This window comes from Ambystoma mexicanum, chromosome 3q (genome assembly GCF_040938575.1).
Source record: "Ambystoma mexicanum isolate Mex_15411 chromosome 3q, UKY_AmexF1_1, whole genome shotgun sequence".
In the NCBI taxonomy this organism is placed as follows: Eukaryota; Metazoa; Chordata; class Amphibia; order Caudata; family Ambystomatidae; genus Ambystoma; species Ambystoma mexicanum.
The window spans coordinates 1176288646-1176360734 of record NC_090926.1 but is presented as its reverse complement, the minus strand read 5'-3'; the positions used below and the strand labels follow the sequence as shown (position 1 = coordinate 1176360734).

Below are 72089 nucleotides of genomic sequence, written 5' to 3'. Positions count from 1 at the left end.
CCTTATTTGCTTTAAATGGAAATGTTACGTGATTTAACTCTCACATACGAGGCCCAGTTTCCCTTACTTTTCACTGTACACAGCACTTCAATGTGAGGCAGTTTTAGTGAAAATGCTGTCTTTATATCTCAGTCAGAAATGTGATATGCCTTTCCAATCTGCACTCTGATTATACTTTTCAGGATTCTCCTGGTCTCAACTGCAGAAACACACACACTTTCCTTAATCCACTGTTCCGTGTGTCATCTTCAGCACAACATATGTTCATTCACCAGCCCCTTTCACTGTATTGCGGTTTTTAGGCCTGTCATTTTCTTTAGGGGGCCTTGCCAGTAGATACAATGCCACTCACAGCAGAGGCCTACTTGGCCTTCCAGTTCGTGTCAATTGAGGCTGTCATTTAACCCCACACATAGACAGGGAATTGTGCATTTCTAAAGGTTACCATTATCTGCATATGACATAACAGTGCTACAGGCTGCTGGTTTTGTCAAAGGCAGGGAATGGGGCATTATCTGCCTATGACATCACTGTGCTTCAGGCTGCTTGTGTTATCAAAGGCAGGGAATGGGGCATTATCTGCCTATGACATCACTGTGCTTCAGGCTGCTTGTGTTACCAAAGGCAGGGAATGGGGCATTATCTGCCTATGACATCACTGTTCTTCAGGCTGCTTGTGTTATCAAAGGCAGGGAATGGGGCATTATCTGCCTATGACATCACTGTGCTTCAGGCTGCTTGTGTTATCAAAGGCAGGTAATGGGACATTATCTGCCTATGACATCACTGTGCTTCAGGCTGCTTGTGTTACCAAAGGCAGGGAATGGGGCATTATCTGCCTATGACATCACTGTTCTTCAGGCTGCTTGTGTTATCAAAGGCAGGGAATGGGGCATTATCTGCCTATGACATCACTGTGCTTCAGGCTGCTTGTGTTATCAAAGGCAGGTAATGGGACATTATCTGCCTATGACATCACTGTGCTTCAGGCTGCTTGTGTTATCAAAGGCAGGGAATGGGGCATTATCTGCCTATGACATCACTGTGCTTCAGGCTGCTTGTGTTATCAAAGGCAGGGAATGGGGCATTATCTGCCTATGACATCAATGTGCTTCAGGCTGCTTGTGTTATCAAAGGCAGGGAATGGGGCATTATCTGCCTATGACATCACTGTGCTTCAGGCTGCTTGTGTTATCATAGGCAGGGAATGGTGCATTTATAAAGGTTAGCAATATCTGCCTATGATGTTACGGTGCTACAGGTTGTTTGTGTTATCTTAGGCAAGGAATGGTGTGTTGCTACAAGGCAGCATTATCTGCCTATAATGCCACAATGCTACAGGCTGCTGTGTTATCATAGGCAGTGAATGGTGTATTTCTAAAGGTTAATGTTATATGCGTACAAAGTCACAGTGCGACAGGCTTCTTGTGCTATCCTGCACAGGGAATGGTGCATTTCTACAAGGCAGCATTCTGTGCCTATTACACCACATTTCTGCAGGCTGCTTATGATGTCATAGACATGGAATGGCGCATTTCCAAAGGTACGTATTATCTGCCTATAATATCAGTGTGCTAATGGCTGCTTGTGTTATTATATGCAGGGAATGCTGTATTTCTAAAGGGCAGCATTCTCTGCCTGTAACACCACGGGTTCTACAGACTGTTTGTGTTACCATAGGCAGGGAATGGTGCATTTCTAAAGGTTAGCAATATCTGCCTACGATGTTACAGTGCTACAGGCTGCATGTGTAATCATAGGCAGGGAATGGCCCCTTTCTAAAGTTCAGCATTATTTGCCTACTGCGTCACAGTTCTACAGCTTGCTTGTGTTATCATAGGCAGGAAATGGTGCATTGCTACAAGGCAGCATTCTCTGCCATTAACACCAGAGTGCTACGGGCTGGTTGTGTTATCATAGGCAGGGAATGGTGCATTTCTGCCTTACCTGCCTATGACATCACTGTGCTACAGGCTGCTTGTGTTATTATAGGCAGTGAATGGTGCATTTCTAAAGGTAAGCGTTACCTGCCTATGACAACACAGTGCTACAGGCTGCCTGTTATATCATAGGCACGGAATGGTGCATTTCTAAAGGTTAGCATTATCTGCCTTTGAAATAACAGATTCAGGCTACTTGTATTATCATAGGCAGGGAATGGCGCATTGATACAAGGCAGCATTCTCTGTCTATAACACCAGAGTGCTACAGTCCGCCTATGTTATCATAGGCAGGGAATGTCACATTTATTAAGGGGAGCATTATTTGCCTATCGCATCACAGTGCTACAGGCTGCTTGTATTAATTGCATTGATACAAAGCAGCATTCTCTGCCTATAACACCACAGTTCTATAGGATGCTTGTGATGTCATAGAGAATGGTGCATTTCTACAAGGTGGCATTCTCTACCTGTAACACTACAGTGCCCCGGGCTGCTTGTTAGGTCATAGAAATGGAATGGTGCATTTCTAAAGGTAAGCATTATATGCCTAAAAAAACACTGTGCTAGAGGCTGCTTGTTTTATCATAGGCAGGGAATGGTGCATTAATACAAGGTAGCATTCTTGGTATATAGCACTAAAGTGCTACAGTCTGCTTATGTTATTATATGCAGGGAATGGCACATGTCTAAAGGCAGCATTATCTGCCTATAACATCTAGAGTACTACAGGCTGCTTGTGTTGTCATAGACAGGTAATGGTGTAGAACTTAGAACTGCTAGCTTCTTGCTCCTTCGTGCCTTACTTACCAGCGTTCTTTCTCTGTCTTTCCGTGATAGCATTTCCCCGTGCACGCCAAACAACGCGCCGTCCGCGTTCATTTCCACGAGAAGACTCAGTGCGGGCCTTGTCAGGTCGGAGGGTTTCCAGGATCTTAGAGCCCTATTCTCCAAACCCGTGTTCATGTACTTTAGCAATTTCTGTTTTCTAGGCAACGGAAAACTACGCTTGAGTTGCTCAGGACTACAATTCCCAGCAGCCCTTAGTTAGAGGACTCAGTTCCATCCAACATCACGTTCTCTCTGGTACTTGCAGAAGGGGATCAGGAGGTTCATTTCTCAACCCATATGTCTTTCTTGTATGGGTACAAATAAATCCTTCCTCTCTTGTTCTTTACTACTCACGCAGAATCCACTCTTTGTACTGCATTACGAACCAGTCTCTCTCTATTGGTCTTTCTACGGCAGAACCACTCCACGCTGGCTATTAGGGTAAGTCAATTACCCCGAAGGGCTTACAATTCTACCCTTATATTAAGTCTTGTCTACCTTTTATTAGACTACTGCTGATGCCATAATATAGAAGCTGCACTTACCACAGACCAAGTCTTTTCCTGTGAAAACCAGAAACAGCGTACCCCAACAGCTCAACCCAACTACTTGTGCTGTCATAGGGAATGGTGCATTGCTAAAAGGCAGCATTGTCTGCCTATAACACCACCGTGCTACCTGCTGCTTGTGTTATCATAGGCAGGCAATGGTGCATTTCTGAAAATTCACATGATCTGCCTATGACATCAGAGTGTAACAGGCTTCTTGTGTTGTCATAGAAAAGGTGTTTCTACAATGCAGCAGTCTCTGCCTATAACATCACACTGCTACAGGCTGCTTGTGATGTCATAGATAGGTAATGGTAGGTTTGTTCAAGGCAGGATTCTCTGCCTATAACACCATAGTGCTACAGGCTGCTTTTAAATGTCATAGACATGGAATGTTGCATTACATTACAGACACAGAATGGTGCATTACAATTACAGAAGCAATGACTCACAAAGGTGCTTTGTGATACATTGCTCCAAGGCACCATTCTCTACCTGTAACAGCACAGTGCTACAGGCTGCTTGTGATATCATAGAAAGGGATTGGTATGTCTGTACAATGCTACAATGCAGCATTCACCGCCTATAACACCACAGTGTTACAGGCTGCTAGAGATGTCATAGACACAGAATGTTGCAATACAATACAGACACGGAATGGTGCATTACAATTACAGCTGCAGTGCATCACATTGATGCTTTGTGATGCATTGCTACAAGCCACCATTCTCTACCTGTAACACCACAGTGCTACAGTCTGCTTGTGATGTTATAGAGAGGTAATGGTACGTCTCTACAATACAGCAGTCTCTGCCTATAACACCACAGTACTACAGGCTGCTTTTGATGTCAGACAGGGAATGGCACATTTCTACAAGGCACCATTCAATGCATATCTCAGGCTTATGAAAGCAATCACACCACTACTTAATGAAGTAAACAGGGCAACGATAGCCAGAGCCATCATTCTTTCGCGGCTCGACTATGGTAACGCCCTGTTGCTGGGGGCCGCAACTAGGGATCTATCCAGTTGTCAAGTGATCCAGAACAACGCGGTTAGATTAATAAAAAATTTGAAAAGAAAAGACCATGTTACCGAAGAGAGGCGTGCTCTGCACTGGCTTAGAGTAGAGGAACGTATCAAGTTCAAAACTCTCTGCCTGGTACACAAGTGCCTTTATGGCACAGCGCCTGCTTACTTGAAAACACACATAGTGCCCTACAACCCCAGCAGAAACCTACGCTCGGGCGGCAAATGCCTCCTGTATGTGCCCAGGTTCAAGCTCAAAACAGGGCTGGGCAGATCCTTTCTTGTGCTAGCTCCTAAACTGTGGAACAGCGTCCCCGAAATCCTTAGGTCCGAAGTTAATCACTTTGCTTTTAGGAAGATGTTGAAGACACACCTTTTTACATGAGATCTTGGTTAGTACTTGTTCCTATCGACTGTCTCATATGTTCTGTTCGTCTTGTAGTACCGGTGTTTTATGTACAAGCGCCCTGATGCCCTCGGGCTACCGGCGCTATACAAAAACAAAAATACAATACAATACAAATGCAATATGATGCCACAGTGCTACAGGCTGATTCTATTATCCTAGGGAATGGTGCATTGGTACAGGCAGCATTCTCTGCCTATAACGGAGTGCTACACGCTGCTTGTGTTATCAAAGGCAGGGAATGGTGCATTGATACAAGGCAACATTCTCTGCCTATAGCACCAGAGAGCTGGACACTGCGTGCGTTATCATAGGCAGGGAACGGTGCATTTCTACAAGGCAGCATTCTCTATTTGTAACGCTGCAGTGATACAGGCTGCGTGTGATGTTGTAGCCACGGAATGGTGCAATACAATACAGACTGGGAATGGTGCATTACAATTAAAGGAGCATTGCTTCACAATGGTGCCTTGTGATGCATTGCTACAAGACACCATTCTCTACCTGTAACATCACAGTGCTACAGGCTGCTTGTGATGTTATAGACATGGATTGGTACATTTGTACAAGGCGGCATTCTCTACCTGTCACACCAACGTGCTATATGCTGCTTGTGATGTCATAGACAGTGAATGGTACATTGCTAACATGCAGCATTCTCTGCCTGTAACATCACAGTGCTACCATGCAGCCTTCTCTATGACATCACAGTGCTACCAGGCAGCGTCTTCTGTGACGTCACAGTGCTACCATGCAGCGCTCTCTATGACATCACAGTGCTACCATGCTCTCTATGCAGCGCTCACTGTGACATCACAGTGCTACCATACAGCACTCTCTGTGACATCACAGTGCTACCATGCAGCGCTCTCTGTGACCTCATAATGCTACCATGCAGCACTCTCTATGACATCACAGTGCTACTATGCAGTGCTCTCTATGACATCACAGTGCTACCATGCAGCGCTCTCTATGACATCACAGTGCTATACGCAGCGTTGGGGGGAATGGTGCAAAGCAGGATTCTGTTTCAGTGGCAGCTGAGGCAGTCAGAAGCATGTTAATTGTTATATGTAAATGCAGCACCTTGTAGTTTCAAAAGAAGACCCTGAGGTCACCCTTCATGTGTACATAGTTTGGTGGGAAGGTTTCCTTGATGGGAGTACAGACGTCAAACCCATTTAAAGGTCATTTTAGGATTTTAATATCTGGAAAACTTTCATCTCTGATCAGAAAGTATGGTACTCCGAAATACATCTTTTTTTCTATATTTGTTATCAAATTATATCTGATTGCCCCAGGAAGAGTTCCTCAAATGTAGACTTTCGCTTTCCCGGCCAGAGAGGAGAGAGGCGCGTGACGCCTGTCGCTTGATGGTCAGGATGTGGCCGTGGGAGGGTTTCACATTGAAGTTCTCTGAACCATTTTGTGCGAGGACGACAGTGTCAAAAATAAAATAGAGAGCGCAGAGAACAGGAAGGAAATGTGCCGGTGTGAGAGCGTTAGCGCTTCAGAGAGATAGAAGACCCCAACCCACCCAGCAGAGACGCCTAGACGGGCTGCAACCCCTGGGACCAGAAGATGGGACTGCAGAAGAACTTGGAGACATGAGGGGAGAGACTGCCCTCGCGTGAGACTGCCAGAACGGATCCACTGATGGTGGTCTCATGGGAGGGAGCGTAGGGGAAGGAAATGCACATTTTGTGCAACCCAGGAGAATGAGGTCTGTCACCGTGTGGGTGTTGGTGCTTCTTCCGGGAGTGTGTGGGGCTGCAGGACGCAACGCACAGGCGGTGTCTGGCACTGTGGGGGGCTCCCTCACTGCGCATTGCAAATATTCTCAGTATTCTAAAGGGTACAATCATTACTGGTGTAAACAGGTGCTGGGCGTTACCTGCCGCAAAGCTATTGAGAGCAAAGGATCGAGGAGGGAGGTGAAGCAGGGGCGATATTCCATCAAAGACAATCCTGCAACTCTCACGTTCACAGTAACCATGAGGGGTCTTAGAGAGAGTGACTCAGGGCTGTACTGGTGTGGCTCAAAGAGACCAGGCTATGATCAAAAGGAAGAAGTCAAAGTGACCGTGTTATCCTCTGCAACTAAGAAGCTGTCAACAAATAAGTCATTAACAAACACGATTCTACCAGATGAACCTTCTGCCCCCTCCATCACATCAATGTCTCACCCTAAAGAGAGGAATCCCACTCCTTACACCATCACAGCCATGGGTCTCCTGGGGGAGGCAACCACAGAGGTACACTCCACTGCTATGGATGCCAGTGAGGACCCTGCCAGCTCTCCTGCTCCTGGGACGCTTCTCCAGTCCCTGGCACCAGCTGCCCTGCTTGCTCTCATTCCTCTTGCAGCTATAGGTGCCTGCATAAGAAGGAAGCGAAATAAATCCCTGGATGGAGCCGGAGTGCAGAGTGATGGAGACACCAGTTTGCCTGACCTGCCTTCAAAGCACATCATGGAAAACCCACAGTATGTAACAGTGGGGAATCCTGCAGCCGGGGGTCGGGATCCAGTATATTCAATGGTTGAACGTGGTCCAGCTTCTGCAACAGCGGATCCCGTCTATGCGGATATAGTGAGCACTTGATCAACTGGTTTCCCCAAATGTTGGCACATGAACATGTCTTCTGTTAATTTAAGTGTAGGAAGCCATGATGCAGTGAGATGTGCAGTAAATGTGTATTCATCAAGGTTTTTAAAAATATCACAGGTGTCTTAAATATAATTTTGCTTGGTACATCTCCTATGCCAATCAATGCAAAGGTTAATCCTGTTCTGATGTTGCAAGCTGGTTGGTTGAAAGGTGCAATGCAAATGATTAAAGAACATGAGTGCAATGTAAACTCAAAAGATGTTCAAACAATGAAAAATGAAAAGGATTATCATAATCATGTCATCTACTTTTCATATGAAAGTTCCATCCAACAGAATGATGCATTAAGATTTTGGTCGAAAGATTGGCGGGATGGACAGATGATGTGAAGTTTGGAGTAGGGGGGATTCTATCAGAGCAGATCACTGTCTATAGTAGTTTGGCCATCAGAGGAGAAACATTACCCCAGGACATACTGCTTCCAAAGGGTGCATTTTTATGGGCGCAGCTAATTCTAATTTGGTTGTAAAGGAGACAGAGAGCCTCTTTTCCCGGCCGCCGCTGTGTAGTGTGGCTAAAGGCATGACTTGCATAAAAGCAGGAAGGAGGCATGTGCACGTGTGTGTTGCTCAATCATTGACAGGTGAATCCATCAGAATATATGGCGAGCTTGAATATGGCATGTACTGGGCTAACAAACCCGGCCATTGTTTTAATGCAGCTTTCCTTAGCTGTTATTCTGCTGCCTGAGAAGAAATTTGTTGTTAGTAGCATGCATACTGAGAATGACAAAGACATTAAGAATGTCCTGGTCTTTCTCAGGCACGTGTAATGTGCAAGGCGATCCTCGCTGCATTGCAGACGGCATGTAAACCAACTAGATGTCGTAGCGGCGGCCATTTTAAAGGAGATCACGTGGTGCCTGATCAAGAAAATCAATGCGGTCACTTACACCAGAGAGAAAATTAGTGTAATATGCAGTATTTTATGAATGGGCAAACACTAGCCTGCACGTACTTGTGAATGGATGTAAAAGAAGGTGTTTCATTGTTTTGCAAAGCTAGCCATTTTCAAGAAACCTTATAAAAATATTCCCAAATATTGAGGCCCTCTTCTGCTGTCTCTACTGTGTGGATTTAATGTGCTTCACGCTGTGTACGTTGCCGCCTCTTTGAAGTTTCTCCATGTGTTGCCATCCCAGACACCTCATTTGCTTGTGATCCATGTCAGTTTCTCAATGTGTTCCCATCCCAGACACCTCATTTGCTTGTGGTCCATGTCAGTTTCTCAATATGTTGCCGTCCCAGACATCTCATTTGCTTGTGATCCATGTCAGTTTCTCAATGTGTTGCCATCCCAGACACCTCATTTGCTTTTGGTCCATGTCTGAATGGTTTCCGTCCAATGCATTGCCAAGGGACACCCGGCATCTTTAGTCCTTGTTGCTCGGAGGCGTTCGAGGGGTCTCTCTTTAAGTGCTCTGATGGTTCTGGCAACATATTCTATGTCACAATCACCAGAGATGGAGCTGGGCCAGTCACCTGTGAAAATAATTTCTAATTCATTGGTACCCTAGAGTAAATGTAGAAAGCTGGCTATAGAATTGTTGTCACTGCCCCTCAGGGAAGTTAACCTCGTGTCACATTAAAGCCTGCCCTCACCTCATTATGGATCAATTATTGCAGTTGTATTTATTGAGGAAGAACCATGACGGCATTTATGTTTGAAATGACTTCCTGGTTCTTGCTCAGTTACAAAGTAAACAGTAACCGAGGCTGCAGTCAGTCCCTCGGTAGTGTGGCCTTTACAATAAGCATGGCTGCAGTGGACGAGGAAGATCAGATGAGGAAGGGGTTATATGAGGGGTTATATGAGAACATAGACCACGAACAGAAGGACACAACATTATTACAATTTACAGTGATGAAGAACATGAGTGTTGGGTTAGGCTGCTAGTTATGACCGTTTGGGGTGGGGGAGGGGGTATATTCAGAGGTTTCCATTGATTGTCAGTATATGGAGTGTGAGTCCATTAGTCCATTCCACTGATAAAATCGCTTTCATGGTTAGGGAGGAGAGAGGTCCAACATAGAGAAAATCAGGAGGCGGTGCCAGGGAGGTCAGTGGACAGAGAGGCTGCAGAGGGCCAAAGCATGGAGAGTGTGAGCGGTAGAGTAGGCTAGGCTGGGGGGGGGGGGGGGGTCAATATCATGAATGGATTTGCATTTAAAGAGTAAGAACTTAAATGGAGAGTGGGTGCTGTTGGTAAAGGTGATGGAGGATCCGGGTAAGTTGGAAAGGGTGCGTTTCACAAAGCTTAGAAGGGAGAGAAGGAGAAGGTAGAGAAGGAGAAAGGATAGAAGGAGTACAATTTAGTTTGAGAGATTGAGAGGAGATGGGCTTTAAGGCAGGTGAGGAATAGATGCAGCCGGAAGAAGAGCAAATAGTGAGAGGGAAAGTATGCAAAAGTTTAGATGCGAAACGAGAAGAGGCACAAAGAGGAGCAGGAACAGCAAGGAGGAATTTAGACATCGCACGCAGGTGCCGAGGAGTACAGAAAGAAATAAGAGAACAGAGGTAGGGAAGAGCGAGACCATGAAAGTACTTAAACACGATGACGAGAAAGTGACACAAAAGACGAGAGTCAAAAGGAAGAAAAGAAATGGACAAAAGAGAGGAAGTGATGGAGGTGCGAGTGTGAAGAAGGAAGAGAAGGTGAATAACTGCATCATAAATAAAGCAAAGTGGTGTAAGATGCAAAGTAGGAAGACAGTCTAACAGGGCAGAACAATAGTCAATACAGGAAAAAATAATGGAGACAATAAGGACAATAAGGTGTTTAGTACCACAAAAAGGATAGAAAAGAGCGAGCGCAACAAAGACCTAGAAACGGCAGACCCAAACCATGTTAGGAATGTGAGCAGAAAGGATAAAGAAAGGGTAAGGAAGGGGCAAGGAAGAGTCTGTGGGGGGTAGAGTGGTGGGGGACGCATTGACAGGTGTAGGGTTCGAGTCGAAGCTGCAGGAATGAGTGGAGTAAGGTTGAAGTGTGGGTCAGAGGAGTAGAGTGAGAGCATGGTGTTTGAGTGAACAGGTTTAGACGGGCTGTGTGGCGTGGGTGTGATGGTGTGGAGTGGCACTGGTGTGGAGTGGTGCATAGGTGTGGAGTGGGGTTGTGGATTGGTGTTGTGGAATGATGTGAAATGGAGAAGTGGAGTAGTGGTTTTGTGTGAGGTGATGCAAGTGTGTTGTGGTGGGTGGTGGTTTGGGGGTGTGCAGTGAAGCTGTGTGTGTGTGTCAAGTGGCAATGCAAAGATGTGGAGTGGCAGTGTGTATTGGTGAAGGGTGTATTGGAAGTATGGGGTGGAAAGGGGTTTATTGGTAAATTGGGGTTTGGTAGTACAGCAGTGTTGTAGAGTGAACTAGTGGTTTTGAATGATTGGGTGGAGTGGTGTAAACATTTTAAAAGTAAAAATAATTAAAGTTGTCAGGGGTCATAACAAATACATTAGGCAATTATGAACAATATATTTCCTAATGATACAGATAAAGCATTTCGACCTACTAGTCCACAAATTCCTGGATCACCTCCTTCCTGGACGGGGGAGTCATGAGAGTGTTTGCCAAGAATGCCAGTGCCGCACCAACTCCAATCCCCTGTGGGCTTCCTCAGGGCTCGTGCATATCCCAAACAATTTACAAAATATTTACCTCACCCCTCTCCGATTTATTGGACTCCATCAGCATATACTACACCAACTATGCCAATGACACACAAACTCTTCTCCCACTCACTGGCATCTATGCGAAAGACTCTAACACTCTTAACAATGCTTATTCCACCATTCAGGCATGAATGGCAGTAAACCATCTCTGCCTGAACGGGGACAAGACAGAGCTCCGGCTAGTAGAGTCCCCTGCGTTACTAAAATCCTCAACGCCCAAAACTCAGCCTTTTATAAAATGACATCCGGGTCCCAGTCTCCTCCTCAGCGAAGACATTGGGCATCTACCTAGAAGCTAACCTCTCACTGGCCCGCCAAGTGAGCACAAGCGCCTCATCGGCAGCTTATGCAACCAAACTACTAAATGGATCAAGACCCTTTCTCTCCACGGAGAGCTGCCTAAACGTCGTTCGGGCAATTTTCGGCTCCAGGCTTGATTATCACATGTCCTCTTCGCTTGCACCTTGTTAAAAAACCTTCACAAGCTGGAAGTCATAGAATACAATGCACTTAGAGCCGCCCTCAACATTCCCAAGAGGGAACACATAACCCCAGCCAGGAGAGCAGCACACTAGCTGCCCATTTGTGAACGTATCATTATCAAAATGCTGTCTGTAACACACAAGTGCCTCTCTAATTCTGTGTCCCCTTACCTCTCCAGGAATATCACCAGAACCCACTCGGCCACAACAACTACGACTTCATATGCTCACCGTCACCTCCAACCTAAAGTCAGATGAGCTAAAGTCGGTGGCACCAGCTTTCTCTATATCGCAGTCAAACAGTGGTTTCTCTGCCTCCTGCATTGGGAGCGGAACACTCATACTGGGTGTTCTGAAAATCCCTCAAAACCTGGTAGTTTGTCTAAAATGCTTATTTTCTGCTCCATACCCTGGACACCTTATTAACACTGTCTTATTGCTTCTGTTTGTTCGCAAGCAACAGGCCTGTAACAGCGCCTCAATGCCCCCTGTTTGTATGTGCACTTTAGGAATTAAATAAATAAATAAATACATTGGAAAAGCCAATTGGAGCCCTCCTAGCCACACACAGCATCCACATCCACCAATACAACAACTACACACAGCTATACCTCAAGATTGACTACATCAAGGACATCAATAGGCTCAAAACCTGCATCTCACTAATCCAGTCTTGAATGTCCAGTTTATACATGAAGCTCAACCATCCAAGACAGAATTCCTACTCCTCACCAACAACCCCGAACACCCAGACATACAGACCTAGCTATCAACTCTGAGGGCTTCACACACAAGCTCACCTCCTCCCCTTTCTCCTACATCACCTCATTCTTTACCTGTGGCATTCCCCAGGGCTCCATCCTATCACTGTGTCTATTAAATATCTACCTCACCCCTCTTGCCCACCTGATCACCTCCTTCTTTCCACATTTCTAGTGTTATGCTGATGACACACAGCTTTCCTTTGAGCTTCCCTCCACTACCTCCCCTTCCTCCTCTCTCATTCCTGGTTGTCTGACCACTATTCAGGCATGGTGCATGGCTAAAGATCTCTGTCTTAATGCCAGTAAGATCATTCATATTGGGACACCTGTACCCTGTTACCCTCCTGCACTTTGGCCGCCCTCCTTGGGCCCTCCACCCTCACCTTCTAGTGAGGCCAAGAATCTAGGGGTCATCTTTGACTCCTCTCTCTCCTTCACCCCTCACATCTTGTCAGATTCTTGTCAGATTCACCTCCTTAGAGGTATTCTCCCTTTCATCACCTTTCCCAAGAAGCTCAATGTCTCCAGAGCTCTGGTCCTCTCTAGGCTGAATTACTCATGGATTACTGCAACAGCCTCTTCCACAATCTTTCAATGTCCGCCCTTCACCCCCTTTGACTGATTCAGAATAGAGCTGTGAGACTTATCCATGGCCTCAAGCCCAGGGAGTGTATCTCTCCAGCTCTAAAATCCCTCCACTGTCTCCCAGTGGCCGTGAGGATCGAATTCAAGACCCTCTACATCATCCACGAGGCTTTCTGAGGACAGGGACCCCACTATCTCCAACTTTCTCTCCCCAAATACCTCCCTGCTAGAGCCCACTGCTCTTTTAGCTCCAACTCTCTGCTGATGAAACGCTTCTCTAAACAGAGAGTGGGGGCTAGGTGTCTCTCTTCGATTGGTGCCGCCCTTTGGAACAGCCTCCCTGCCCCACTCAGACTTGAGCCAGACCTCCTTAAGTTTTGGAACCTTCTCAAAACCCATCTTTTCTCTACCTCGTTCCCTCTCTCCTTTCCCTGACAATCTCACCATTGCCACTGAGACTGGCAACCTGGTCCTCATGAGTCCTTCACGTTACCAGGCCTTTAACCCAGCCGACACCAGCACCCACTCACCTCAGCACTGCCCTCTGGGCCCTAAGCCGGGTGGCTGTGCATCGCCCTCCTTGGGACACCTGCACCATAGAACTTAGCCAGTGGCCTCCTCCCCTGGCACCCCCTAGCACTTCCCCTCCTGGGCTCCCATTAGCACTTCCCCACATCTTGTTCCACCTCCCCTTCCCTCTCTCCTGCACTTTCTTGTCACTGCACTTGCAAAATCCGAATGTCACAAGGCCTAGTAGGACCACAATTGAATTTATTTTATTGCTATTATTATCGTTTATTTAGTCCCTTGTTCCCTCCTTTTTTTGTCTTGTGGCACCTGGAAACATTACTTGTTGTATCGGCGCCTTACAAATACTCAATAAATCCAATCAAATCAAATCAATTCCCTCAGGTTCCACATCGACAAACACCTCTCCTTCAAGACAAACATAGCTAAGAAAACTCAGACAGCTTGGTATCAGCTCTCACCCCCCTGCGAAAAGGTAATCCCTTCCTCTCTCCGGACAGCTTCAGATCCACTGTTCAAGCACTATCCAATCCCACCTGGATTGGGCAATGCACTCCTTGAAGGCCTCCCATCATCCTCTCTTGTGTCCCTGAGAAGTGTCTTTCACACGGCTGCACGGTTTATAGTCATTTGGTCGAAAACAAAAATGTCGAAAGTCATAATAATATATTCAACTTTTTTTTTTTCGACATTTTGTTTCGACATTTTTGTCATTCGACTTTTTATTTTCGACATTATGACTGCACACCCGGCTGCAAGCCTCATCAATGGTCTACAAAGATAGAACCACATCTCCTCGGCCCTCATCGACCTTCATTGGCTCACACTGCACACACAATTCACCCTCACGTCTTGCTGCATCATCTATCAAGTCACCCAGCTACCTTGCCGAGAAATTCACTATCTCCGAGGGACAGCACACCACCAGAAGCGAGGTCACGTGCAGACTTGAAATCCGCCACTGCAAAAACGAAAGGACCAGAAAACAATCCTTCTCTGCCTACTCCCAAGACTATGGAACCTCCTCCTTTTTGGCATCAGACTTGCTTCCATGCTCCTACAATTCAGAAAAGAACTCAAGACCAACCTCTTCAAGGAGTCTTTACATCTAGGCCATCACGTAGCCCCCGTGCCACCTGACTCGCTAGACTTCGCCCGCCTCTCTCCTCCCTGCCATCCGTTACAGCTGTACCCCTCCTCTGAGCCCCTCTATATCCTACCCCCCTCTGTTTATCTGTTCTGTTTCTACCACTGAAAAGCGCTCCGTTAAACGTTAACCATCTGTAATGTTGTACACCTCTGTAAAGCATTCAGTTCTGTATCTGTATTCGTATATACTTCAGTAAAGCCCTCCGTTGCTACTCGAAGCTATGCCTGTGCTCAATGAATACCGTAATAATAATAATAATAATAATAAATAATAAATAGTTTTGTAAGAATGATTGAAGAGCAAGCTGGTTTTAAGATATAAATATTTATTGCCAACATATTTAAAGAACAATGTCATTACCATATAAACAAGAATGTGTTTAAACTTGAAAGTCTGAAGAAGTGTAATATGGTGGATAAAGTTGTCTTACAATTAAGGTAGTATCATAATTCTAAATTCAGGAGTATAGCTCCAGGGCAAAGGGTTTGTGATGAACGCAAGAAAACACAAAGCAGAACAGGTTTGAATACCGGGCCCAAAACGATTAATTAATATAACTTAAGTTAAAGTGCAAAGTTTTTTGGCAACAGAATGTTGCAATGTGTGGATTTTTGTATATGTATGTATAGTATTGAAATATTCCATCCCGCAAGTCCCGTGTGTGTAAACACACCAGGAGCAGCTTCCACAGCTGATTGGCCCACCATCCGTATTTCTTGCCCAATAGGGAGCTGGCAGGGTCTAAGCCGGCCCACTCCCAAAGGCACGCTACTCAAGGCAGTGCACCCTGTCGTGAGCCTGTCTGGAGCCGCTCGAGCCCAGAGCCACGAACCCTGCCTCCTGAGCGATTGCCCTCACCTCACCACCTCGCCTGGATCGCTCTTTCCATCCCATCGCCTATACCGAGTCGAAGAGCTCCTGCAGCTGCACAGATGCCCTGAACACGGCCGCAGACAAACGTAAGAGCACAAGCACATGACGCATCGAACCTCCTGTTTTATTTTCTTTATTAGTCACCGGCCCATATTATACCCTGCCCCAGTCAACATTACGTTACGCTAATATCAAATTTCTAATCATCCTGAGCCTTGCGTCCCTTCTGATCTTATACAAACACTATCTTTCGCTGGCACACTTGAACTTCAATGGCCTCCTGCATGCCCATCGACATAACCCATATAATGCAGGTTTTACATTCCATGCCAGTACCTAAAATATAACTGCCTGTTTTAGTTGTACTTGTTGTGACCTTTTGGTAGTGCCCATTCGACAACCTAGGTCATTATGCGCTTCATGCCTAATTACTACAATGTACTGTCTGCCTACTTATGTCGCTGTGTTTTATCCTTACTGTTAAACCAGAATTGAGACCTATTCACTACCTGAGCCCCTCCTTAGTTACACCTGACTACTTGAGTAGTCATGCCTACCCCTTGCCTCACGCAGGACCACCCCATCTAGCCCATTGCAGCATTATATGTGACAACTGCATCTGGATTAAATTACACCACACTTAGGACAATTGTATTCTAGCATGCTGTTACTCTACTACTGACGTGCACAGAAGGACTATGAGGTCGCACTTAGGTGCCGCCCCCATTCTTTGCACTTTTAGTCATTGCCGGATTGTTACACTTAGGTGCCGCCCTTTGTGATCTGCATTTTTAGCCACTGCTGGATTGTTGCACTCAGGTGCTACCCTTGATGTCATCATGCAACACAGGCGCTTGCACCGATCCAGAGCGTCTACTTCGACAGAAACAGACCATGCCCGACTTACACCACGGCATAACAGCTATGCTGAAGCTGCTATGGAATGTCAATTCACTCCCAAGAGGAGGTAAGGAACTAGTCAGTAGTTTGAAATCCTTTACATAGAACCCTTTTTTATATATTTTTGTTGACTAGCTTTTCACTCACACAGAAATGTTTGTTTTAATTTCTAGATTTGACAAAATATAGTGAGTGAGGCCCACTGAGACCTCTAGTTAAAATCTCATCTCAGTCATCCAAGGGGTACGATCTTATCTCACAAAATGAATAGGTATATATGCCATCCTTATTCAAGTCTGGGTTACAACTGTATATTTAATTTGGCATACTTTTCTTTACGAATCAGGTTAAATGAATGTCATTTAAAACAGGCAGGTATTATACTTTAAACAATATAATAAGAGCAAATATGTCATTATCACATTTTTCCCATTATGCACAATTGATCTGTTTTCCTTCATATTTGGTCCACTTTCAGTTTGTCCTCTACCTTTACCACCAGCGTGCTACAGTCTGCTTGTGTTATCACAGGCAGGGAATGGCACATGTATAAAAGGCAGCATTATCTGCCTATAACATCCCAGTGCTACAGTCTGCTTATGTTATCACAGGCAGGGAATGGTGCATTTCTAAAGGGCAGCATTATCTGCCTATAGCATCCCAGTGCTACAGTCTGCTTATGTTATCACAGACAGGGAAGGTGCATTTCTAAAGGGCAGCATTATCTGCCTATAACATCCCAGTGCTACAGTCTGCTTATGTTATCACAGGCAGGGAATGGTGCATTTCTAAAGGGCAGCATTATCTGCCTATAACATCCCAGTGCTACAGTCTGCTTATGTTATCACAGGCAGGGAATGGTGCATTTCTAAAGGGCAGCATTATCTGCCTATAACATCCCAGTGCTACAGTCTGCTTATGTTATCACAGGCAGGGAATGGTGCATTTCTAAAGGGCAGCATTATCTGCCTATAACATCCCAGTGCTACAGTCTGCTTATGTTATCACAGGCAGGGAATGGTGCATTTCTAAAGGGCAGCATTATCTGCCTATAACATCCCAGTGCTACAGTCTGCTTATGTTATCACAGACAGGGAAGGTGCATTTCTAAAGGGCAGCATTATCTGCCTATAACATCCCAGTGCTACAGTCTGCTTGTGTTATCACAGGCAGGGAATGGTGCATTTCTAAAGGGCAGCATTCTCTGCCTATAACATCACAGTGCTACAGGCTGCTTGTGTTATCATATGCAGGGAATGCTGCATTTCTAAAGGGCAGCATTCTCTTCCTATAACACCACCGTGCTACCTGCTGCTTGTGTTATCATAGGCAGGGAATGGTGCATTTCTGAAAATGCACATGACCTGCCTATGACATCAGAGTGTAACAGGCTTCTTGCGTTGTCATAGACATAAAATGGTATGTTTCTACAATGCACCATTCTCTGACTATAACTCTGCAGTGCTTCAGGCTACTTGTGATTTTTGAGACAGGGAATGGTGTGTTTTTGCAAGCCAGCATTTTCTGCCTATAACACACGAATGCTACAGGCTGCCTGAGTTATCATAGGCAGGGAATGCAGCATTGCTACAAGAATCAATCTGTCAATAACATCACAATGCTACAGGCTGCTTTTAAATGTCATAGACACGGAATGTTGCATTACAATAATCATATTTATTGTGTTATAGTTTAAATTATAAACTTTACACAAACCTTTAAAATAACAGAAAAATTGACATATAATCCAAGTACAAATCTAAATACAAATTAGAGAATTCATAACCTAAAAAATAACATATAAAATCTGTCCACATATATTTCATAAATTCAACTCACAATTGTCTATACAAAATTGAAATACAATTTCTTGGTCAGTCACCTAAAGAGTTATGCCCAGTCTAATGTCAACTCTCAGCCAGATGGTATATAGAGCTGTCAACAGGCGCATACTTTTAAAGTTCATACAATGGTGCCAAAAAAGGTCGTACTTGATATACATACTTTTGTGGGAGTAAATGTACTGGCCATTTCAGTGCATTCAGTCAAATGGTGCTTTGCCGTCTCCAGCTGGTCTTGAGTTTTACATAGGCGACATATTCGCAGCTCAACCGCAATATTATCTTTTCTCCCCGTGATCATAATCGTGGGTAGTTTCTCCAATCTGAGCAATAAGATAAACCGTCTGAGTCTGGCAGATGGGCAGATATTCAGGTATCTCTGTGGTTTCTTAAACTCGTACAATCTGTATTGCACAAATTGATAGCTTCTTAAGCTCCTTAGATGTTCGAAATTCTCTAACCAATCCCAGAGATCTATATGTTTGCTCAGAGCCCTTTGTACTTCTTCTGAATAGCAACCATCCCTAGATTGCCAACCGATATCATGAAACAGATTAGTCATCTGCTCAATGGTTGTACATACCGAGTTCTCCTTTGCCATTTCCTGATGGACAGCTGTTAACAATCCATTACTTGAGTCTCGGGTCATTTTTAGATATAACGAGGCCCGCTTCTTGAATACTAATGCCTTTAAAGAAATCAAGCCAAAGTTCTAATCTAATAATGGGCATAGGGAGGTAGGCCAAGAATACAAAGCCAAAATCTACCTTCAATCACCTGTAACCACTTTAAATCAGACTCGAGGAGGGCTTCCAGCCCATAAATTAAGGCCAGGGAAAAATCTTGTACATACATTTGGCGAGTGCCCCATAATGTAAAACCACCCTGTTTAACAGTAAACCTATAAAACAGGGCAGTCAGTTGTGCCGCTCTAATGCTACGCGAATGTTTACAAGCCACATAATCACCAGAGACTTCAAAATCAATGCCCATATATCGATAATGGGGAACGTAGGAGATGTTCACCAAACCTACCGTAAATTGCACACGAGATACCTTCTTTTTTGTGTATCTCTTGACCTTCGCTTTTCCTAGGTTAATACTAAGGCTATTCACCTCTGCATACTCCCACAGTGCAGCCGCCGATCTGTGTATCCCACTAATGGTATAATCAAATATCACCAGATTGTCCGCGTACGCTAATACGGGACAAGTGGTTTTACCAATTTTAGGGGGGCAGTTGCTTGCTGCAGTTATTGCATCGGGGATGTCATAAACATACAGGTTGTAGATTAGAGGTGCTGTGACGCAACCTTGTTTTACTCCCCTATTTTGGGCAACGTTAACAGTTTTATGACCTTCCTGGTCTAACTTCAGTTTAACTGAAATATTTTGATGTAAAAGGCTTAGGTAATATATTAAACCTTCCGGGCAGCACATTAGTTGCAATTTTCTCCACAGACGGCTTCTAGGTATGGAATCAAAAGCCGCTGTGAAGTCTATATATAGGGCATATAGTGGGGCAGCCCCCCTCTTAATGCTCTAGTTCGTAAGATGTCCATTACCATGATATTGTGAGAGGTGGAATATCCCTGTCTAAAACCACTTTGAAATTTGGACAGTACACCAGAACCCTCTGCCCATGATTGTAGCTCTTTTAGCAGAAGTGAGGCAAATATCTTCCCCGTGGCATCTAGCATTGAAAGCAACCTATAGTTAGTTGCTTGGGTCAAGTCTATTTCCCTTCTTAAACACGGGGATTAATATTGCCGTTTGCCAAGAGCAGGGTATTTTACCAGATTTGAAAACTTTCTCAAATAATATACCCAGCAGGCACGCCCAGAACTCAGGGTACAATTTCATAACAATATTGGACAATCCATTCGGGCCCGGTTCTCGTGAGGATTCTGTCTCTTTAATTTTATTCAGAATGAGTTTGTATGATATTACAATCGGAGCCACTAATGGGGGACTGCCCAGTACTGTTAATTTATCATCCTCTGCATTCCAATTTTCCAGGAATTTTACCCACACTCTAGCTTCAATGGGGTTAGCTAGTGCCCCCCTCTGAACCCCTCGTGCCTCGCCCAAGAAGGACCAGATATTACGAATCTTTCCTTCACATATGGCCGTCACCAGTCTTTGCCAGGAGAGCACCTTGTCCACCCTTCTTTTCGCCTTAATGGCCGCCCTATACTTATGTTTAATCACCCTGACTTTGACATAATATCCTTCTCCAGGGGCCATAGTTTTTTTGGCCTTTCGGAGCTCAGTTCTGAGATTCCGTGTCATGTCTCTGATCATTTTATCATATGGCAGTTTTTTTCCCTCAGGTCCCATCATCGCCCCCATAGGTGCTGCTGCATGCTTTCCTACGAAAGCATAGATCCAGTCTTCTATAGAGTCGATAGACGTTACATTAAAATTAGGGAACTTGTTGGGTTCTACTGCCCCCAGAGCTTTATTGGTTTCCTGGAAATCCTGGTACCCGCTTTATTGGTTTTTCACCATACCTATATTACTGGGTAAAGACTGTTCTCTGGGAATACTAATCACACATTTCAAAACAGCATGGTCACTCCATTCGTTGGGAATAACTATCATGTCTTCCACCTGTTGTTGAAGCCTAGGACATACAAATTCATAATCCAACGTACTATAAGAGCTACCGTTTGACCATGTATGATGCCCAGGATGATCACTGATAGTTCTGCCGTTAAGCATTTCCATATCCCAGGACTCAAACAAGTATTTCCATGCTCCACCCTCAAGGACTTTTTTTATTATAAACTATAGCTCCCATTTCTTTCAATTTAGGATTCTGCATTTTACACTCCCGCCCTGTCATATGGCAGTTAAAGTCTCCAACAACAATTATCCCTGTGTCAGTAGTTATAGACAGCCAGTTCGCCAGTAAATCCTGGAGAGAGTCTTGCAATTGTTCACTTAATATCGCCCCAGGTGGATTTTTTAGGCTCACCAACAGAAATGAACCCATTACTGTCAAGGATCACTTCGACTGCTATCATATTACTTTCAAGGTTGCAGTCAATCTGTCTCGAGCCCAAAGTATTAACCACGCCCTGTAATCAATCCACCAAACGGCCTGCCTTTTTCACCTCTTTTGGCAGCCGAATGATACAACACATAACTATCTAATATTAAGGGATCTATGGCCCATGTCTCTTGTAAACAGAAGCAGCTGTATTTGTCAAGTCATTTTGTGGAACCCTCCGATGGTAGGAGATGTGCGAAGGCCCGGCAGTTCCAGGATAACATGGATAGATCTCATTGTTTAAATAGAATTTCAGGAAGTGCATCTACCAACCATTTTAGCACTTGTTGGACATCAGATGCTTCCACCTTCTTACCGTTTGGTAAGTTTGGACAATCTGCTGTTACCAGACGAATAGCTGCCTCTTCCTCCGGAAGATCTATTTCATTTAGATCGGCATCCACTTCGACGTCCACTGTTTTTTATTCCTCTTTATAACTTCTTAACAATTCAGCAGTGGCTAGGAACTTACAGTGTAACGCCGATACTTTAGGATTTGGGCCTTTCAGGGGTTCCACAAATTGAAAGTCATCTGATTTAAGGACCCGCAGTTGTGGAACAGAGTAAAGTCTTGTCGAAAGTTTGGAGCGTGATAGCCATTTATTGTCCTTACTCTGATATAAATTCTTGATCAGATATACACAAGTTCCTTTCATCTTCCTTTTGTTGTCCGTGGTGGCAGTTACTATGGTTCCTGGATCTTCCAGCACTGTAGGTTGACTTAATGCCGTGTCCATGTTGGTGGCGTCACTATTGCACACCACCTCCGCCTCCACGGTCTCTATCTCCTCTTCTAACTCGTGTTCAATGGCTTGTTCGTGCAGCAGCCAACTGGTGAGGTAACCTTCGCTAGCTGCCTCCCTTTTCTTGCCTCTTGCTAGTCTTTACCTGCTCAGTTCAGTTCGGTGAACAAATGAAGATGAACAGAGCTCCACGACTCAAGCGCAGTCCACACTGTGGGCAGAAGCAGAGCATGAGTACGGAAAGGCGTGCTGTTTGACACAGCGGGGAACAGCTATGGGCTACTGCAGGAGGGCGACCAGTTCCTAGCGATGCTACTCACCGGTCCCCGATGCAGGCAGACCCAGGCTTCTCCGCGTCGGCTTTAGTGCTGGCAGGTTCAAATACGAGCAGGAGACGTCTCGGCATGGAGTAGATTCCGCAGCAGCAGAAGTTAGAGTTGAGGATGTCCCAAACGCAGTGAACCCGCACAGTTTGTTACCACAGCAGGGCAACGGAGCGGCCATGTGTATTTCAGCCCAATGTACACTTCTCACTTCAGACCTGGGAATGGCAAGTGTACAAATCGTGTGAGAGTGGCAAGGACTCGTAATACAGCAGCAACCTGACGGCGGTTACAGAGCAAGACTCCTGGGTAGGCTGGTCAGTCCACTGGATGGCCCAGAGACACTTCCGAAGGCTTACGTGCAGGAGATGGTGAAAATGCCGAGAATAGTTGTTCCCACTATTCCAAAGGGTCAAAGTACCAGTACAGGCCTTCTCGTTCGATCAGAGGTAGAAAGGGTTTCACAAAGCAACAGCAGTGCAGAGGAGCAGTCCTTCAGCGGGTCACCAGCGATTCCTCGGTTCAGCCTCGTAGTTGCAGGATACTTGGCTCCTGTATTCCTTTGTTCGTGAGAACTCAGGAGATCGACATGGTAGTGGTGTTTCCAGCCTCCTCTTATCCACGGTTCCCTTTGCGCCAAAACGGAGGGGACCCAATGGGAGATCTGATCACAAAACACTCACACCATACGTGGACCTATCACGGGCCATGGTGGTCCCAGGCATTCACGACACACTAGACTCTCTGGCACCCAGGATGTGTATTGGGACCAGACATCCCAGCCCACATCCTGGAGGCGCACACAAGGCCTGTAGAAGCCCACGAAAGCATCTGTGTTTCGTGGGAAAGTACATGCCCAAACAATAAAGGCCCCGGGTCGGCTTGACCTGGGGAAGGTGAAGCGGGCAAGACGGTCAGCGGGCAGGACAAAGAGCCTCATGGTCTGGCCATTTTGGAAGCCAGGCCCCCATTTTGGGCTAAGCGCGAGAAACGCGCTTAAACAGCCAAAAGGAGCTCAAAACACAAAGAAACAATCGCTGCCACCATTCCTGTCCGTGATTCACTTTGACCGTTCGTTAACAATCCAAAGAGAGTGTCTAGGGCCTGTAGAAGACTAGAGACCCAAGAAAGCAGTAACTTATCTTACAGTGCCCTCTTGTGCCATGTTGCGCAAAAGCTGCAACATGATAAAAGAACTACGGAAAACAACGTTTCCCAGTACTGACTGTCTTAAGGGCATGTCAGTTTCCCCGTAAGAATGGAGCGAAAGCCCAGAGGAGTGCGGCAGAAGGCTGCACTTCTCTGGCAAAGTCTAGATCACGGTGAAAACAACAGCAAAACATTTAGTAGTTGCCACATGGAAGGAAAATTACCCACAATTAAGAAATCTTTCCTAACACTAACCTCTGCTGTTTTCTTGAAAATAATGGATCAGGACTGCCCACGTCCTGGTCAATCTCCACATTTTGCTGCTCTTCAGTTTCATTTGCAATATGGACGGCTTCAGAAAGATTTGCTTCTGCATCTTCTGCAGGTATCAATCTCCCATTTTGTTCCGTGGTTAATGCGTCAGTATTGACTAGTATTCACCCCGACATATTAGGCAAAATCTTGAGCGCAAATTATAGCGATGCTACTGATGACTGGATCTCAGCTATCTCAGCTGCCCCTGGGTAGGCCTTATCCAAGCACTCTATTTCGACGTCAGGATCATCCTCCATTGAGACCATTGCTAGGTTTGGTGAGAACGATAATCTATCCAAACCTTATCCCGAAGTATATGTCCCTGGAGGTGTGGTCATCAGTCTGTCTGCCTATATTCCGCTGTTGTCACTCGGCTTTGATTCAGGTTGTGGTGTCATACTTCTTTGAATATTTAGGCATAGATCTAGGAATTAATTATTATCAAGGTCATCAAAATTTGACACGCTCAATAAGTCATTAGGCGGAGTTGGCTGCAGAGTTGCAGTCTGTGGCAGTCACTCCATTCCTCCCAGAGACCGGAGTCTCTCTACAGTTTCCAGTCTTTCATTTTATGGGTGGACCCATAAAAACCTCACTCAGCCGGGGAGCGACAGCGGAGTTGGCTGCAGAGTTGCAGTCTGTGGCACTCACTCCATTCCTCCCAGAGACCGGAGTCTCTCTACAGTTTCCAGTCTTTCATTTTGTGGGTTGACCCATAAAAACCTCACTCAGCCGCGAAGCAGCCGCGTAGTTGGCTGCAGAGTTGCAGTCTCTGGCAGTCACTCCATTCCTCCCAGAGACCGGAGTCTCTCTACAGTTTCCAGTCTTTCATTTTGTGGGTGGACCCATAAAAACCTCACTCAGCCGCGGAGCGGCCGCGGAGTTGGCTGAAGAGTTGCAGTCTGTGGCAGTCTGTGCATGGCTGAATTGGCTGAATTGGCCTCAACGCCAGCGTGCCCACCCTCCATGGCCATGGACCACGAACCCGTGGAAATAGAGGAGGGCCGCCTGCTGAGAAGCGCGTGCCCACGCCCCGCTGCAAAAGCCCTACAACAACGTAGTGCACAACTACACCATCTGCCGAGTCTGTCACAAAAACATCTAAAAACCCCAGCAGCAACAACAGTAAACGCCCGATTAAAACGGGACTTTTTTAACAATCCGTGGCAAAAACTTCCAAAACATCAAAAACTTGCCGAAAACAAGTCTTACAGAAGCATAGGACCCACATCAACATGTACCTGGTCCCTCGCCTCCAGCGTCGGATCCAGACCTCGTCAGAGCCTTGCCAGCGCTCCCTCGCCAACACGGATCCTGCTCCCCTGCACTCTGCTTCGGATACGGACCTCGCCGGCACCCGGCCAGCGCTCCCTCGCTCGTGACCCCCACCCTCACAGCTCCGGGACCCGATGGCCTCCGGAGGGAGGATCGAGGACCGTGAGGGGGGGGGAGCTCGCACCTGTGGGGAGAGCAAAGTTCTGCACCCCCGCCCTCGGCGATGGCTGCCCCGCAAATGGTCCCGAGCGAGGCCACGCAGCCGCGGGCCTTTCAGGGGGAGGAGCCTGGCCCCATCTCTCCTCCCCCTGCAGGACGTGATCAGCACTCGGATGGGCACAGTGGTCAGAAGGCCACGCCCCCCGCCGAGGAGGACTTGCATTTAGTATCCTCGCAACCAAACGGAGGGAAATAGCTCTCTCAGGAGGAAAGAGGCCTCAAAAAGCACTCTGTTTCCACTACGGCAAACCCAGCCACCAATGTGTCGCTACAAATAGTTGCCCAAGTGCACTCTAGCATGCCACTCAAAGTTTTTCCTTGCCATTCGGCAGACGAGTGCAGGAACTCTGCGACCCCAGGAAACGAAGACCAGGACTCTGGCCTGGGAAAGCCTACGACCCCCTTGCCGAACCCTTTGGCAGGCCTGATAAATAAAAAAAAACGCAGTAGGAAAGAGGTGGAGTCCCCCGATACAGGAAACACCAGAGCCTCCAGGAAGAAAGTACCCCCAAAAACTGTCAACAAAACACAAAAACGTACAAACAGGCTACAGATGCCAAAAAATAAAACAAATGGCCAACCACCAAAAAAAACAGGGCTCTCAGAATCCATAAAGCCATCGGTAGCCAGCCTCGTAACTGACTTCTTCCATGGATTTGCACCAGATTCCCACTCCAGGCAAACTGACCTTACCGATGAGGAAATACAACAATTCAACAATCAACGCCATGCCGGAGCACAAATGGATCACACACTTCACCACGGTCTTCCAAGCCCCCATTCCAACCGCCCTCCTGAACAACACATCTCAGACGACAGCCTGGCTCAAACTGGATGACCAACAAGAAATCAGCAATCACATCAAAAAACTGAAGATCTCCAGAGCAGCGGGCCCGGATGGGATCTCAAACATCGATCTGAAAGCAAACTGACCGGAATGGGCCGCGCTGATAGTGTCTATCGTCCAGAAATGGTATGAGCAGAAATCTTTGCTGCCGTCATGGACAAAAGCCATCATTGTCCCCATCTACAAAAAGGAGGACATCACTGACCCTCTAAATTATCGTCCCATAGCACTGTTAGAATGCATTGGAAAAGTCTTCGGGAGTTTGCTTCTAAACCGTTTTCAATCTTGGGCCGAATCAGCCCCATGCAACGATAAGTTCCAATCGGGCTTCAAGAAAAACATGGGCACGGCAGCAAACATTCTAGCGATCAGTACCTTGAAAAGCAAGGCTTGGGAAAGAAAATCTCGGATCTTTAGTGCCTTCATCGATCTCTCCCAGGCTTTTGACCTTGTCGATAGGTCTCGCTTGTGGAAAAAATTGGAGGGGTGGAGCTGCCCACAGGAAATACTGCAACCAATTAAAGCCCTCCATACGGACACCACCCTCAGGGTTCGCCTTTCCCAAAGAGGTACCCTATCAGATGAAATCCAGATAGGACGGGGGGTAAAACAGGGTTGCCCTCTAGCTCTGGCACTGTTTCTTGCATACATTGGCGACTATGGGGCCTCAGAAGATTCGGAGCATACTTTTCCACCGTCACTTGCATCCTCGAAAAAAAGCCATCTGTTATACGCTGACGATTTAATACTACTGGATCAGACCCAGATCAGCCTCCAGAGACAGTTATCCAATATCTTGAGCTACACTGCTGAAAACAACTTAAAAATAAACCAAGAGAAAACAAAAATCATGATACTGGAAGCGGGCCAGAAGAAGAACAAAACCTCAGAAAAATTCAAATGGTTCCTTGAGAAAAATGTGATCGAGAGGGTCACCGATTACAAATACCTAGGCGTCCAGATCGACTCCTCAAAAAATGAGGCATCCATGCAGAACGCCCTCCAAATCAAGCTAAAGGAATTAACCTCTCAAGGAAAAGCTATCGATTCAAAATTCGGAATATTTTCTTGCATTCCTGTAATAGAATTTTACAAGAAAAAAGTTGTCCCTTAGATCACCTACGGAGCCGAGGCTATGCCAACGATCCCAGAAAGAACCTGGCAAAAATTGGAAAGCAGTTTCTGGAAAACGGTCCTGGGTCTGCCGAATTCTACATCAATTGCTGCAATCCGCCGGGAGCTAAGCCTATTGTCACTAACAGCAACAGTCAACTTAAACTCACTCAGGCTATTTAGGAAATGCATCATGGATGACAGTGAGCAAATCTTTGGCCTGTTGAACAAAGAACTACAATCTGGCAAAGTCAAAATGCTTACAAACTGGAAGGATAAAAACATGTCCCTTCTTGACACAGCTACGTGCTCGGAAGCTGATCTCATTACAAACCCGTCGCGAGTTTACAAGAAGATGAAAGAAACAGACTGGATCCAAACTCAAGACTTAGTAACCAGAAACAAACTCCTTCTTCACCTACCTCCTTCGTTCTCCAAACTAAACGAGCCGTTGCAGTACCTCCAAAAATTCCCAAACAGGGGGGCACGCAACTTCATGCTAAGGACTAGGTTGAACCTGCTTGAAACCAACGAAATTTTAAACATCAGAGGCCTATCAGACTCCAGTACGTGTCGACTGTGCAAAGCCAAGACAGAAACCATCAGGCACTTACTGCTGGCATTCCCGAAAACTCTAGACTTGAGATTGGCCTACATAAAGCACTTCAGCCTAGAGGAATGTGGGTGGGACCAAGATACCTGCTGGCAAAGACTGATCGGAGGAGACCGAACCTCCTGGCTCCTAGCAACCATCAAAATACTCCAAACTACTCTGACGAGGATAGAGAGATGAGGGTCCTACCCTTGTGTAGTCACTGCACTTTCTTGTTTTCTCTGCTCAACTATCTTTTTTGTAAAGTTCTTATGAACATACACAAATAAAAAAAATAAAAAAAAGTAAAAATAAGTAATTTTCACATTGATCAGGTATATCTTCCTCAATCGTGGTGGAATTTATTTCACGAGTTGGGTTTGGTGGACAAAATGTGGTAATCACACCTTGATTAGCAGGAGGGGTTTTCTTTACTTTTGTATTTAAACTTCAATTTTTCCATTTCGCCCTCCTTGTTGACAAGGCTCCGGGTTGTTGCTGTCACCTTGGTTTTTCTTAGGTTGTATATGGTATGATTCCACTCCTGTCCTGGTTGCGTTGGACAGACCACTTGATATTCCCCTTACGTTAAGCCGATATAATTTCCCAGGCGATTCAACTCCTGCAGGCTGTCGATCTCAATTGACTGGGTTCTATCCACAGTGCTCACTTTATCAAAACCCGCTTCCATTCCACATCAGGATCAAAGGCACAAGGCCTGCAGTCTCCTGATGTTATTATGGTACCTGCTAGTTCCGCTAATATGCAATCTCAATCCTTCTGTATATCGGGTACCACCAGTTTAGAATCACAATTTTCTATGCAGACTTACCCAAGGGAATATCAAAATCTCCCCGTCTTATACGTCAGGTCACCAGCAGTTCGCTAGATATGAGCCCAATGACCGCCAATAAGGCAGAAAAGGGCAAAATTAAAGTTCACCGTCCAGGCCGTCACTTTAAGATGTTCACTTACACCCCCCCACCGATCGCAATGACCACTCCCGTGTCCACCTCTTGTCACTAAATATCGAGGTGAAAAATCAACGGGGGGAACTGGGAAGGGTGATAAAGAGGAAGGCAAAGAAAAGAGTAAGGGGAGGAGGGGATGAGCGAGAGGAGGAGGGAGAGAGACCTCCGTCAATAGCACCATGCTCAGGGTACTACTTAGGGTCAGATTCCTCTCCCCGATTCCCCGGCTGCTTCCCAGCTGCTACCACTCTGTCCACCAGCCTAAACAGCGGAGCCCAGGAGCCCCGTAGCAAGCCCTTACTTCTCTCTTCAAAGTATACGCCAAAGCGTGCTACTCGCAGTCGCGCCTTTCCTCCTCCTCTGGCCCACAACCTCAGCACTCCTACTCAGCCTCAGAGCCTAGGGGCCTTCAGAGCTTTCAGATCTTTCCTCCCACTTTTTCCTGCTCCTTACCCGAAGCGCGAGGTGAAAACGCCAAGTCTCACACTGCAATCTTTCGTCCCAGGCTCAGCTAGTTGGACCACACTTCGGGACGCCACTGCCGCGAGGAAGCCATGTGTAAGGTCACACACATCTGGCTTCCAGTCACACCTATGTCACACCGAAATCAGCTCCAGCCCCTACGACACAACCAGGGGCCTGGAGTTCACAGGGGTTCAAAGGGTCTCACGCTGCGCTCGCGAGCCGTTCGAGCCGATCGAGGAAATCAAGGAAAGGACCCTACAGCGTAGGCGTATGCCTATCCAGCCGTGTCAAGCCGCACCTCAGCGTAATGGACACCGTTGAAACAAAGGCCGCCTCCGACACTCTCACACTGTTGCATTACATTACAGACACGGATTAGTGAATTACAATGACAGTAGCAATGACTCATAAAGGTGCTTTATGATACGGGGGCGTGGCTTGGAAGCCATGTGAGAGGACGCGCTCTTGGGAGAGCTCCCGGAGATCCTACATCCATCCTGTGCAATAGTGCATTGGCACTAACTCCCGCAGGCCAGAAACGAGAGTACCTGTCCATGAATGTGAGCTGCACAACTATGGAAGAGCTGAAACCTCCATAAGCCCGGCAACGGTAGATAAATGCCATCGAAGTTCCTGGAGTCGCGGACCGGACGGAGTGAAAATGGCGGCCACACCGGACAATGGAGGGGACACAAACGCGTTGAAAGGAACACCCTCGCGGTGATCGGCGGCGATGTGGGCGGTGCAGGCCGTGGAGATACAGATAAGCCTTTGGGAGAGCTTCAGCGCGTCTCTGTGGGCACCGATGACCTAACGCGGGCCTGGGAAACGGTCGGCGACGGTCGGCGGTCGGCACTAGGACCCGCCTGAGCTGACTGGTGCAACGGACTACGTGCTTTGGCCCTGACCTTTGGGGGACACTCGGATAGTGGCTGATCCTACGACGGGGTCGCGTGTACGGGCCCACGGCTTACAGCGGCTGTGGAATGGCGAATAAGGCCGTCAGACAGAGAGCAAAACAGCCCACATTGGACGAGTTTACCAAGACACCGACGGGCCCAGAGAGTGCTCGGACCAAGGAGAAGCCACCCATGGCCGCGGCTAGCCCAAACCAGGACGTGCTAGCTGCTCTCGCTGAACTGAAAGCGGACTTGAAAAGCGCTTGGGAGGCCAAGCTTGAAATGGTGGTGGCGGACCTGAAAACAGCGCTCGATCTCAAAGTCGGAGAAGTTCGGGAGGAGGTGAACCTACTTCGACAGGATGTGAAGGCCCTATCGGAGCGCACAGAGAGTCTGGAAAAGGAGGGCAGCGCCAACACGGCAGATTGTGCCTCACACAAGGCCGACCTGCATATTTTGGAACAGAAAGTACGCAACTTGGAGAACAGGGCCGAAGAAGCGGAGGGGCGCGCCCGAAGGAACAATATCCGTGTTGTGGGCATCCCGGAAGGATTGGAGGGTCATAACCCCACGGACTTCATTGAAAATATGTTGCTCCAAGAGATCACCGGGGGTGCGCTGTCGCAGGGTTTTGCGGTGGAGCGAGCACATAGAGCATTGGCTAGGAGGCCTCCACCGGGCGGTCCGCCCAGGCCAATGATAGCCAAAATCCTTAACTACCGTGACCGGGAAAGGATTTTAGAGCATTTTCGTAAAGGAGGAACCATCAAAAGGGGGGAGGCCACTATAACGGCCTACCCAGACTACACCATGATGGTGCAGAGGAGTCGGATGAACTTCGGGGCGGTCAAGAGAAGATTGAGAGAGGCAGGGAAGAAATATATGCTCCTCTACCCGGCCAAATTAAAGGTGATCCACAATAATAGATCCCTGTTTTTTGAGTCACCGGAGGAAGCCATGGGTTGGCTGGACATGCAGGGCAGCCCCCAGGAGTCGGAGGTCCGGGCGGATGAAGGTGGCAATGAGAGATAAGTGCTCTACGACGAGAGAGGGTGTTGCCGGAGACTATGGGACTTGACTATAGTTATTGCTATGGCCTGGGGAGGTCGGGCCTGGAACTGGATGTTAAATGCACTGTTTGCACTGTAATTGTTGTCGTACATGGGAGCCTTTCAGGGCTGGTCCATTCACCCCCGTTTAGTATTTCTTAGTTAAGTGGCCGCTAGGGCGACTTTACCCTACTGGGCTCTGTGTGTAACAGCCGGAACTAGATGTGGGGGGGCCTGAGTTCCCGGGATGGAGCTGGGCAACAGTTGGGGAGGGAGTTGGGGGGGAGGGGATGGGCAGGGGGAATGGGGGGGGGGCAGTTGGGGTGTACATAGTGTTGGGAGGTTTGAACGGGATCGCGAGCCCTGAGGGAAGATTTTGGACGAGACTTCTGGATAGCATGAACGAGCAGGGATGGTCGGGGGGGAGAGTGCAAGATATCAGTACATCATGGGGGAGCTAAAATTGTTGACATGGAACGTCAGGGGCCTCAATAGCTATCTTAAACGGAACAAAGTTATGTTGTACTTGAGGCGACAAAAGATAGACGTCGCATTACTGCAAGAGACGCATTTGACCCGAGACAAATTAGAGCTGGTGAAGAAAAAGTGGGGTGGAACGGTGGTAGGATCCGCGTACTCAGCTTATGCTAGTGGCGTGCTGATCTGGGTGGCGCCGCATGTCCCGTTTCAACTGCAGCAGGAACGTGTGGATACTGAGGGGCGTCTGGCTATGGTGAGAGGGGTAGTCGAGAACAGAGAGATGTGTGTAGTGAACACGTATGCCCCGAACCAGGGCACGGCAGAGTACTTCCGGACCATGAGTACCAACTTGAGTTGGTGTGTGGGGAGTGCGGTGTTCTGGGGAGGGGATTTTAACTGTGTGTTGGACCCGGGGATGGACAGATCCGACGATAAGGTGATTAGGCCCGCCCCGGCAGCCCGGGTGCTGCGGACGCTGCTGCGGGACTTTGAGCTCGATGACGTGTGGAGGACCAAGCACCCCAATGAGAGACAGTACTCGCATTACTCGGCCCCGCAGCGGTTGCACACTAGGCTAGACTATATTTTTGCCACGTCGGACGTCTTGGGGGATGTGTCTAGTGCGGAATATAGAGCGAGGGTCCTCTCGGACCACTCGCCTATGGTGGTGGGATGGCAATATGGCCGCCCCAGAGCGCGGATCCCGACGTGGCGCCTGCGCGCAGAGGCGCTTAAAGACCAGGCTTTTAGGGAAGACATGCGGGAGGAAATAGTTAGCTATTTCGATACCAACACTGGCAGCGTTGACTCGGCGGGAACTCTGTGGGAGGCCTTTAAGGTTGTGGTACGAGGGGTGGCGATTGCTAAATCGAAAGGTTTGCAGAATGGGGCCCTGGTCGATTTACAGAAGGTGGAGAGAGAGCTGGAAAAGGTGCTGAAGAGCGAGCATATAGATAAGGAACTGGTGCTTAAACTGCAGCAGCAGTGTACAGAACATTGGGGGAGGCTCTGTAATCTAAATTACAAAAAGTATATTGAAAGGCAACATGCGGGAGGAGATAAAACGGGTCGTCTTTTGGCATGGTTATATAAAAGAGAAACCCCGAGGCCCCCGATTAGGAGAATAATTAGAGAGGATGGGGAGCAGGTAAATACCCAGGAGGGTGTCAATGAGGAATTCGTAAATTACTATAAAGCATTGTATGGGGATCCGGGTGGCGGCGACCGGGAGGAAATGTTGGAGACCCTGCAAGATATCGGGCTGCCCAGGATAAGCACGGAGGAAAGAGAGGAACTAGATGCCCCAATAACACTAGGGGAGTTGGAGGCGGTCGTCCGGCAGCTACCCACTAGCAAGACCCCTGGAACGGACGGCCTGCCCAGTGAATTTTATAAAACTTTTGGAGCGGAAGTACTCCCCCCGATGCTTGATATGCTTAATGAGGCGTTCGAGAAGGGGAGGTTGCCGGAATCGCTCAGGGAAGCGATTATTATACCGCTCCCTAAGCCTAATAAACCCGGGCATAGTTGTGGGTCGTACAGACCAATATCTATGCTGAATCAGGACAGCAAAATACTAACGGCTGTCCTGGCCAACAGACTGCGGAGGGTGATAGGCAAACTGGTACACCCGGACCAAACGGGATATGTCCCGGGGAGAAACATTGCCCAAAACCATAGACGACTCCACCGGGTGATTGAAATGGGATCTAACAGTGATGGGGAAATGGCGATAGTGTCGTTGGACGCTGTTAAAGCCTTCGACTCGGTTAATTGGAAGTGGCTGCTGGCGGCCTTGAGAGAATACGGACTGGGACCAGGATATATTAGATGGGCGGAGCTGCTGTACAGCGCTCCGCTGGCTAGAGTTCGGACGGGCATGATTATATCCGAGAGATGGCAGCTTAGTAGAGGCACTAGACAGGGGTGTCCTTGGTCCCCGATGTTGTATATCTTGGCCCTGGAGCCTCTGGCACTGTACTTGCGGCAGCAGTATGATATCGTGGGCATTGAGGTGGGGGGAGAAAACCATCTGATATCCCTGTATGCGGATGACTTGTTATTGTACTTGAGTAATCCGGAGGAGAATTTACAATATATCCTGGACGTGATGGGGAGATATGCGAGGTTGTCGGGCATAGCGGTCAACCCCCAGAAATCGTACATTTTCCCGTTGGGCTGCTATAGGGGTGTTCCCACGGAGCGGCTGCCGGTGCTCCAGGTGCCCTGGTCAGTCAATACATTCCGTTACCTGGGAATAGATATCTACCACACGGTGGAGGAAGAATACAAGCGCAACACAGAGATGGCTGTTGAGAAGATACGCGCATGTATGAGCTTTTGGCAGAAGTTGCCCCTAGCGATGATGGGGCGTGGGGCGATGATCAAGATGGTAGTTCTGCCTAGGCTGCTACATTACTTTAGCAACATCCCATACATGATCCCTAAGGGTTTTTTCACTAAAATAAATGGGGTTTGCAGAGAGTTTCTGTGGCATGGTACTCGTAACAGAGTAGCGCTCTGGAAGTTACAGAACTTTCATGAAAAGGGGGGAGTCAAACTCCCAAACTTTGAGGCGTATTACATAGCGAGCCAACTACAGTTTGTGTCTAAATGGCTGTCCGACGAAGAGACCCCAGAACTCAGACTATTCGGGCAAGATTGTGCCCCATTTTTCTTAAAGGAGGTCATTTGGTTGCCCGAGGCTGTCACGAGAAGGTACCCGGCGATAGTGAAGCTGGGGTGGAAGGTGTGGAGACGGGCATGTACAATGATGGGTGACCCACTTCCGTGTTCTCCGCAAATTCCACTGGTTGCCCTGGCGGGGGTGGATGGACAGCTGAGGGAGATTATTAGGACCTACTGGGAATCGGTGGGGTTGGTGACATTGGGCGATGTGTGGCAGGAGGGTGCTATTAAGGGGTTTGTGGAACTTAGCGAGGAGATTGGATTGCACGAAGGCCAATATGTTACATACCACAGATTGGGGAGGAAAATACGGGAACTGTGGCCTGAGAATATCATGGCAGACGAATCGGAGGTTACGATGGCGGGGATATATGATACAACGGAAGGGGGACATGAAACTTCTAGGCTGTATGAGATGGTGATGTCGAAAGTTGGGAAGGAACTGACATGCCTACGATTGGAATGGGAGAGTGAGGTGGGGATCGAAATGGGAGATGGGATGTGGGAACGGGCTTTGGGGTACCACAGGAAAGTGTCTCGAAATGCCAGACTGCAGCAAATACAACTGTACGTCACGCACAGAGCGTACATGACCCCTCTGAGGATATCCAAATTTCGGAATGCAGGCAGACAGGCGTGCCCCAAATGCGACGAAGAAAATGCGGACATGACGCATATGTTTTGGGCGTGCCCAGTGATTGAGGGGTTCTGGAGGGAGGCAGCGCGCAAGCTGAGAGAGAGAGGGGTCACGTTTGCCATAGACACCGCCTGGGCATGCCTTCTGGGTGGGTTTCCCAGACCTCGGCAGCAGAAACATGTAAGCAAACTGAAAGACTTAGCGTATGTGCTGGCCAAACGACGAATAGCCATGGGCTGGAAAAAATGTAGCAAGCCACGGGTTGAGGTGTGGTGGAATGACCTACAGAAATGGGCGGAGGCTGAGACAGCGGTGTGGCAAGAGGCGAGTTGTATGTCTTGGGAGGAGGAACTGGGCTCTTTGATGGCATGGAAGACATTGATATCCTGCATATTCGGGACAGGGGATTCGGGAGATCCAGATGATGACGATGCTCGCTCATGTGCAACAGAAGCGGAACAAGACATGGAAAATGGCTCGCGAGGGGGGAGGGATCAGGGGAGTAGTGCGCACTAATGGTTAAATGTTTATTGGAATATTGTTTATTGCACTGCTGTTTGGTTTGTATCGTTGTTTGTGTTGAAAAATCAATAAAAATCTATTAAAAAAAAAAAAAAGGTGCTTTATGATACATTGCTCCACGGCACCATTCCCTACCTGTAACAGCACAGTGCTACAGGCTGCTTGTGATGTCATAGACAGGTATTGGCATGTCTGTACAATGCAGCATTCACTGACTATGACACCACAGTGCTACAGGCTGCTTGTGATGTCATAGACAGGTATTGGCATGTCTGTACAATGCAGCATTCACCGACTATGACACCACAGTGCTACAGGCTGCTTGTGATGTCATAGACCGGTATTGGTATGTCTGTACAATGCAGCATTCACCGACTATAACACCACAGTGCTACACGCTGCTTGTGATGTCATAGACACAGAATGGCGCATTACAATATAGACACAGAATTGTGCATTGCGATATAGACACATAATGGTGCATTACAATTACAGTAGCAATGCATCACAATGATGCCTTGTGATGCATTGCTACAAGACACCATTCTCTACCTGTAACACCACATTGCTACAGGCTGCTTGTGATGTCGTAGACAGAGAGTGGTACGTTTCTACAAGGCAGTATTCTCTGCCTATAACACCAAAATGCTACAGGCTGATTGTGATGTCATAGATACAGAATGGTGCATTACAATATAGACATGGAACGGTGTATTACAATTACAGTAGCAATGCTTCACAATGATGCCTTGTGATGCATTGCTACAAGACACCATTCTCTACTTGTAACATCACAGTGCTACAGGCTGCTTGTGATGTTATAGACAGGGATTGGTACATTTGTACAAGGCGGCATTCTATGCATATGATGTCACAGTGCTACACACTTCTTATGTTATCATAGGCAGGGAATGGTGCATTCTAAAGGTTAGCATCATATGCCTATGAAGTCGCAGTGCTACCGGCTGCTTGTGTTATCATAGGCTGGGAATGGTGCATTGATACAAGGCAGCATTCTCTGCCTATACCACTGGGGTGCTATAGGCTGCTTGTGTTATCGTAGGCAGGGAATGGTGCATTTCTAAAGGTTAACATTACCTGCTTACGACATCACTGTGATACAGGCTGCTTGTGCTATCATAGACAAAGAATGGTGCATTGCTACAAGACATCATTGTCTGCTATGATGCCACAGTGATACAGGTAATTGTGTTATCAGAGGCATGGGTTGGTGCAATTCTAAAGGTTGACCTCACAGTGTGCCCGGCTCCTTGTGTTCTCTTAGGCAGGGAACTGTGCATTGCTTCAATGGAGCAGTCTCTGCATAGAAACCCACAGTGCTACAGGCTGCTTATGTTATCACAGGCAGGGAATGGTGCCTTTCTAAAGGTTAGCATTATCTGCTTATGACATTACAGTGCTGAAGGCTGCTTGTGTTATGAAAGGCAGGGGATGGTGCATTTCTAAAGGTTAGCATCATATGCCTATGAAGTCGCAGTGCTACCGGCTGCTTGTGTTATCATACGCTCGTAATGGTGCATTGATACAAGGCAGCATTCTCTGCCTATACCACTGGGGTGCTATAGGCTGCTTGTGTTATCATATGCAGGGAATGCTGCATTTCTAAAGGGCAGCATTCTCTTCCTATAACACCACCGTGCTACCTGCTGCTTGTGTTATCATAGGCAGGCAATGGTGCATTTCTGAAAATGCACATGACCTGCCTATGACATCAGAGTGTAACAGGCTTCTTGCGTTGTCATAGGCATAAAATGGTATGTTTCTACAATGCACCATTCTCTGACTATAACTCTGCAGTGCTTCAGGCTACTTGTGATTTTCGAGACAGGGAATGGTATGTTTTTGCAAGCCAACATTTTCTGCCTATAACACACGAATGCTACAGGCTGCCTGAGTTATCATAGGCAGGGAATGGTTAATTGCTACAAGAATCAATCTCTGTCATTAACATCACAATGCTACAGGCTGCTTTTAACTGTCATAGACACGGAATGGTACATTACATTACAGACACGGATTAGTGAATTACAATGACAGTAGCAATGACTCACAAAGGTGCTTTATGATACATTGCTCCACGGCACCATTCTCTGCCTGTAACAGCACAGTATTACAGGCTGCTTGTGATGTCATGGACACAGAATGGTGCATTACAATATAGACACAGAATGGTGCATTACGATATAGACACAGAATGGTGCATTACAATTACAGTAGCAATGCATCACAATGATGCCTTGTGATGCATTGCTACAAAGCACCATTCTCTACATGCAACACCACAGTGCTACAGGCTGCTTTTCATGTTATAGAAAGGGATTGGTACATTTCTACAAGGCGGCATTCTATGCATATGATGTCACAGTGCTACACACTTCTTATGTTATCATAGGCAGGGAATGGTGCATTCTAAAGGTTACCATTATCTGCATATGACGTTACGGTGCTACAGGTTGCTTGTGTTATCATAGGCTGGGAATGGTGCATTGCTACAAGGCAGCATTATCTGTCTATAACACCAGGGTGCTACACGCTGCTTATGTTGTCATAAGCAGGGAATAGTGCACTGCTACAAGGCAGCATTCTCTGCCTATAACACCACAGTGCTACAGGTCATTTGTGATGTCGTAGCCACGGAATGGTGCACTACAATACAGAAAGGGAATAGTGCATTACAATTACACTAGCAATGCATCACAATGGTGCCTTGTGATGCATTGCTACAAGACACCATTCTCTACTTGTAACATCACAGTGCTACAGGCTGCTTGTGATGTTATAGACAGGGATTGGTACATTTGTACAAGGCGGCATTCTATGCATATGATGTCACAGTGCTACACACTGCTTGTGTTATCATAGGCTGGGAATGGTGCATTCTAAAGGTTACCATTATCTGCATATGACGTTACGGTGCTACAGGTTGCTTGTGTTATCATAGGCTGGGAATGGTGCATTGCTACAAGGCAGCATTATCTGTCTATAACACCAGGGTGCTACACGCTGCTTATGTTGTCATAAGCAGGGAATAGTGCACTGCTACAAGGCAGCATTCTCTGCCTATAACACCACAGTGCTACAGGTCATTTGTGATGTCGTAGCCACGGAATGGTGCACTACAATACAGAAAGGGAATAGTGCATTACAATTACACTAGCAATGCATCACAATGGTGCCTTGTGATGCATTGCTACAAGGCGCCATTCTCTACCTGTAACACCAGCGTGCTGTATGCACGCGTGTGATGTCATAGACAGTGAAAGGAACATTGCTACAATGCAGCATTCTCTGCCTATAACATCACAGTGCTACCATGCAGCACTCTCTGTGACATCACAGTGCTACCATGCAGCGCTCTCTGTAACATCACAGTGCTACCATGCAGCGCTCTCTGTGACATCACAGTGCTACCAGGCAGCGCTCTCTATGCAGCACTCTCTGTGACATCACAGTGCTACCATGCAGCGCTCTCTGTGACATCACAGTGCTACCATGCAGCGCTAGGACATCACAGTGCTACCATGCAGCGCTATGACATCACAGTGCTATACGGAGCTTTGGGTGGAATGGTGCAAAGCAGGATTCTGTTTCAGTGACAGCCGAGGCAGTCAGAAGCATGTTATTTGTTATATCTAAATACAGCGCCTCGTAGTTTCAAAAGAAGACACTGAGGTCACCCTTCATTTGTACATTGTTGGGGGGGAAGGTTTCCTTGAAGGGAGTACAGACGTCTAACCCATTTAAAGGTCTTTTTAGGATTTTAATATCTGGAAAACTTTCATTTCTGATCAGAAAGTATGGTACTCCTAAATACATGCACCGTTCCTCCGATGTAGACTTCACTCTCCCGGCCAGAGAGGAGAGAGGCGTGTGACGCCTGTGGCCTGATGGTCAGGATGTGGCCGTGGGAGGGTTTCACAGTAAAGTTCTCTGACCCATTTCTGGGGAACGACGACATTGTAAAAAAAAAAAAGAAGAAGAGGGAGCAAATGCGCCGGTGTGAGAGTGTTACAGCTTCAGAGAGATAGAAGACCCCAACCCACCCAGCAGAGACGCCTAGACGGGCTGCAACCCCTGGGATCAGAAGATGGGACTGCAGAAGAACTTGGAGACATGAGGAGTGAGACTGCCCTGGCGAGAGACTCCAGAACGGATCCACTGAAGGTGGTCTCATGGGAGGGAGCGTAGGGGAAGGAAATGCACATTTGACAGCATGAGGTCTGTCACCGTGAGGGTGTTTGTCCTTCTTTTGGGAGTGTGTGAGGCTGCAGGGTACAATGCTCAGGCAGTGCCTGGCACCGTGGGAGGCTCCCTCACTATGCATTGCAAGTATTCTCAGTATCATAAAGGGAACAATCATTACTGGTGTAAACAGGAGCTGTGCTCCTCTGCTATTATTGAGAGCAAAGGATCAACAGGAGCGGTGAAGGACAGTCGATATTCTATCTAAGAGAATCCAACAACTCTCACTTTCACAGTAACCATGAGGGATCCTATTTAGAGTGACTTGGGGACTGTACTGGTGGGGCTCAAAGGGACCGGGCCATAATAAATAGAAAACAGTCAAAGTGACCGTGTTTTCCTCTGCAACTAAGAAGCCGTCAACAAATAAGTCATTAACAAACATGATTCTACCAGCTGCACCTTCTGCCTCTTCCATCACATCAATGTCTCACCCTAAAGAGAGGAACCCCACTCCTTTCACCAACACAGCCCTGAGGCTCCTGCCCCTCCTGCTCCCACCACTGTCCCTGGACTCCACCACCTTGCTCCCTGCACAGTCCCAGGACCAGTGGCGGCTGGTGAATTTTTTAAGTGGAGGGGCATACATATTTCCACAAGATATGCCATAGTGACCGAATGCAGCGAGGGAGCCCGAACCATTCAAGATGGGTTCGGGGTTTCACCGCCAGGAATTTATTTTAAATAATGGGTTAAAATGTTGCATTTTAGAGCATACTTTAAATAAAATGGTTAAAAAGCCAAACAATTTGCTATTGGTACTGGGGGGACCAGGAGGCAGGGATGATATTTTTTACTGGACATCTATGATAGATGTCCAGTAAGAAAATACCATCCCTGGCCCTGGGATGGAGAACAGCACCTCAGAAGGAGAGGTGATTTTGGCAGGTGGATAGGGTGAGTGTGAAGGAAAGACATTTTTAAAATGCCCTTGCTGTACAACCCCCCCACTCACCCCAAAATCAGCTCTGCAGACCAACACAAACACACACACACAGCAATTACTCTATCATTCAAACAAACATCCATCACCATACACTAACTCATAACACAAGCATATACGCATCCGTGAACAGGAATGGGGAGGCAAGAGCTTCCTGGTTCCTGCACATGGGTGCGTAGGGGCCTGCACGATACTGCGCATGGGTGCTGAAACACGTGGTTGCTGAAATGTCCCGCTCTAGGCTGCTGTGTCTGTATGTGCGAGGAGGCGCAGAAGCTCCCACTCGCACACACAGGGCCTCATTACGAGGTGGGCGGTAAGAGATTACCGGCACCAGTAAGGGCACCGGTGCCGGTAATCCCTTACTGCCCTACTACGAGTTCCCTTTGTGGGTCCTCCCTTAACGCCTGGTTTTACCAGGACAAGATCCACAAAGGGACTTTAGAGCTAATAACGGTACTGCAATTTGCGGTACCGTTATTAGCACCTTCCCCATTCCCATTGAGCCCTATTTGGGCTCAATGGGAATGGGGAAAGGCCCTGGTGAATGGGGAATTACCGGCCCCACCAACCTTGGAATGGGGCGGTAATAGCTACATTCACCAGGGCGGAGTCGGTATGTTTTTGGAGGCAGCCATGGCGCTAATAGCGCCATGGTTACCTCCAACCTCGTAATGAGGCCCACAGACATGCAATTCCCCAGTCAGTATTTCCAATGAGCTATCCAAGTCTGGTGAAACAAAATGCCCCAGCCTTGCATGGCTCAGTGAGCATGTGAGGCCGGGGAACTGAACTGTCAAAGAGAAACAGAGTTCCCCTTTGACAGTTCAGCCAGCCCAGGAGCTCTCCCTCATTCTGGAAAAAGCAGCTGAGGGAGTGCTCATTGTTTCACTGGACTTGCTCCTCGGCTCCTCCATAATGAATGTGGTGGCCACTGGGTAGACGCCCGCTTGCCCATTATGGATGAGCCACCAGGCTCGGACTGGCCTTTTGGGGAATAGGGCAATGCCTGAACCAAAAATGCAAAAATGCTAACGTGGGTCAGCTTTTTGGGTAAAAATTGGCCACCTTTTTGGCCAATGCATAAACAAATAACAAATAAATAAACAAATCAAATCAAATCAATGTGGGCCAGTTTGATGAGAGTTACTTTACTATGCAGCTAGTAGTTTTGACCATTGTTGATGAATAAATATTCTTTAAATATCACTATTTGTTTATATTTTAGCAAAAAACACCACCTTGGGTACTATTCAAACAGTCTGTCACTAAAGAAATGATTTTCTTTATTTGTATTATTATTATTATTTATTTGCATTCAGTTCAAAGAACCTTTCCAAATATTGAAAAAACATAGCATAACACATAATTCAACTTTAAATGCCATAACAACTATCATATTTCATATCCGATTCCATATAAATAATAAAAACCTATTCTAAAATTAGATCATACCAATTCACTGGTAAATCAAATTAGTTTAACTCGCACAGGGAATCGGTTAGAATCCTTTAAGAATCCTTAAATCATAAATCTTAAAAATTAATTTATATACATATTTCAAACAAAATATTGAATTTAAATGTAATAAAATGGCAACATGTGATTCATATGAATCGAAGAATGTAATCCAGGGTTAAACCGGGCAACAATGATTAATAGTACTGGCATAGGATGGCATAACTAGGAATAACCTTAATTATGCTAAAACATACGAAATGAATCATAAAAGATATATTAATCGACCTGTTCCCTGCTTACCCTGAGTATTGTTTTTACAATGACACGCCACAATTGATACATGGCGATTTGCACTCTTTCAGACTGCATATATAGTGTCTCGGGAGGATAGCTCAGGGGCAACATGCTCGCCTGGGAAGCATGACGACACGGAGCAACACAGGTTCCATCCCTGTGCTTAGAAATCTCTGGGTATTTAGCGTGTTATAAATAATCTATCACATCATATCCTATTCATACACTAATTCCAGAAGCCCCCCTGCATTATGGACTCATATTCATGGACAAAGGGGCCTAAGATGCTCATATATGCAGGATCCAGCAGTCCAGGTACATTGCTACAATGCAGCATTATCTGCCTATAACATCACAGTGCTCCCATGCAGCGCTCTCTGTGACATCACTGTGCTACCGTGCAGAACTCTCTATGACATCACAGTGTTACCATGCAGCGCTCTCTATAACATCACTGTGCTACCATGCAGCACTCGGTGACATCACAGTGCTACCATGCAACACTCTCTGTGACATCACTGTGCTACCATGCAGCACTCTCTATGACATCACAGTGCTACTCTGCAGCGCTCTCTATAACATCACTGTGCTACCATGGAGCACTCTGTGACATCACAGTGCTAACATTCAGCACTCTCTATGCAGCGCTCTCTGTGACATCACAGTGCTACCATGCAGCGCTCTCTATGCAGCGCTCTCTGTGACATCACAGTGCTACCATGCAGCGATCTCTATGACATCACAGTTCTACTACGTAGCGCTCTCTATAACATCACTGTGCTGCCATGCAGCATTCTGTGACATCACAGTGCTACCATGCAGCACTTTCTATGCAGCGCTCTCTGTGACATCACAGTGCTACCATGCAGCACTCTCTGTGACATCACTGTGCTACCATGCAGCGCTCTCTATGACATCACTGTGCTACCATGCAGCACTCGGTGACATCACAGTGCTACCATGCAACACTCTCTGTGACATCACTGTGCTACCATGCAGCACTCTCTATGACATCACAGTGCTACTATGCAGCGCTCTCTATAACATCACTGTGCTACCATGCAGCACTCTGTGACATCACAGTGCTACCATTCAGCACTCTCTATGCAGCGCTCTCTGTGACATCACAGTGCTACCATGCAGCACTCTCTATGCAGCGCTCTCTGTGACATTACAGTACTACCATGCAGCGCTCGCTATGACATCACAGTTCTACTACGCAGCGCTCTATATAACATCACTGTGCTGCCATGCAGCACTCTGTGACATCACAGTGCTACCATGCAGCACTTTCTATGCAGCACTCTCTGTGACATCACAGTGCTACCATGCAGCGCTCTCTGTGACATCACTGTGCTACCCTGCAGCGCTCTCTATGACATCACAGTGCTACCATGCAGCGCTCTCTGTGACATCACAGTGCTACCATGCAGCACTCTCTATGACATCGCAGTGCTACTATGCAGCGCTCTCTATAACATCACTGTGCTACCATGCAGCACTCTGTGACATCAAAGTGCTACCATTCAGCACTCTCTATGCAGCACTCTCTGTGACATCACAGTGCTACCATGCAGCTCTCTCTATGCAGCGCTCTCTGTGACATCACAGTGCTAACATGCAGCGCTCTCTATGACATCACAGTTCTACTACGCAGCGCTCTCTATAACATCACTGTGCTGCCATGCAGCACTCTGTGACATCACAGTGCTACCATGCAGCACTTTCTATGCAGCGCTCTCTGTGACATCACTGTGCTACCATGCAGCGCTCTCTATGACATCACAGTGCTACCATGCAGAGCTCTCTATGACATCACAGTGCTACCAAGCAGCACTCTCTGTGACATCACTGTGCTACCATGCAGCATTCTCTGCCTATAACATCACAGTGCTACCATGCAGCGCTCTCTGTGACATCACAGTGCTACCGTGCAGAACTCTCTATGACATCACAGTGTTACCATGCAGCGCTCTCTATAACATCACTGTGCTACCATGCAGCACTCTCTGTGACATCACAGTGCTACCATGCAGCATTTTCTATGCAGCACTCTCTGTGACATCACAGTGCTACCATGCAGCGCTCTCTGTGACATCACTGTGCTACCCTGCAGCGCTCTCTATGACATCACAGTGCTACTATGCAGCGCTCTCTATAACATCACTGTGCTACCATGCAGCACTCTGTGACATCAAAGTGCTACCATTCAGCACTCTCTATGCAGCGCTCTCTGTGACATCACAGTGCTACCATGCAGCACTCTCTATGCAGCGCTCTCTGTGACATTACAGTACTACCATGCAGCGCTCGCTATGACATCACAGTTCTACTACGCAGCGCTCTATATAACATCACTGTGCTGCCATGCAGCACTCTGTGACATCACAGTGCTACCATGCAGCACTTTCTATGCAGCACTCTCTGTGACATCACAGTGCTACCATGCAGCGCTCTCTGTGACATCACTGTGCTACCCTGCAGCGCTCTCTATGACATCACAGTGCTACCATGCAGCGCTCTCTGTGACATCACAGTGCTACCATGCAGCACTCTCTATGACATCGCAGTGCTACTATGCAGCGCTCTCTATAACATCACTGTGCTACCATGCAGCACTCTGTGACATCAAAGTGCTACCATTCAGCACTCTCTATGCAGCACTCTCTGTGACATCACAGTGCTACCATGCAGCTCTCTCTATGCAGCGCTCTCTGTGACATCACAGTGCTAACATGCAGCGCTCTCTATGACATCACAGTTCTACTACGCAGCGCTCTCTATAACATCACTGTGCTGCCATTCAGCACTCTGTGACATCACAGTGCTACCATGCAGCACTTTCTATGCAGCGCTCTCTGTGACATCACAGTGCTACCATGCAGTGCTCTCTGTGACATCACTGTGCTACCATGCAGCACTCTCTATGACATCACAGTGCTACCATGCAGCGCTCTCTGTGACATCACAGTGCTACCATGCAGCGCTCTCTGTGACATCACTGTGCTGCCATGCAGCACTCTGTGACATCACACTGCTACCATGCAGCACTTTCTATGCAGCGCTCTCTGTGACATCACAGTGCTACCATGCAGTGCTCTCTGTGACATCACTGTGCTACCATGCAGCGCTCTCTATGACATCACAGTGCTACCATGCAGCGCTCTCTGTGACATCACAGTGCTACCATGCAGCGCTCTCTGTGACATCACAGTGCTACCATGCAGCGCTCTCTGTGACATCACTGTGCTGCCATGCAGCACTCTGTGACATCACAGTGCTACCATGCAGCACTTTCTATGCAGCGCTCTCTGTGACATCACAGTGCTACCATGCAGTGCTCTCTGTGACATCACTGTGCTACCATGCAGCGCTCTCTATGACATCACAGTGCTACCATGCAGCGCTCTCTGTGACATCACAGTGCTACCATGCAGCGCTCTCTGTGACATCACAGTGCTACCATGCAGCACTCACTATGACATCGCAGTGCTACTATGCAGCGCTCTCTATAACATCACTGTGCTACCATGCAGCACTCTGTGACATCACAGTGCTACCATTCAGCACTCTCTATGCAGCGCTCTCTGTGACATCACAGTGCTACCATGCAGTGCTCTCTATGCAACGCTCTCTGTGACATCACAGTGCTACCATGCAGTGCTCTCTATGACATCACAGTTCTACTACGCAGCGCTCTCTATAACATCAGTGTGCTGCCATGCAGCGCTCTCTGTGACATCACAGTGCTGCCATGCAGCGCTCTCTGTGACATCACAGTGCTACCATGCAGCGCTCTCTGTGACATCACAGTGCTACCATGCAGCGCTCTCTGTGACATCACAGTGCTATACGCAGCGTTGGGTGGAATGGTACAGAGCAGCTTTCAGTGACAGCCGAGGCAGTCAGAAGCACGTTAATTGTTATATCTAAATACAGCGCCTCGTAATTTCAAAGAAGACACTGAGGTCACCCTTCATTTGTGCATAGTTTGGAGGGAAGGTTTCTTTTATGGGAGAACAGACGTCAAACCCATTTAAAGGTCATTTGAGGATTTTAATATCTGGAAAACCTTCATCTCTGATCAGAAAGTATGGTACTCCGAAATATATCTTTTTTTCTATGTTTGTGATCAAATTATATCTGATTGCCCCAGGAAGGTTTCTTCAAATGTAGACTTTCGTTTCCCCAGCCAGAGAGGAGAGTGGCGCGTGACGCCTGTGGCCTGATGGTCAGGATGTGGCCGTGGGAGGGTTTCACAGTAAAGTTCTCTGACCCATTTCTGGGCAACGACGACATTGTAAAAAAAAAAAAAATCGAGAGCGCAGAGAAGAGGAAGGAAATGTGCCGGTGTGAGAGCGTTACAGCTTCAGGGAGATAGAAGACCCCAACCCACCCAGCAGAGACGCCTAGACGGGCTGCAACCCCTGGGATCAGAAGATGGGACTGCAGAAGAACTTGGAGACATGAGGGGAGAGACTGCCCTCGCGTGTGACTGCCAGAACGGATCCACTGACAGTGGTCTCTTTGGAGGCAGCGTAGGGGAAGGAAATGCACATTTCATCCAACCCAGCAGAATGAGGTCTGTCACCGTGTGGGTGTTGGTGCTTCTTCCGGGAGTGTGTGGAGCTGCAGGACGCAGCGCCCAGGTGGTGTCTGGCACCGTGGGGGGCTCCCTCACTGCGCATTGCAAATATTCTCAGTATTCTAAAGGGAACAATCATTACTGGTGTAAACAGGTGCTGGGCTTTTCCTGCGCCAAAGCTATTGAGAGCAAAGGATCGAGGAGGGAGGTGAAGCAGGGGCGATATTCCATCAAAGACAATCCTGCAACTCTCACGTTCACAGTAACCATGAGGGGTCTTAGAAAGAATGACTCGGGGCTGTACTGGTGTGTCTCAAAGGTACTGGGCCATGATAAAAAGGAAGAAGTCAAAGTGACCGTGTTATCCTCTGCAACTAAGAAGCCGTCAACAAATAAGTCATTAACAAACATGATTCTACCAGCTGCACCTTCTGCCTCCTCCATCACATCAATGTCTCACCCTGAAGAGAGGAACCCCACTCCTTACACCATCACGGCCCTGAGTCTCCCGGGGGAGGCAACCACAGAGGTACACTCCACTACTGTGGATGCCAGTGAGGACCCTGCCAGCTCTCCTGCTCCTGGGACGCTTCTCCAGTCCCTGGCACCAGCTGCCCTGCTTGCTCTCATTCCTCTTGCAGCTATAGGTGCCTGCGAAAGAAGGAAGCGAAATAAATCCCTGGATGGAGCCGGAGGGCAGAGTGATGGAGACACCAGTTTGCCTGACCTTCCTTCAAAGCACATCATGGAAAACCCACAGTATGTAACAGTGGGGAATCCTGCAGCCGGGGGTCGGAATACAGTATATTCAATGGTTGAGCGTGGTCCAGCTTCTGCAACATCGGATCCCGGGGGTCTAAAGGCATAACTTGCATAAAAGCAGGAAGGAGGCATATGCACTTGTGTGTTGCTCAATCATTGACAGGTGAATCCATCACAATAAATGGCGAGCTTGAATATGGCATGTACTGGGCTAACATACCCGGCCACTGTTTTAATGCAGTTTTCCTTAGCTGTTATTCTGGTGCCTGAGAAGACATGTGTTGTTAGTAGCATGCATGCTGAGAATGACAAAGACATTAAGAATGTCCTGGTCTTTCTTATGCATGTGTAATGTGCAAGGCGATCCTCGCTGCATTGCAGACGGCATGTAAACCAACTAGATATCGTAGCAGCGGCCATTTTAAAGGAGATCACGTGGTGTCTGATCAAGAAAATCGATGTGGTCACTAACACCAGAGAGAAAATTAGTGTAATAGGCAGTATTTTATGAATGGGCAAACACTAGCCTGCACGGACTTGTGAATGGATGTACGTAGAATGTGTTACATTTTTTGCAAAACTAGTCATTTTCAAGAAACCTTATCAAAATATTCCCAAATATTGAGGACCTCTTCTGCTGTCCACACTGTGTGGGATCTAATGTACCTCATGTAAGCAGCCGCGTCTTGTCTCCTCCTCTTTGCAGTTTCTCAATATGTTGCCATCCCAGACACCTCATTTGCTTGTGGTCATGTCAGTTTCTCAATGTGTAGCCATCCCAGACACCTCATTTGCTTGTGGTCCATGTCAGTTTCTCAATGTGTTGCCATCCCAGACACCTCATTTGCTTGTGGTCCATGTCAGTTTCTCAATGTGTTGCCATCCCAGACACCTCATTTGCTTGTGATCCATGTCAGTTTCTCAATGTGTTGCCATCCCAGACACCTCATTTGCTTGTGGTCCATGTCAGTTTCTCAATGTGTTGGCATCCCAGACACCTCATTTGCTTGTGGTCCATGTCAGTTTCTCAATATGTTGCCATCCCAGACACCTCATTTGCTTGTGGTCCATGTCAGTTTCTCAATGTGTTGGCATCCCAGACACCTCATTTGCTTGTGGTCCATGTCAGTTTCTCAATATGTTGCCATCCCAGACACCTCATTTGCTTGTGGTCCATGTCAGTTTCTCAATGTGTTGCCATCCCAGACACCTCATTTGCTTGTGATCCATGTCAGTTTCTCAATGTGTTGCCATCCCAGACACCTCATTTGCTTGTGGTCTATGTCTGAATGGTTTCCGTCCAATGCGTTGCCAAGGGACACCCGGCATCTTTAGTCCGCATTGCTCGGAGCCGCTCGAGGGGTCTCTCCTTAAGTGCTCTGAGGGTTCTGGCAACATATTCTATATCACAATCACCAGAGACGAAGCTGGGCCAGTCACCTGTGAAAATAATCTCTAATTCACGAGTACCCTAGAGTAAGTGTAGAAAACTGGCTATACAATTTTTGTCACTGCCCCTCAGGGAAGTTAACCTCGTGTCACATTAAAGCCTGCCCTCACCTCATTATGGATCAATTATTGTATTTGTATTTATTGAGGAAGAACCAGGATGGCATTTATGTTTGAAATGACTTCCTGGTTCTTGCTCAGTCACAAAGTAAACAGTAACGGAGGCTGCAGGCAGTCCCTCGGTAGTGTGACCTTTACAATAAGCATGGCTGCATTGGACGAGGAAGATCAGATGAGGAAGGGGTTATATGAGAACATAGACCACGAACAGAAGGACACAACATAGTTACAATTTACAGGGATGGAGAACATGAGTGTTGGGTTAGGCTGCTAGTTATGGCAGGAGGGTGGATATTTTCAGAGGTCGCCATTGATTGTCAGTATATGGTGTTTGAGTCTTATTTTTAACAATTCCACTGATAAAATGGCTTTCATGGCTAAGAGGGAGACAGTTCCAACAAAGAGAAAAGCAGGAGGCGGTGCCGGGGAGGTCAGTGGACAAAGAGGATGCAGAGGGCCAAGGCATGGAGAGTATGGGCCTCATTACAACCTTGGTACTAAGTGCACCAACTTTACCACCATGGTGTAAACTCCGTTTACACCATGGTGGATGGCGGATTTACCGCCCCATTCCAAGGTGAGTGGGGCGGTAAATCCCCATTTCCCATTTTCCCTTCCCCATTCCCATTTTTGCCCCATAGGGCATAATGGGAGTGGGGAAGGCGCTAATTACGCCGCCGTAAATTACGGCGGCGTAATTAGCACCATGGCAGGTTAGCGCCATGGATTTTAACGCCTGCTAAAAGCAGGCGTTAAAATCAGAATCAGGCGTTAAGGGTTAACGGTGGCGTTAACCCTTAACGCCTGAGTTGTAATGAGGCCCTATGAGCGGTAGAGTATAGAGGGATGCAGTCGGCGAGGCAAGGACATCATTTCACCAAATGCCTGGGGTAGCGGAAGTGACATCACATGACCCCTGACCTCTAATGACATCACAGAAATGAATATCATGTTACCGGATGTGACATCACGGGATGCGATGGCACATGACCTTTCACCGCTTGACATAACAGGAACTGGCATCACATAGCATTGTTCCAAAGTACACTGCAAAAAATATGGTTACGATTTCACTGTAATCTGATATACATTTGATACAAGAATGGATCAACTTATGTATCATTAATATCAATGTGTATAGGCCCATATTACCAAATTACTGTGAATGCAAGCAAACGTCCAAGGTCAAATGATAATGATGTGCTATTAAGTAGCTATATAGAACAAATGTACATACAATATCACCCAACCAGTGTTGGTACTCATGCATCGACCTCGGAAGGATGAAAGGCTGAGTTAGCCTTGTTAGGATTCGAGCCTGCAACCTGCAAATCCCACACACATGGCAGCAGTGAGCTCCCAACCCACTGAGCTATCTTACCGGCTATAGTAAAATTGGTAATTACATGCCTGAATGTTATCAAAGTCAGAAAGCGAATTACACTCTGCAGTGGATACAAATAAACAGGTAACTGTGAACAGCAGGCCAGTTCATCTGCAGGTCTGGTGCAAATTTGGCCACATGTTAAGCTTGCACAGATCTACTTTTCAGGTTTCATAGGTTGGCAAAATACATACCATTGGGAGGGTTCATAACTGTGTATTAAAGAATTTAGAGTGGCACAGGAAAAGCAGAGCACGCACACAGCATCTCGTACTCTGGGCACTCGTTACCTCATACATGCAAATAAACATCCTGAACAACACGCCATGAAGATAGAAAAGATAGACACATTACAACAAAGCATGTATTGCGGTACAATGAAATCAAGGGTCACTTTATGTGCTATGGTCAAACATTTCTACACTGTACACAAGCTTTTAGGCACAAGGATTTTATGTAGTGACCGAGGACACCGAGATGGAATGTCTTGTGATTATTGTAACAGAGAAAACGGCATAAAAAAAGAAAAACAGGCTATAACTGCAACCTGCGAAAAGCAAAATACACAATCCGAAATGGATGCTTATTCTACTCTAAATGCTTTTTGGACGTTTTTGTCTGCATTGTGAATTGACGTGTTTAAGAACAGACTAAATCAGTGACTCAACACCTGAAGTGTGCCTGAAATATACCTTTAACGAGTCTAGCAATTACTGTATAGAATTCCGGAACACAAATTATTTACTATTCCTATTCTTTCTTATTTTGGGTCACTGTTACATTTGTGGAACCTCTTGTTTTTTTGTTTTTTTTTACAAGGCCTGAACAAGAAAGCCAGCCACTCTAGAAACACAGCCCAGGCGCTTCTGTTTTTTTAGAGGTAGCAAGGGAGACCGCCGGGGTCGCAGTTGCGACCCCTGTTGAGCCTCAAATAACAACCCTGCAGCGAGGTTGAGGGAGGCAATATCATGATTGGATTTGCATTTAAAGAGTAGGAACTTAAAAGGAGAGAGGTTTCTGTTGGTAGAGGTGATCGAGGATCTTGGGAATTTGGAAAGGGTGTGTGTCACACAGCTTAGAACTTTACTTAACGGAGAGCAGGAGTATTTTATATTTTTATATATTTGAGCTTATAAAGTGGCTTCTGTAAAGCTCTCCACAACTGATAATAAAGGTACAAACATTATGAGAAATGCAATGTGTGAGAAGGGATGCAGAAAGAAAAGGAGTACAATTTAGTTTGAGAGATTAGAGAGGAGATGGGCTTTAAGGCAGGTGAGGAATAGATGCAGCCGGAAGAAGAGTAATAGTGAGAGGGAAAGAATCCCAAAGTTTAGATGCGAAACGAGAAGAGGCACAAAGAGGAGTAGGACCTGCAAGGAGGAATTTAGACTGCAAACGCAGGTTGCCAGGAGTACAGAAAGAAATAAGAGAACAGAGGTAGGGAAGAGCGAGACCATGAAAGTACTTAAACACGATGACGAGAAAGTGACACAAAAGACGAGAGTCAAAAGGATGAAAAGAAATGGGCAAAAGAGAAGAAGTGATGGAGGTGCGAGGGTGAAGAAGGTAGAGAAGATGAATAGCTGCATCATAAATAAAGCAAAGTGGTGTAAGATGCAAAGTAGGAAGACAGTCTAACAGGGCAGAACAATAGTCAATACAGGAAAGAATGATGGAGACAATAAGGACAATAAGGAGTTTAGTAGCAGAAAAGAATAGAAAAGAGCGAGCACAACAAAGACCTAGAAACGGCAGACCCAAACCGTGTTAGAAATGTGAGCAGAAAGGATAAAGAAGGGGCAAGGAAGAGTGTGAGGGGGTAGAGTGGTGTGGGGGGAGATATTGACAGGTGTTGGGGTAGAGTGGAAGCTGCAGCAATGAGTGGAGAAAGGTTGAAGTTTGTGTCAGAGGAGTAGAGTGGGGGCAAGGTGTTTGAGTGGAACAGGTTTAGATGGGCTGTGTGGGGTGGGTGTGGAGTGGCAGTGGTGTGGAGTAGTACATAGGTGTGGATTGGTGTTGTGGAATGATGTGATATGGAGTAGTGGAGTAGTGGTTTTGAGTGAGGTGATGCTAGTGTGGTGTGGTGGGTGGTGGTTTGGGGGTATGCAGTGTAGATGTGTGTGGAGTGGCAATGTGAAGTTATGGACTGGCAGTGTGTAGCGGTGAAGAGTGTATTCGTAGTATTGTGGTGGTATATGGTGGTGGAAAGGGGTTGGCGTGAAATGCTAGTGTGGAGAGGGATTGGGTAGTGTTTATATGTGAATTGGAGTATGGTTGTACAGAATGTTGTGGAGTGACCTTGTGGTTTTGAATGATTGTGTGGAGTGGTGTAAACATTTTAAAAGTAAAAATAATTAATGTTGTTATGGGTCATAACAAATGCAATAGGCAATTATGAACAATATATTTCCTAATGATACAATTAAAGCATTTCGACCTATTTGACCACAAAATCGTATGTCAAAACCTGTACAGCTCAACTAGCTGCTCCCCCGAAGACACCTTGAGTTATGAGAGTGTTTGCCGAGAATGCCACTGCTGCACCAGACCCCTCTCCGATATCTTGGACTCCATCAGCATATCCTACACCAACTATGTCGAAGACTCTAACACTCTTAACAACTCTTATCCCACCATTCAGACATGGATGGCAGTAAACCATCTCTGCCTTAACGGGGACAAGACAGAGCTCCTGCTAGTAGAGCCACCTGTGTTACTGAAAACGTCAACGCCCAATGCCCAGCCTTTTGTAAAGATGACACCCGGGTCCAGTCTCCTCCTCAGTGAAGACATTGGGAATATACCTAGATGCTAACCTCTCACTGGCCCGCCAAGCGAGCGCAATCGCTCATTGGCAGCCTATGCAACCAAACTACTAAATGCATCAAGACCCTTTCTCTCCACGGAGAGCTGCCTAACCGTCGTTCGGGCAATCATCGGCTCCAGGCTTGATTATTGCATGTCCTCTTCGCTTGCACTTTGTCAACAAACCTTCACAAGCCCAAAATCATACAAAACAATGCACTTAGAGCCGCCCTCAACATTCCCAAGAGGGAACACATAACCGCAGCCAGGAGAGCAGCACATTGGCTTTCCATAAGCATACGTATTATTATCAAAACAATGTCCATCACACACAAGTGCGTCTCTAATTCTGCACCCACTTACCTCTACAGGAATATCACCAGAATCCAGTCAGCCAGGCCAACTACGACTCCATATGCTCACCGCCTCCTCCAACCTAAAGTCACACAAGCTAAAGCCGGTGACACCAGCTTTCTCTATATCGCAGTCAAACAGTGGTCTCCCTGCCTCCTGCATTGAGAGCGGAACACTCATACTGGGTGTTCTGAAAATCCCTCAAAACCTGGTAGTTTTCATATAATGCTTATTTTCTGCTCCATACATGGATACCTTATTTACACTGTCTATTGCTTCTGTTTGTTTGCAAGTAACTTGTCTGTAACAGCGTCTTGATGCCCCTAGTTTTATGTGCACTTTATAAATGAAATAAACTAATAAATACATTAGAAAAGCTAATTGGAGCCCTCCTAGCCACACACAGCATCCACATCGACCAATACAACAACGACACACAGCTATACCTCAAGATCAAATCCTTCAAGGACATTGATAGGCTCAAAACCTGCCTCTCGCTGATCCTGTGTTGAATGTCCAGTGCATAATTGAAGCTGAACCATCCAAGACCGAATTCCTACTCCTCACAGCAACCGCGAACACCCAGACATACAGACCTCGCTATCAACCATGAATGAACTCCGAGGTCTTCAAACCCGAGCTCACCTCTTCCCTTTTCTCCTCCATCACCTCAGTTTCTACCTGTGCGTTCCTCAGGGCTCTATCCTATCGCCGTAGCTATTTTAAATATCTACCTCGCCCCTCTTGCCCACCTGATCTCCTCCTTCTCTCCTCATTTCTAGTGTCATGCTGATGACAGTCAGCTTTCCTTCGGGCTTTCCTTCACTTCCTCCATTCCTCCTCTCTCATTCCTGATTGTCTGACCACTATTAAGGCATGGTGCACAGCTAATGATCTCTGTCTTAATGCCAGTAAGATCATTCTTATTGGGAAACCCTGTGCCCCGTTACCCTCCTGCACATTGGCTGCCCTCCTTGGGCCCTCTACCCTCACCATCTAATGAGGCTAGAGATCTAGGGGTCATCTTTGACTCCTCTCTCCCCTTCACCCCTCACATCTTGGACCTTGCCAAGAAGGCCCACTTTCAGATTCACCGCCTTAGAGGCATTCTCCCTTTCCTCACATTCCCGCAGGAGCTCAATTTCTCCAGAGCTCTGGTCGTCTCTGGGCTGGACTAATGCAACAGCCTCTTCCTCAATCTTCCAATTCCCCCCCTTCAACTGATTCAGAATAGAGCTGTGAGACTTATCCTTGGCCTCAAGCCCAGAACCATATCTCTCCAGCTCTATAATCCCTCCACGGTCTCCCAGTGGCCACGAGGATCAAATTCAAGAGCCACAGCATCATCCACAAGGCTTTATGGGGCCAGGGACCCCACTACCTCTAACTTTCTCTCCCAAATACCTCCCTGCTAGAGCCCTCCGGTCTTCTAGCTGCAAATCTCTGCTAATAAAATGCTTCTCCAAACAGAGAGTGGGGGCTAGGTCACTCTCTTCGACTGGTGCCTGTCTTTGGAACAGCCTCCCATCCCCTCTCAGACTTGATTCAGACCTCCTTAAGTTTCGGAAACCTCTGAAAACTCATCTTTTCTCTAACTCTTTCGCTCTCTCCCTCCCCTGCTAACCTCACCATTGCCAGTGAGATGGGCGACCTGGTCCTCATGAGTCCTACATGTTACCAGGCCTTTTACCCAGTCAACACCAGCACCCACCCCCTTCAGCACTGCCCTCTGGGCCCTAAGCCGGGTGGCTTTGCATCCCCCTCCTTGAGACACATGCACCCTTAGAACGTAGCCAGTGGCCTCGTCCCCTGACACCCCCTAGCACTTCCCCTCCTGAGCTCCCACTAGCACTTGCCCACACCTTGTACCACCTCCCCTTCCCTCTCTTCTGCACTTCCTGTCACTGCACTTGCACATTCCCAATGTGACAAGGCCTAGTAGGACCAAAATAGTTTTCATTGTATTGCTATTACTATCGTTTATTTAGTCCCCTGTACCCGCCCCTTGTTTTGTCTTTTGACACCTGGAAACATTATAGGCCCCTTACAAATACTCAATAAATCCAATCAAATCAAATAAATTCCCTCAGGTTCCACATCAACAAACACCTCTCCTTCAAGACACACATAGCTAAGAAAGCTCAGACATCTTGGTATCAACTCACGCCCCCCTGCGAAAAGGCAATCCCTTCCTCCCTCCGGACAGCTTCAGATCCACTGTTCAAGCACTGTCCAATCCCACCTGGATGGGGAAATGCACTCCTTGAAGGCCTTCCATCATCCTCTCGTGTGCCCCTGACAAGTGTCTTACACACGGCTGCACCCCTCATCAATGGTCTACACAGATACAAACACATTGCCCCGGCACCTCTCCTCCCTGCCATCTGGTACAGCTCTACCCCTCCTCTGTGCACCTCTGTATCCTACCCCCCGCTGTATATCTAATTTGTTGTTACCACAGAAAAGCGCTCCGTTAAACATCTGTACGCCTGTAAAGCGCTCAGTTATGTATCTGTATTTGTGTATACTTCAGGAAAGTGCACTGTTGCTTCTCAAAACTAGTCCCGCCCTCAATAAATACAATAATAATAATAATAATAATAATAATAATAATAATAATGTGCTTCTTGTTGGTTTGTGTTTATGCTTTTTAAATGTTTAGGCATGACTTTAAGTTTTGTAAGAATGATTGAATAGGAAGCTGGTTTTAAGATGCAAATATTTATTGGTAACATATTTAAAGAACAATGTCATTACCGTAAAAACAAGAATGCTTTTAAACTTGAAAGTCTGAAGAAGTGTATAATGGTTGATAAAGATGTCTTACAATTAAGGTAGTATTATAATTTAATTATTGCTTAATGCTTTATTTTGTAAATATATACTACTGGGTACCGTTATCTTTTAATAGAAACTTGGAAGAACCTCTTGTGTGAAGACATTTGAGTACTTAGAGTATGGTTCGTGGAAATAATACCAATAGACAATTATCAGTCAATGTAGCAGTATTGGATGCTGGTAAAGCAGTTTTGCATAGAAATATCTTGATTTAGGTGATCATAGGCAGAGCATGTGTTGCTGAATCCAATGCATTTCAGACAAGAAGTTTATCTTCAGGGAAAACAATCTGAAAGTAGACCAAATATTGTACTTTGTCTGGGCAATGATGGTCCCCGCTTATGTTAACACATTCATGTACAGGTTCGAGAAGGAGAAGATAATAAACCACCCTGTTTGGAAACAATACATCAGGGATTGGGGTAGATACATTGATGACTTGTTTTGTATTAGGCAAGGGACTCAAGAAGACCTTCTTTGAGTATATCAATGAAACCGATCCCTGCCTTCAGTTCACAACAGAAACAAGTACCACATGTGTTCACTTCTTAGATGTCATGGTCACATTGAACCCCACAGGTCTTGGGACCACATGTGGGATGTTTTACCCATGCATCCGAGCCCTACCTCAAAAAATGTGCAGTACTGGCATTGAAAACATCATAATGGCCAGAGCTTCCCAGAAAATGCCCAGGGAAATGCATGAAGAATAGGCTGCCACCCATTTTTGCCGATGTTATGGGCACAGAAGGGCACTGCCTAAAACCACCATTGGACTACCCACACAGTAGCCTGAAACCATTGGGAATGGCAATGCTGATTGCCAAAAGCAACCTAGAACTGTGGGAAATTCATTTTCTTAAATCCCAAAAATGGTTGCATTACCAGTACTCACCACTATCAGAAAGCCGGCGTTTTAAAACCACCAGACCTTTGTGTAAAACTGAATAAATGAACCCAAAGCAGGCCAAAGAAAGACTTACTGAGAGGTGGATACAATGTAAAGTTATATTCTGAAGTGACTTGAATGTTCATAACAAGACTGGCTGAGCTCTGCAGGTCTGCAGCAGCCTAACTGAAACTGGATTTAAAACTACCAAAAATCGAAAATGTTTAAATTAACTGAGTGACCTACTTTTGAGTGGCACATAGTTTGTCACTGTTGAAATGTCATAGTTTTGAACTTAGTATCAGCATTCTAGCTGCATATGTAAAAATTGTCTTGACTTAAACTGGGGAACAAAAAGTGACATTTTATCTGAAACCTGGCTTAATGAAACTGAATTCTGCCCACCAGCTACCCCCGACAGGAGTTGAGACTTGCACAACAGCTGCTTTCCCAGGCCTAGCTGCCTTTTGCTGTTCCCACCAAAAGGGATATGACACTTCTCTGATTGAATTACCTGGGCTCTGCAGGAAATTGAACAAAGCCCTGTCCTGACTCAGGCAAATGTTTTATTATGGGGGTCGTAAAAGTGGCTTCCTCCTGGAAGGAAAGGGGAGGAGCACTGCCTGTGAGAGCAAGCTGGCTTGGCAGAACTGGAAAAACCAGAAATTCAACCTTGTGCTGGGGGAAACCACACCCCTTTGGGGCCAGAACATAAATCTAAAAAGATGGATCATTCATAGAGCGGACTTGTGAAAATTTTATAAGTGATATCATTATTCTTGTGATTTTTCTGTGCACATTTGAAGACGTGGTAGGACCCGGTGGTATGTTCAGGGGGGTTTTAGCGGAAAAGAGGATATTACTCTAAATGTATGTATGTTAAAAATCTGACACTCCACCACCTAATGCCCACATGCTTTGCGAACATTTGTGTAAATGCGGGGACAAATCCAATATTGGTAACCCGACCAAAAAGTGAAATATGTTGCCATTTTTGAACTCAAGCTCCTAGAAACGACAGAATTGGAACAGGGGCTACCATCAGTAAATGCATGATGTGTGTATGCAATGCCAAACAACTGTCTATCGGGGAAGTATGTATTTGTATCAGATATAGATTGTGTGTAAAGTTGACAGGGGTGGGTTCTCTGTATCATAAACAGACCTCCTCATGATGACACTTCATTTCATTCCCCCAATCAAGGGGAAGAGGAGGAAGTGGCCAATGACAAGTGGAGAGGGGTAGGGCCTAGAAAGCTAGCCTCTCCACCCACTTTCAAAACACATAAAAGCAGACAGTCAGGACAGATAGGGACATTCAATTCCATTTGCTGCGGAGCATGCTGCCGGACCATACAACATCCAGAGATCCAGACTTCAAATCCATCAATCTCCAGAACCTGTAGCAGTACTTAGAAAGCAGAGCAGTATCCAGAATCCAGAGAGGCTAGACCAGCAGAGCAGAGCTGACCCAGACCGCTGTTCGCAGAACCAGAGAGCTGAACCGGAGTCCAGTCCAAAACCTGTTGACCAGATCCGTGGCGAGGCCTATTTCTGAATATATTGTGAGTACCTAGCAGAACTGTGCAGAACCAATCTCTTAGTTAAAATAATATAATCCAAACTATTTTAATCTAAGTAGAACTGCCTCCTAGTTGTCACCTGTCATTTGCAAAGCTGTCACCTGTCATTTTCTATCTGCAAGCTGTAAGCTGTCGCTTTGAACTTTTAAAATTTCAAATCCGAAAAACTACCTTTATTTAATCGTTTGTATCTCTGGAACCGTTTGGGCTAGGAACTTGGTTTAACTTTCCTCTGAAAGCTTAGAATCTCAGCTTCTCAAGCCTAGAACCGACTTCCCACTCCTTATACTTTCTCCGTAATCACGATTCTCGCACTCGCGAATTTTACAGCGATTTGCGATTTGGTTAAAAATCCAGCCACGTGTGAAAACAGCAGCTTCATTGCTTTCCTTTGCCAAAAAATTGTTTAACCTGCTAGTTACTCCTAGATCCTTGCTAAAGTGAGCCTGAACTCATCCCAAGTATATTTCACTCACCCTGAACCTCCTAAAGGGAATTAAAACCATTTTCAGCATATTTCTCACTGCATTGTCACCATATTCAAAGCATTTTGCCTGTGTTTCAAAACTCCTATCTGTTGTATAAGCTGCTGGGGGGGAATTGAACTGAATTCTATTTGATTGCATTCCTAAGAACTGTGTCATCTTCATCTCCTTACAGTGCATAAAAGGGGGGTGAATTGTCCAAGAAAGTGATTACATTGTCTTTTGCTGAAATCCTATCAAGTTAATTTCTGTACTGCATTTCATTCCACATTGCATCCATTTGAAACCATAAAAGTATTGTTGCTATCGTATCCATCCTATAACCACTCATCATTGATTATAAAGAAGTGTGCTAGTGCCGGACTATCCATTATTGATTACTGCTCAGATTAAGTGTGATATTCAATTATTAATTTATTATAAAGTGTGATATATATATCTATTGTTTAAATTATCAAATAAACCTTTTAAACTTGCAAAACAGAACTACTTCTTGGCTCAGTGGGGTCAGAGGGATTCCAAGAGAGGGGTGTTATATAGGGGTAGTCATCCAGAACGCATGAACTGGACGTAAAGATATATCAATAAGGGTTTCCATTCAGTATCCCAGACTAGGCATTGACTTAGCTGTAGTGTTGAATTGAATCCTCTTACAAATTGGGGGCTTGTGCCGGACGTTTGGGTTAGATCTATCACTTGTGCAGATTAATACAGTGTGCCAGCTGACCAGATACACATATCCGGTCGGATCACCATGCTGTGTTACGCTGTAAAGCACTCCTCAAAGGAACGCTCTAAGAAAAAGGTCTGTTTTGCAAAAATAAAATACTAATTTCTGTAAGTCAGGACAGAGACCAATCTCTAGAATGACGACCTTAGTAGACATGAAAATAGCCAGAGAGCTCTTCTTACATAAGTTATTTGTGAGAGGTGAGTGGACTCACCAGGACCGCATGGTCTGGTTGCAGGCCATCACGCAACAGGTCACTGAAACAGGGCCAGATATATGGGGAGATCAGGGTCCCCTACATGTGGCCCTGAGTGAACTATACATGGCTCCTAAAGCTAAGGATGAACAAGACAAGATGGTTAGGATAGCGGCATACCTGTACCTATATATGGGAGACATGCAGGATAAATGTACGGAAAGCCAAGATCTGGCGAACAAGCGACAGATGGCGTTAGAGAAGGTCCAATCTGACCTGGTCTCTTCTGAGCAGAGGCTGCAGGGGAGCCAGGAGACAGAAAATGATAGTAGGCAGTATATCATTAAAATAAAAGAGGACATGGATATACTGCAACAGGAAAAGACAGACCAGGATACCAGAATTCTGGCTTTGCAGAAGGAACTCCAAGACAGTTTGGACTCCCTACTGCAGAGCCAGAAAAAGCTGGAGCAAAAGATCAATTTCAACAGGGCATGCACAGAGCAGGTAGCCACCCTGCAAATCCAACTAGACAGAGAGAAAGAGGAGAGCAATAAACTGATCCTGAAAGACCTGGATACCCAGGCAGAGTTTGATCAGGAGCGCCAGAAAGCTGGTGCCTTCCAAAGGCAAAGGGACGACCTGGCGTCACAAATTCAAGCTCTTGGTCAGGAAAGGGACACCTTAGGCCAGGAAGTCTGCCACTTAAGGAGAAAAATGGAAGAAAATCACCTGGCCCACCAGGGACTGGGTGACCTCCAAAAAGAACACCAGGACTTGCTAGAGCACACCAGGAGGGTGGAGGAGGCTCTGGCAAGACAGGAGCAGGCCAATAGGGACACAGCTCAGGAGGTAACCCTCCTGCAGCAAAGACTGGCCCAGTACTCCAGGACCAATCAGGAGGCACAGAGAGAAAATGAGGCTCTCTGTCAGCACAATGAGAGACTCCAACAACAGCTAGTGATGCAGGAACGACTGATAGAGTATAGTAAGGCCTTAACTGAGGAACTGAAAGCGCAGGCTCTTGCATTGCAACAGGGAGCAGGGGCGGATAGAGACCAGGTTCGCTGGGAAAGAGAAACTCCTGAGCATAACCTCAGGAGCCCTAGTACCAGAGGCATTTATCTCTCTCAGTCCCTGGACTCTTCCACCCCCCTGTCCCCTGGCACACACGAGCACCGGGCCACAGGGATGGCAGATTACTATCCAGCGAGAAGCATGGGGCTCATAGGCCAGTACCTCCCAGGAATGGAGGGACGGGCATCCGGGTATGGGCACCCAAGCACAGTGCAATTTAGTGGGGAACCCCAGGAGAATAGGCCCATTAAGGGCATCCTGAAAACTTCTGCCCAGTTAGGTCAGTGGGGGGGGTACCCATCAAATCCTGGCAGCAAGGAGGAATCTGAAGACTCCTCTGAACGGCGCAGGACACAGGAGACCAGGTCCCAACATTCTGCCAGCCACTCCCAGGCTCGCAGAATCCGGGAAAACCTGGAAGAGCAGACAGGAACCTCTGGGAGCAGTGCCTCTGAGTCAGAGGATGAATGGACCAGGGTTACCCGAACCAAAAAGGCCAATAAGGCAAAAAGGGCCTTGCTTAAGGACCCATTGAAACAGATTAAGGCAATCAGGAGTGTCATCACGCCTTATCATAAGAACGCCAAGTACTCTGTTTGGGAACACTTGGAGCTCTATGAGCAAATGATGGAGACTTTTCATTTGAAGGACAGCCAAAGCTGTATCCAATATGTAAAGTGGACCTTCTCACCAGAATACTCCAGTTTCTTTGCGGGGCTGGAGGACCAAAATCATTTAAGATGGTCCACCTATAAGGCGGCCATCTTGAAACATTTTTCTGTTCACAGAAATCCTCAAGAGGCTCGCAAGGCAGCCTACAATTTGCAATGTGGGGAGGATCAGGCCCCACAAGAATTCGTGCAAGAACTGAAACGTGCCTTTGCGCAGACCACCAGAAGGGTGCGCACAGACAGCAGAGAATTTGTTAATACTTTTTTCCATGCCTTGCCCAAATACATAATGACCCAGCTCGTGAGAGATTTTCATGAGAAAAGATCTTTAGAATGGGTCATTGAACAAGCCACCCGCATCTACGAGGTGCAGAAACCGGTGGAAAACAAAAACCAGCCCAAAAACCCCAAAACCAACAGCACCCCTGCTGCTGCCAAGGTGGCAGAGGTAAAGGTTGCCCCCGTTTTGGATTTGGAGGTGGGGGGGCCTAAAAACCTACCTGCACCTAATAATGCTAGGCCCAGAAGGTCCTCGGGCCAGTCACAGACAGGGAGCCAAGGAGGCAGCCCCACAAATGGGGTCCCTCGCTCTCCTGATTATGTAAGTCCCCGTTACAAGGGAACTCGACCCATCCTGGGTTATGTGTGGACTCCTCCAGCCCAAGGGGGGGGGTCCAGCCAAGCACCTAACCCAGGGAACTTCCCTCCTAACTTCCCACCGGAGGGCAGAAATTCCCCAAATCCTGGGCAGAACTTTTTCCCCGGGTATCCACCCAACTTCCAGCCCCAAAATCATCCATCCTTCTTTCCCCAATTCCCTGAGCCCAGACAACCTAATCCGGGAGAGGGGAGGCCAAGGGTAGAGGGGTACCAAAATCTTCCCAACCAGGGGTACTACCAGAGAAGGGATAGCTACCCTTCCCGGGATCCGCCCAGGGGAGAAAATAGAGCCCCGTATCAGCCTGAGCGGGTTTCCCAGTTAGAGCGCCAGGTCCAAAATATGGCACGGGATCTGGGTCACATACTGAGGGCTCAACAGAACCCTAAGATGAGCGTGCCACCGCAGAATGCCCCAAACTCTGGACCTGGTACTCCAGAACAATGACGGGGGAAGCACCCCGATAACACACCGGTTCCTAGGGAGGAGGCACAAGGGGAAGGGGTGTGTAAAGCCTTGGAGGAAGCTTCCTTCCCAACTTGTAAACAGCCCCTGGAAAACCAGGAACCGGAAAAAAAATCTCCTGCCCCTGAAAGCCCGCCTCCCAAGGAGCAGAGGGGGGGTAGGAGAAACAAAGGACCCAAACAGACCCACTTTGTGGAGGAGGTACAGGTCTTCCAATTTGAGGGAGAGGGATCCTCAAAGGATCCTGGGGAAAGGACCTTCTCCTTCAGAGATAGGGGAACTCCTCCCAAGGAAAAATGGGTCCCAAGGGATGCCAATTCAGACTGGGGAGATATGGACACTGAGCTACCGCCGCCCATCATCTCATCCCAAAACCCACAATACCAAAATCCCCTGGTTCAAACCCATCCTGATGACTGCCTCCAAAAAGGGGGGGGCGGCCCAGAACCGGAACCAGGGGAACCCACAATGGCTCTGATCTTCAGTTTCCAACTTTTTCTTTCAGATTCCCAAGACTCTCCACAGAATTCTGCCCAAATCTCTTCTCTAGCAATGTCCAAAACCAGAAAGTTAGCCCACCAGTTGTCCAAAAATGTGCATTATCTGTGCCCCCTTGAGGAGAAGGAGGGAAGATATTATGCCTGGGTACAAGTACAGGGGCAGGGTACGATTTCAGCGCTGGTGGACACGGGATCTCAAGCTACCCTTCTGTCCAGAAGGGCCTTTGATGAACTGAATGCAGGAAGGGGAGGGAATTACCAAATTCCTCTCACCTCACTTCCTGGACAACTCCAGAACTTTGACGGGAAGGAAATTCCCGTCGAGGGGACGGCAGATTTGGACATTAAAATTGGGCGACACAAGTTGAAACATCCAGTCATAGTTGTGACTCCAGAGGGCACCCCTTGTTTACTAGGGAATGACCTCCTGAGAAGGTTGTCACCCCTAATAGATTGCGTAAACAAGGTCCTCTGGACCCAGACTAGCCGACCCATAAAATTAAAACAGAGTGTCAACCATGTTAGTTTAAACGGCACCTGCCACATGGTTGAACAAAAATCTGACCAAGTAGAATTTCACTTCCAGAACAACCAGATTCCAGACGTGACCGTAATAGCAGTAGGACAACATACTGGTGATGGGGGGTCCTCTCTATTTCTGAAAATCAACCTTCCTTCCAGTTTAAGGTGGTATTCCACACTGGAAGGAAACACCCTGAAATTCTTTACCAATCCACAATCAGAAACTCCCACTCCTATAGTCCAGAAAGATGTGAAATCAGCTCAGAGCCTGGCTGATATTCAGCAAATTGGAGAGCAGTTGTTCATCCCTGTTCAGTTAAATGATGGGAAGGACTCTGTTCTCGCTCGAGTGTGCGTGAACAATGGTAAGAGCTTCATCAGCGAAGCCATGTTCCGCCAACTCCCAAAAGATCCAGCCATTCCCACATTCAAACTGATAGACAAATGGGAAATGGACCTGGAAGCACCTAATTCCAAACATCTCCTGCCAAGCAGGTGTATGCTCAAAATCTCCATTGGCAACAAGAGCATAGTCCACAATTGTTGGGTCGTGCGAGACGTCACTGCCGCTTTTTACTTAGGCAGTGACATTCTCAATTGCTTTGCCATTAGTTTGGACCTAATAAACTTCAAAGCTTGGTCCCGATTAGCGGGTAATCCCATGGGCTTTGATGATCCAGAAAAAGCATTTAGGTCAGCTCATTTGCTACCTTATGCAGTTGAAATTCAGATCAAAGAGGAAGTCACCATCCCAGAAAGGACCCGACAATTCTCCCTGGAAGTGAAAGCTAAAAGAGGACAACATTTGAAAAACCCTGATGCTTACATACATCTAAACGCTTCTCTCCAACAGCAAGGGTTGGGGGTAAACCCAACTCCATTAGTCAACATAGAACATGACACCATTCTAATAGAGGTGGATAACAGCGACTTAAAGAGTATTACTCTAGCCGCAGGCACCATTATTGGAATGGCGGTTGATGACCGACATTTTTCCATCGATTTAGGTAATGAACTGTTAGGGCCAATCCGCAAGGACTGCTTTGACAGTGACGGTGATGACAATACAACACCAGACAGGATTTTTACCCGGCATGGGGGGAACTTCCTGGTGTACACTTCTTGCCCTTATGGTAAGGAAGATGTGACTTGTGACTTCAGGAGGGATGAGGTGATTTTCCAGGTCCATGAGGGCTGCCTTTCCCACCTGAAGCCTCCAGTCCAAATCAGCACTCTGACCAGGGACTTCTCCACCCAGCTGGAGGAGGCCGCTGAGTTAGCCAAACCAGAAGTCTTTCCAGGCTTCAGGCAGATGGTGGAAGAGAGAGTCAACCTAGCTGATGCCTGTGTGACTCTGGAACAAAAGCAAAAGTTGAAACAAGTTTTCTTGGATTTCCAAGATCTCTTTGCGGTAGACTCATATGACTGTGGCCGCACCGACATCCACACAACAACAATCCCCACGGACCCTGGCATGACTCCAGTGTTTGTGAAGCAATATCGTTTGCCTCTCGCATCCATGGAGTCCCTTACTGAAATAATTAAGAACCTTGAGTCCCGGGGAATAATCCGTCCAGTTCACAGCACCTTCAATAATCCGGTGCTGGGAATATTGAAGGCAAACGGCCAGTGGAGACTCTGCGCCGATCTCAGGGAGCTCAACAAACGGGTCCATACTTCCTGATGGCCTCTGCCCTACATTGACCAAGGGCTGGCCCAGATCCAGGGGTCACAGGTATTCACTGCAATAGACCTGACCAATGGATACTGGACTGTGCCTGTCAGTAGGGAGGACCAATACAAGCTGGCTTTTACCTTTGGGGGCCAGCAGTACACATGGACCCGGACTCCCTTCGGATACCTCAACTCCGGCAATGAATTCAACATTTTCCTACACAAGGCCATGCCCGACCTGGGTGCAAGGGGTAACCTGGTTTATGTAGATGATGTCCTCATCAAAAGTTCTGTTATGTTCTGACGCAGTTGAGGGCCGCCGGAGCAAAACTTTCCTTTCAGAAAGCACAGTGGTGTAGAACCCGTGTTAATTTCTTGGGGCATGAGATTACTCCTCAGGGTCTCTGTCCCCAGGAAAAGAAGGTGGAAGCACTCCAAAAACTGAAAGACCCCACAACTCTGCGGGAACTAAGGAGCCTCCTTGGACTGACTAATTACAGCAGAAAGTTCATTGAGGGCTACGCAGAGATCACCAGACCCCTGATTCATCTCCTGAAGGGGGGGGTCAAGTGGGAATGGGGTCCAGAACAAGCCGAGGCGGTAAAACAACTGAAAAGAAGCCTCTCACAAGCGCCTTGCCTAGCTAACCCTGTCAGGAACAAGGAGTTCTTCCTGGAGACGGGGTTCTCTAATACGTATTATACCAAAAGCATGACAAGGTCAATAAAGTAATCTCCTATGCGAGCAAAACTTTATCCTCAGTGGAGGAAAAATTCAACGATTGTGAGAAGGCACTCCTGGCAACGGTGTGGGCATTGAAGAATTACCGCCCGTTTATCCAGGGGGAACACATCATAGTGGAGACTCCACACCAGCCTCTGCAATATCTCCAAAGTGATAGAATCCGGGCCGGAAATGTGAGTAATTCCCGAATTACTTCCTGGATTCTGTCAATGCAAGGCTTTCCTGTGTTGGTCAGATATGGCCAAAACAAGAAGAGTCCCCTCGCGCAATGTCTGGCTGACTTGCATGATTGTGCCAGAGAAAACTGTCTCGAGGACGAAAGTCTAAAAATCAAGGACAACACAGAGGCATACCTTAATTCCCCACACAAAGTCTTTGAAGAGGACAAGTGTGAGGGAATGCCCACTGTCTATGTGGATGGATGCTCGTACCATGTTGACAACGACGGGGAGAAAGAACTGGTGGCTGGCGTAGGGAATGCATGGGTGAAGGAGTTCCCAGAACCCTCCGCTGGATACAAAATTGGTCCCCGAAGTAGTCAGGTGGCAGAATTGATGGCTGTGCATCAGGCCATCCTCACTGCTGTCCAGCATCAACTCCACGAACTGGTCATAATCACAGATTCGGATTATGTACGGAACGGGTTCGTGGAGCACCTGGTTAATTGGAAAACCAGAGGCATGTTATGTGCTAACAACAAACCCTTGAAACATGGGAAGTTGATCCAAAACATTGACGATCTGGTCACCTCGAATGAGATGACATCTATTGGAAAAAGATCAAGGGTCATTCCAAAGTAGAGGGACCAGACAAAACTGGAAATGACTTAGCTGATCAGCTGGCCAAAACCGGGGCCATCCAAGGGGATCTAATTGAGATTGAGTCCCTGTTGGGGGAAATCCAGGTCACTGCTATCACTAGGTCCCAGACAAATGCTCACAATGACCTTTCAATTGCACAATGGAGCAAGGAGACCCCTGTTGCTGATTTGATTACCGCTCAGAAGGGGGATCCAATAATTGGTACATTTTACCAACACATTGAGGACCCTGAGAACTTTCCCCTGACGGATACCGATTACAACGGGAAAGAGGACCTTAGAGTGTTGATGAAATGTCCAAAAATGTTCCGGATCCAAGACGGTTTGCTGGTAAGGAAATCCAAAGCTGGCCACAATCAGTGGGTGGTTCCTACCTCATTCCGAAGCCTGATGTTAAGTCACGCCCATGATGCGGCCACCGCCGGTCATAGGGGGTTTCACACAACACTAGAAATCTTAAGAGAGGTTGCATACTGGCCACACATGGGTCAGTACCTTGACCAATACTTGAAGGGGTGTCTTGTGTGTGCACAATTTCAGCCATCATCCCTCACGCACAGTGCACCCCTCCAAAAGAGGGGGATGACACTGCCATGGTCAGATTTACAAATCGACTTCGTAGGCCCTGTGATTCGCTCGACTAGAGGAAACAAGTACATGTTGACCGTTACATGCTTGTTTACCAAGTGGGTGGAATGTCTCCCAGCCCCAAATTGCAAGGCAGAAACAGCAGCTGTCCTGATGATTAACCACATCTTTTCCCGTTTTGGTCTACCTCAAAGGATTGAGTCAGACAGAGGTAGCCACTTCACCAGTGAAGTAATGACAAAGATGTGGGAGATACTGGGGTCAAGAGAAAGCTACATCTACATATTGCTTACAGGCCAGCTTCTTCTGGGGCAGTAGAGAGATATAACCGAACCATTGTGAGTATATTGAAGAAGTTTGTGGCAGATTCTGGGCCAAGTTGGGATATCCGATTACCTCTGGTCCTAATGGCCATCAGATCTACCCCTTCATCTGCAACCAAAATGTCACCATTTGAGTTGATGACGGGACGCAAGATAGTGCTTCCTCAGCATTTGCTCTACAGAACCCAAGAGCAAACGTTGATAAATGCCTCCACAACTCATGAGTATGTGGAGAATTTAAGGAAACACCTTCAGCATGCTTTTGCCTATGCTCAGCGGAATCTAGAAAGATCAGCTGAGAGTATGAAGACCCACTATGACCTGAAAACTTCCAGGAAGGAATATCAGGTGGGGCACCGGGTCTATCTATACAATTTCCAAAGGAACCAGGCCAAGCAGCGAAAACGTTTGCCTACATGGTAGGGATCCTATGAGATTATAGACAAGATCTCCCCTGTGGCCTACAAGATCCGCATCCCCAAAGGCGGTTTGGCAGAGGGGGAAGACAAGTGGGTACATATAAATCAGCTAAAGTGTTGCCATCCCAGGCACACTCTGCAACAACTGGAGGAATCCTCTGGAATCCTAGAGGGTACTGTCTCAGATTAATTCAGTTCTAACTTAAAATATCCTACATATCCCCTATCAAATTCTGAGTTTCTCAATGTGGGTGTTTTCGTTTTTGAATGCAAAAAGAAATGTGCATGTTCATATGTTTTGACTATAAATTTATATGCCACCCCACTATATCAATGGTGGGGGAAAAATGTCTATGAATAGGTATTGCCGCTCTTCCTTTGTCGTCCTAGGAGAAAGAAAACCTTGAGACTGGCCAGGGAGGATGATCCGGAGACCGGGAGCAGAGACGCAAGGGGCCCGGGGTACCGCCCAATCTTCCCATCAGGACCGGCGAGGAGAACCGATCGATCCGACCGGATGGAGAAAAAGATGCTGAACTGTGCCATCTATTGGAAGAAGATGAGGAAACATCCCAGATCTTGCGAGTTCCATCAGTGAAACAGAATGGCCATCGCAAGAGGGGGGCTTGTGGGATGTTTTACCCATGCATCCGAGCCCTACCTCAAAAACTGTGCAGTACTGGCATTGAAAACATCATGATGGCCAGAGCTTCCCAGAAAATGCCCAGGGAAATGCATGAAGAATAGGCTGCCACCCATTTTTGCCGATGTTATGGGCACTGAAGGGCACTGCCTAAAACCACCATTGGACTACCCACACAGTAGCCTGAAACCATTGGGAATGGTAATGCTGATTGCCAAAAGCAACCTAGAACTGTGGGGAATTCATTTTCTTAAATCCCAAAAATGGTTGCATTACCAGTACTCACCACTATCAGAAAGCCGGCGTTTTAAAACCACCAGACCTTTGTGTAAAACTGAATAAATGAACCCAAAGCAGGCCAAAGACTTACTGAGAGGTGGATACAATGTAAAGTTATATTCTGAAGTGACTTGAATGTTCATAACAAGACTGGCTGAGCTCTGCAGGTCTGCTGCAGCCTAACTGAAACTGGATTTAAAACTACCAAAATTCGAAAATGTTTAAATTAACTGAGTGACCTACTTTTGAGTGGCACATAGTTTGTCACTGTTGAAATGTCATAGTTTTGAACTTAGAATCAGCATTCTAGCTGCATATGTAAAAATTGTCTTGACTTAAACTGGGGAACAAAAAGTGACATTTTATCTGAAACCTGGCTTAATGAAACTGAATTCTGCCCACCAGCTACCCCAGACAGGAGTTGAGACTTGCACAACAGCTGTGTTCCCAGGCCTAGCTGCCTTTTGCTGTTCCCACCAAAAGGGATATGACACTTCTCTGATTGAATTACCTGGGCTCTGCAGGAAATTGAACAAAGCCCTGTCCTGACTCAGGCAAATGTTTTATTATGGGGGTCGTAAAAGTGGCTTCCTCCTGGAAGGAAAGGGGAGGAGCACTGCCTGTGAGAGCAAGCTGGCTTGGCAGAACTGGAAAAACCAGAAATTCAACCTTGTGCTGGGGGAAACCACACCCCTTTGGGGCCAGAACATAAATCTAAAAAGATGGATCATTCATAGAGCGGACTTGTGAAAATTTTATAAGTGATATCATTATTCTTGAGATTTTTCTGTGCACATTTGAAGACGTGGTAGGGCCCGGTGGTATGTTCAGGGGGGTTTTAGCGGAAAAGAGGATATTACTCTAAATGTATGTATGTTAAAAATCTGACACTCCACCACCTAATGCCCACATGCTTTGCGAACATTTGTGTAAATGCGGGGACAAATCCAATATTGGTAACCCGACCAAAAAGTGAAATATGTTGCCATTTTTGAACTCAAGCTCCTAGAAACGACAGAATTGGAACAGGGGCTACCATCAGTAAATGCATGATGTGTGTATGCAATGCCAAACAACTGTCTATCGGGGAAGTATGTATTTGTATCAGATATAGATTGTGTGTAAAGTTGACAGGGGTGGGTTCTCTGTATCATAAACAGACCTCCTCATGATGACACTTCATTTCATTCCCCCAATCAAGGGGAAGAGGAGGAAGTGGCCAATGACAAGTGGAGAGGGGTAGGGCCTAGAAAGCTAGCCTCTCCACCCACTTTCAGAACACATAAAAGCAGACAGTCAGGACAGATAGGGACATTCAATTCCATTTGCTGCGGAGCATGCTGCCGGACCATACAACATCCAGAGATCCAGACTTCAAATCCATCAATCTCCAGAACCTGTAGCAGTACTTAGAAAGCAGAGCAGTATCCAGAATCCAGAGAGGCTAGACCAGCAGAGCAGAGCTGACCCAGACCGCTGTTCGCAGAACCAGAGAGCTGAACCGGAGTCCAGTCCAAAACCTGTTGACCAGATCCGTGGCGAGGCCTATTTCTGAATATATTGTGAGTACCTAGCAGAACTGTGCAGAACCAATCTCTTAGTTAAAATAATATAATCCAAACTATTTTAATCTAAGTAGAACTGCCTCCTAGTTGTCACCTGTCATTTGCAAAGCTGTCACCTGTCATTTTCTATCTGCAAGCTGTAACCTGTCGCTTTGAACTTTTAAAATTTCAAATCCGAAAAACTACCTTTATTTAATCGTTCGTATCTCTGGAACCGTTTGGGCTAGGAACTTGGTTTAACTTTCCTCTGAAAGCTTAGAACCGACTTCCTACTCCTTATACTTTCTCCGTAATCACGATTCTCGCACTCGCGAATGTTACCGCGATTTGCGATTTGGTTAAAAATCCAGCCACGTGTGAAAACAGCAGCTTCATTGCTTTCCTTTGCCAAAAATTTGTTTAACCTGCTAGTTACTCCTAGATCCTTGCTAAAGTGAGCCTGA

At 46.8% G+C, this 72089-nt stretch overlaps 2 protein-coding genes across 2 annotated transcripts; both read left to right on the top strand.

Annotated features, from left to right (window-relative positions):
* The first annotated feature begins 6473 nt into the window (after positions 1-6473).
* Positions 6474-7358, top strand: LOC138448092 (CMRF35-like molecule 6). The gene has a single exon (XM_069604635.1). The coding sequence runs from the start codon at positions 6474-6476 to the stop codon at positions 7356-7358; it is 885 nt and encodes a 294-aa protein (XP_069460736.1).
* A 39500-nt stretch (positions 7359-46858) lies between these two features.
* On the top strand, positions 46859-49431 carry LOC138447732 (CMRF35-like molecule 5). The gene has a single exon (XM_069604033.1). It carries the CDS (start codon positions 46982-46984, stop codon positions 47966-47968), a length of 987 nt encoding a protein of 328 aa, XP_069460134.1. The 5' UTR covers positions 46859-46981; the 3' UTR covers positions 47969-49431.
* The last annotated feature ends 22658 nt before the right edge of the window (positions 49432-72089 follow it).

Bases quoted from the DNA above. Each gene is read 5' to 3' on its own strand.
- LOC138448092 (XM_069604635.1), top strand. From the start codon at position 6,474: ATGAGGTCTGTCACCGTGTGGGTGTTGGTGCTTCTTCCGGGAGTGTGT.
- LOC138447732 (XM_069604033.1), top strand. From the start codon at position 46,982: ATGAGGGGAGAGACTGCCCTCGCGTGTGACTGCCAGAACGGATCCACT.